Raw genomic sequence first — 67550 nt, 5'->3', positions numbered from 1 at the left:
GACCTGCAGCCCCCTGCCCCCCCATCCCTGGGCCCCCCCCCAGCTCTGCCGGTGCCCCCCACTCCCGACCTGCAGCCCCCTGCCCCCCCATCCCTGGGCCCCCCCCAGCTCTGCCGGTGCCCCCCACTCCCGACCTGCAGCCTCCGCCAGCCCAGCCCTGCCCCCCCCAGCCCTGCCGGTGCCCCCCACTCCCGACCTGCAGCCCCCGCCAGCCCAGCCCTGCCCCCCCCAGCTCTGCCGGTGCCCCTCACTCCCGACCCGCAGCCCCTGCCAGCCCAGCCCTGCCCCCCCCAGCTCTGCCGGTGCCCCTCACTCCCGACCCGCAGCCCCCGCCAGCCCGGCCCTGCCCCCCCAGCCCTGCCGGTGCCCCTCACTCCCGACCTGCAGCCCCCTGCCCCCCCATCCCTGGGCCCCCCCCAGCTCTGCCGGTGCCCCCCACTCCCGACCTGCAGCCTCCGCCAGCCCAGCCCTGCCCCCCCCAGCCCTGCCGGTGCCCCCCACTCCCGACCCGCAGCCCCCGCCAGCCCAGCCCTGCCCCCCAGCTCTGCCGGTGCCCCCCACTCCCGACCTGCAGCCCCCTGCCCCCCCATCCCTGGGCCCCCCCCAGCTCTGCCGGTGCCCCCCACTCCCGACCTGCAGCCTCCGCCAGCCCAGCCCTGCCCCCCCAGCTCTGCCGGTGCCCCTCACTCCCGACCCGCAGCCCCTGCCAGCCCAGCCCTGCTCCCCCAGCTCTGCCGGTGCCCCTCACTCCCGACCCGCAGCCCCCCATGAGGCCTCTGTGTTAGAGCAGGAGGGGTTGGGAGCCAGGACTCCTGGGTTCTCTCCCCAGCTCTGGGAGGGGAGTGGGGCTTCATCGTTAGAGCGGGGGTGGGGGCTGGGAGCCCGGATGTCTGGGTTCACCTGCCCTGGAAACAGAAAGCAGTGAGTTATGTCATTCCAATAAAAGGGGTTTTCACCTGAACCCGGCTCCCTTTGAGTCACCAGGCGCTGGGGGAAAGTCTCCCCCGCCCCAGCCCTGACCCAGTTTCTGAGGCCTCGGTCCTGGGGTGGGGGAAACTGGAGGAATCGAGCAACCGCGGGGGCAGAATCTCGCTCTGCTTCTGCTCCCTGCCCTGGTGCGAGACTCAGCCCGGCGCTGCCCCCTGCTGGGGGATCTGCACTGAGCGGGGAGCTAGGGGCTGTACTGCAGGGAGCGGGGCGGGGGGCAGCAGGGGGCTCTCCCCGGGCAGTCAGGGCTCCCCATGGCCCCAGGGCGGCGCTAGGGGCTGTACTGCAGGGGGCGGGGGGGGCAGCAGGGGGCTCTGCCCGGGCAGTCAGGGCTCCCCATGGCCCCAGGGCGGCGCTAGGGGCTGTACTGCAGGGGGCGGGGCGGGGGGCAGCAGGGGGCTCTCCCCGGGCAGTCAGGGCTCCCCATGGCCCCAGGGCAGCGCTAGGGGCTGTGCTGCAGGGGGTGGGGCGGGGGCAGCAGGGGGCTCTCCCCGGGCAGTCAGGTCTCCCTATGGCCCCAGGGCGGCGCTAGGGGCTGTGCTGCAGGGAGCGGGGTGGGGGGCAGCAGGGGGCTCTGCCCGGGCAGTCAGGGCTCCCCATGGCCCCAGGGCGGCGCTAGGGGCTGTGCTGCAGGGGGTGGGGCGGAGGCAGCAGGGGGCTCTCCCCGGGCAGTCAGGGCTCCCCATGGCCCCAGGGCGGCGCTAGGGGCTGTACTGCAGGGGGCGGGGCGGGAGGCAGCAGGGGGCTCTGCCCGGGCAGTCAGGGCTCCCCATGGCCCCAGGGCGGCGCTAGGGGCTGTGCTGCAGGGGGTGGGGCGGGGGGCAGCAGGGGGCTCGGGCAATCAGGGCTGGCCCAAATCTTTACCTTCCTAAAATACCAGATCCAAGATTCCCACTTTGCTTTCTGTCCCCAGCTGTTCATATTGTGCAGCAAACCAGCCCACGCGCCCCACCCCAGAGCCAGCCACATCTCAGTACTGATCAAGGGGGCCTTGTATAACCAGCCTTCGCGGCTCACCCCAGTCAGCCGCATCTCAGTGCCGGCCAAGGGGTCCCCGTATAACCCACCCCCGCAGCCCCCCCAGAGCCAGCCGTTCACCTATAACAGCGGCTCATTTGGGGGGAGGGCGACTGAGGCATTCGGAGAAGCTTTTAGGATTGTGAATTCCCCCTGCCCGCTTACCCAGAAGCCTGAGTGAATCCGGGAGCAAGAGGTGCGTAACCGCAGCGCTTCCCGCAGGCCCCCCCAAGTCACCCCACACCCCCTGGGCTGGGGGTGTGCAGAGGAGGTGAGATGGAGTTTGCTTCTAGGTACCATGTCCGGGGGAGGGAGGGGGGCTGGGAGGCAGCGGGGGATTTCGGGGCGCGTGCACGGCGCAGGAAGTGGCAGAGACAATTCAGTTCATCAATTTCAGAGTCGGCAGATTAGAGAGAGAGAAAAAACCGCCGGGGAGATAAACTGGCCACAAGCCAGCAGAGAGTTGCTGACACATGGGGCCTGGTCTCTGAGCCAGCCGGGGCCTGCCGTGGGGCCGGATCGGCGCCCCCTAGAGGGGACAGGCCCCAGCCCCATTCCCTGCCCCCCTGAGCCAGCCTGTCCCCACCCTGGGGCCGGATGGGAGCCGGCGTCCCTGGCAGGACAGGCCCATGTCCCATTCCCTGCCCCCCTGCCCTAGCCAGTCCCTGCCCTGGGGCCGGATCGGGGCCGGTATCCCCAAAAAACGTCTTCGGGCTGAGTCAGCCCAATTCTCCATGGGGCCCGGCCCCAGCCCCAGCGTGGGGGGTGCTAGCCACACGCCCCGGGAGAGCAGCCGCGGGTGGAAGCGACGGCTGCATTTCTGTTCCACCCGCCCAGCTGCTGCGCTCAGGGAGTTTTCCTACCGGGGTGTGTGTGAAATAGAACCCAGGAGTCCTGACACACGTATTACTCCCCCGGCTGTAACCACTAGGCCTTGTTCCCCTCCCAGAGCCGGGGAGAACCCAGGAGTCCTGGCTCGCAGCTCCCCTGCTCTAAGCACTAGACCCCACTGCCCTCCCAGAGCCGGGGAGAACCCAGGAGTCCTGGCTCCCAGCCTCCACTCCCCTCCCAGAGCTGGGGAGAGAACCCAGGAGTCTTGGCTCCCAGCCCCCCTGTAACCCACTAGCCCCCGCTCCCCTCGCAGAGCCAGGGAGAGAACCCAGGAGTCCTGGCCCCCAGCCCCCTCCCCCTTTCACCTGCTCCCTGTGTTGTGTTGTGGCGTGTTGCGTTACTGGGCGGTGTGGTTGTGTTTTGCCGTGTTGCGTTGTGTTTTCGGACAGCGGCGTGATCCCGCGCCAGAGACAGAAGGGTTGTGTGGCGGGGGATTGTGTTGGGGGGCTGTTCATTCTTGCTGTGAAGCATGGTTGTGTTGCACTGTGGTTTGTCCCTGTCTCGTGGTGACCGCACGTTGTGTCTTGTTGCGTTGGGCTGGGTTGCGAGGCAGCGTTGCCCTGTTGCGCTGTTTTGTCGTTGTGTTGCATTGTGTTGCTATACGGCGTGTGTGGCATTCCTGTGTGATGCGGTGTGTCGTGGGGGGTTGGGTTGGCTGGCTGCGGAGAGTTGTGTAAAGCCGGTTGTACGTGTGTCAGCCCCACGTTTCCGGCCCCATGGCGTGGAAGGAGCCATGATGCAGGCATGACACGGGCTGGGCTGGGGGTGAGGGTGAGGAGGCCAAAGTGACGAAGGCTGAACCCGGCCTGGGGGTCACGTCCGCTCGCTGGGCTTCCCAGCAGCAACCCACAAGCCCTGACCCACTTTCAGGGCCAAGTCAGAGCCGAGGGGGCTGGGAGCCAGGACTCCTGGGTTCTCCCTGGCTCTGGGAGGGGAACAAGGCCTAGTGGTTACAGGGGGGTGGGGTGCTTGTGTCAGGACTCCTGGGTTCTATTTCACACCCACCCCAGTAGGAAAACTCCCTGAGCGCAGCAGCCGGGCGGGTGGAACCGAAACGTGGCCGTCGCTTCCACCCGCGGCTGCTCTCCCGGGGCGTGTGGCTAGCACCCCCCACCCTGGGGTTGGGGGCACCCGGAGCCGGGACAGGGCGCCGCGCGGAATTGGCCTAACTCAGCCTGGAGTCATGAATCTACTTTTCTTTGGGGCACCGGACCCGATCCGGCCACAGGGTGGGGACTGGCTGGCTCAGGGGGGCACCGGCTCCCACCCAGCCCCAGGGCGGTGGGGCTGCGGGGGGGAAGCCCCACATTTCCGTTCCCACGGCGCGCAAGAAGCCATGACGCAGGCAGGGAGCTGGGTCCCTCCAGGAATCCAGCCCCCAACCCCGCCCAGAGCACCCCGGACACGGGCTGCGGCTGGGGGTGAGGGTGAGGAGGCCAAAGTGACGAAGGCTGAACCTGGCCTGGGGGTCACGTCCGCTCGCTGGGCTTCCCAGCAGCAACCCACAAGCCCTGACCCACTTTCAAGGCCAGGTTAGAGCAGGGGGGGCTGGGAGCCAGGACTCCTGGGTTCTCTCCCTGGCTCGGGGAGGAGAGTGGGGGTTCGTGGTTACAGCGGTGTGTGTGTGTGTGTGTGTGTGTGTGAGGACTCCTGGGTTCTCTGCTGGCTCTGGGAGGAGAGTGGGGGCTGGTGGTTAGAGCAGGGGGGGCTGGGAGCCAGGACTCCTGGGTTCTCTGTGCGGGGGGTCCCTGTGCCAGGTCTCTGGGGGCGGGAGCAGCGCCGCGGCGGAGTGAGAGGAAAGCGGAACTGACCCACTTTCGATGCTGCGAGCGCCATGAGGGTAGAAAGCTACCGCGCAGTTTCCACGAGCCGGGGGAAGCCCCGAGAGGAACCTCCATCGGCAGAAAGCCGGGAGCGGCCCCCGAGCCGGGGGGGCAGCGGGAGTGGGCCCGGGGCCTCTGCCGGTGCCCCTCACTCCTGACCCGCAGCCCCCGCCAGCCCAGCGCTGCCCCCACCCAGCTCTGCCGGTGCCCCTCACTCCCGACCCGCAGCCCCTGCCAGCCCGGCCCTGCCCCCCACAGCTCTGCCGGTGCCCCTCACTCCCGACCCGCAGCCCCTGCCAGCCCAGCCCTGCCCCCCCCAGCTCTGCTGGTGCCCCTCACTCCCGACCCGCAGCCCTCGCCAGCCTGGCCCTGCCCCCCCGAACTCTGCCGGTGCCCCTCACTCCCGACCCACAGCCCCTGCCAGCCCAGCCCTGGCCCCCCCCAGCTCTGCCGGTGCCCCTCACTCCCGACCCGCAGCCCCTGCCAGCCCGGCCCTGCGCCCCACAGCTCTGCCGGTGCCCCTCACTCCCGACCTGCAGCCCCTGCTGGCCCAGCCCTGGCCCCCCCCAGCTCTGCCGGTGCCCCTCACTCCCGACCCGCAGCCCCCTCCTCCCGCCCCAGCTTTGCCGGTGCCCCTCACTCCCGACCCGCAGCCCCTGCCAGCCCGGCCCTGCGCCCCACAGCTCTGCCGGTGCCCCTCACTCCCAACCCACAGCCCCTGCTAGCCCAGCCCTGACCCCCCAGCTCTGCCGGTGCCCCTCACTCCCGACCTGCAGCCCCTGCCAGCCCAGCCCTGACCCCCCAGCTCTGCCGGTGCCCCTCACTCCCGACCCGCAGCCCCTGCCAGCCCAGCCCTGCCCCCACCAGCTCTGCCGGTGCCCCTCACTCCCGACCCGCAGCCCCTGCCGGCCCGGCCCTGCCCCCCCAGCTCTGCCGGTGCCCCTCACTCCCGACCCGCAGCCCCCGCCAGCCCAGCCCTGCCCCCCCAGCTCTGCCGGTGCCCCTCACTCCCGACCCGCAGCCCCCGCCGGCCCAGCCCTGACCCCCCAGCTCTGCCGGTGCCCCTCACTCCCGACCCGCAGCCCCTGCCAGCCCGGCCCTGCCCCCACCAGCTCTGCCGGTGCCCCTCACTCCCGACCCGCAGCCCCTGCCACCCCAGCCCTGCCCCCCACCAGCCCTGCCGGTGCCCCTCACTCCCGACCCGCAGCCCCTGCCAGCCCAGCCCTGCCCCCCCAGCCCTGCCGGTGCCCCCCACTCCTGACCCGCAGCCCCTGCTAGCCCAGCCCTGGGCCCCCCCAGCTCTGCCGGTGTCCCTCACTCCCGACCCAGAGCCCCTGCTAGCCCAGCCCTGCCCCCCCCCCAGCTCTGCCGGTGCCCCTCACTCCTGACCCGCAGCCCCTGCCAGCCCAGCCCTGGGCCCCCCCAGCTCTGCCGGTGCCCCTCACTCCCGACCCACAGCCCCCTCCTCCCGCCCCAGCTTTGCCGGTGCCCCTCACTCCCGACCCGCAGCCCCTGCCAGCCCGGCCCTGCGCCCCACAGCTCTGCCGGTGCCCCTCACTCCCAACCCACAGCCCCTGCTAGCCCAGCCCTGACCCCCCAGCTCTGCCGGTGCCCCTCACTCCCGACCTGCAGCCCCTGCCAGCCCAGCCCTGACCCCCCAGCTCTGCCGGTGCCCCTCACTCCCGACCTGCAGCCCCTGCCAGCCCAGCCCTGACCCCCCAGCTCTGCCGGTGCCCCTCACTCCCGACCCGCAGCCCCTGCCAGCCCGGCCCTGCCCCCACCAGTTCTGCCGGTGCCCCTCACTCCCGACCCGAAGCCCCTGCCGGCCCGGCCCTGCCCCCCCAGCTCTGCCGGTGCCCCTCACTCCCGACCCGCAGCCCCTGCCGGCCCGGCCCTGACCCCCCAGCTCTGCCGGTGCCCCTCACTCCTGACCCGCAGCCCCTGCCGGCCTGGCCCTGCCCCCACCAGCTCTGCTGGTGCCCCTCACTCCCGACCCGCAGCCCCTGCCGGCCCGGCCCTGCCCCCCCAGCTCTGCCGGTGCCCCTCACTCCCGACCCGCAGCCCCTGCTAGCCCAGTCCTGCCCCCCACCAGCCCTGCCGGTGCCCCTCACTCCCGACCCGCAGCCCCTGCCAGCCCAGCCCTGCCCCCCCAGCCCTGCCGGTGCCCCTCACTCCCGACCCGCAGCCCCTGCTAGCCCAGCCCTGCCCCCCCCAGCTCTGCCGGTGCCCCTCACTCCCGACCCGCAGCCCCCGCCAGCCCAGCCCTGGGCCCCCGCCCCCACTCAGATCTCTGCCCTGAGGTTGTGCTACTCATTGTATTGCTCAGCTTGAAGATTTCCACAGATATGTGTGGAGAAGCCAAAGTTACCAAACCGCTGGTTTCAGTTTTGGTGCCGAGGTGGAAGCGTGGGTGTGGGGGAGCCCCAGGAGGGGCCAGCAGGGGCTGCGGGTCGGGAGTGAGGGGCACCGGCAGAGCTGGGGGGAGCTGGGCTGGGCTGGCAGGGGCTGCGGGTCGGGAGTGAGGGGCACCGGCAGAGCTGTGGGGGGGCAGGGCTGGGCGGGCAGGGGCTGCGGGTCGGGAGTGAGGGGCACCGGCAGAGCTGTGGGGGGGCAGGGCTGGGCGGGCAGGGGCTGCGGGTCGGGAGTGAGGGGCACCGGCAGAGCTGGGGGGCAGGGCTGGGCTGGCAGGGGCTGCGGGTCGGGAGTGAGGGGCACCGGCAGAGCTGGGGGGCAGGGCTGGGCTAGCAGGGGCTGCGGGTCAGGAGTGAGGGGCACCGGCAGAGCTGGGGGGGGGACAGGGCCGGGCTGGCAGGGGCTGCGGGTCGGGAGTGAGGGGCACCGGCAGAGCTGGGGGGGTCAGGGCTGGGCTGGCAGGGGCTGCGGGTCGGGAGTGAGGGGCACCGGCAGAGCTGGGGGGGGCAGGGCTGGGCTAGCAGGGGCTGCGGGTCGGGAGTGAGGGGCACCGGCAGAGCTGTGGGGGGGCAGGGCCGGGCTGGCAGGGGCTGCGGGTCGGGAGTGAGGGGCACCGGCAGAGCTGGGGGGGCAGGGCCGGGCTGGCAGGGGCTGCGGGTCGGGAGTGAGGGGCACCGGCAGAGCTGGGGGGGGGCAGGGCTGGGCTGGCAGGGGCTGCGGGTCGGGAGTGAGGGGCACCGGCAGAGCTGGGGGGGGGCAGGGCTGGGCTAGCAGGGGCTGCGGGTCGGGAGTGAGGGGCACCGGCACATCTGGGGGGTCAGGGCTGGGCTGGCAGGGGCTGCGGGTCAGGAGTGAGGGGCACCGGCAGAGCTGGGGGGGCAGGGCTGGGCTAGCAGGGGCTGCGGGTCGGGAGTGAGGGGCACCGGCAGAGCTGGGGGGGCAGGGCTGGGCTGGCAGGGGCTGCGGGTCGGGAGTGAGGGGCACCGGCAGAGCTGGGGGGGGCAGGGCTGGGCTGGCAGGGGCTGCGGGTCGGGAGTGAGGGGCACCGGCAGAGCTGGGGGGGCAGGGCTGGGCTGGCAGGGGCTGCGGGTCGGGAGTGAGGGGCACCGGCAGGGCTGGGACAGACAGACAGACACACACGTGGTTTGGTCCCGGGCAGACGCTGCGTGGGGGGAACTGGGGAATTCCCATCCTGGCCTGGCCCTGCTCAGAGCCTGGGTTTCTCCCCACTGTTGTTTTCATTGGGCGATTGTTATTGTAGGGTCTCTCTGGGGCCCCCTCAGACTGGGTTGTTGTGGTGTCTACTAAGGGGGCGGTTTGTTATTGGAGGGGTTTCCCCTGGCTCCAGAGACCTGGGGAGGGTGGGGGCCCCCGGCGGCTGACGGGGGGGACGTCCCAGGTCCTTGTGCCCTGCGGTGGGGGTGGGAATCGGAGCCGCAGCCCCCCAGCGATGTCGTGTCCCGGGAGAGACACAGACCGACTCAGAGTCCAACAGCCACCCCCTGCAGCAGGAGCAGATCGAGCCCCGCCCCGCCAGTGGCCCCCCAGCCTCGCACACCTGCCCCACCCCCACAGCTACGCCCCCAACTCCCACCACTGCTCCAGCCCCATGTAATCCCCACTGGTGCACCCCCCACCCAGGCCGGCTTTGGCTTTTTTGCCGCCCCAGGCAAAAAAGCCTCCTGCCGCCCCCGGCCCCCGGCGGGGAGCGCGGCGGGGAGGGCGCCGAGCCTGGCCGTGGCCCCGCTCTCCCCGACCGGCCGGAGTGTCGCCCCCCTCCAGGTGCCGCCCCAAGCACCTGCTTGGTCGGCTGGTGCCTGGAGCCGGCCCTGCCCCCACCTCCCTGCCTCTCCCCCGTTCTGTGGGGAGCCATCTATGAGTGACCCCCCACCCCTCCCCCTGCGCCTCCCCCCCCAACTCCCTCCCCCGCCCAGCTCAGCAGGGCCTGGCTGGAGATTCCCTACTTGCAGATGAGACAAATCTCTGGATGCTCGGGCCGGGGGGAGCCCAGACAGGCCTGTGGGGGCGGCCAGGATCGGGAGGGGGGGTTCCCCTGGGAGATGCCACATAGCAACTCTGGGATTCCCCAGCGCCTGGTGCCCCTCACTCCCGACCTGCAGCCCCTGCCAGCCCAGCCCTGCCCCCCAGCTCTGCCGGTGCCCCCCACTCCCGACCCGCAGCCCCTGCTAGCCCAGCCCTGCCCCGCCCAGCTCTGCCGGTGCCCCTCACTCCCGACCCGCAGCCCCTGCCCCCCCCAGCTCTGCCGGTGCCCCTCACTCCCGACCCGCAGCCCCTGCCAGCCCAGCCCTGCCCCCCCCAGCTCTGCCGGTGCCCCTCACTCCTGACCCCCAACCCCCTGCTAGCCCAGCCCTGCCCCCCCAGCTCTGCCAGTGCCCCTCACTCCCGACCCGCAGCCCCTGCTAGCCCCGCGCTCCCCCCCCAGCTCTGCCGCTGCCCCTCTTTCCCGACCCGTAGCCCCTGCCAGCCCAGCCGTGCATTCCCCAACTCCCCCTTCCCATACCCTGTATAGTTCTGGGGAACAGTAGGGGGTGGTTTTGGGGTGGGGATGGGGCGGATGTGAAGGGGGCAGGTGCATTTGGGGGACACAACTTCTCTTGACACATGTCAGCCACTAAAGCAAAAGCAGAAGGAAATATGTAGCCTCAAGACCCAAAAATAACCCAGGGCCTTCCGCTGGGTTGGTACAATAGAACCCAGGAGTCCTGGCTCCCAGCCCCCCTGCTTTAACCCACCAGCCCCATTCCCCTCCCAGAGCACGGGAGAGAACCCAGGAGTCCTGGTTCCCAGCCCCCAGTGCTCTACCCATCAGACCCCACTCCCCTCCCAGAGGCAGGAGAGAACCCAGGAGTCCTGGTTCCCAGTCCCCCGCCCCCACTCTAACCACTAGACCCCACTCCCTTCCCAGATCTGGGGACAGCACCCCTGAGTCCGAACTCCCATGCATTAACCACTCATCCCCACTCCTTCCCTAGCAAACCCAACCCATGGCCTGGGCCTTCTTAAAATACCAGCCTGGATTTCCCAGAGGATGTGACTCAGTGGGTTGGGTGAGGCAAGAAGAGGGTTATTTGCCAAGGACTAAATTTAGCGTCCTTAGAAAGCAAGGAGTGGGTCGGGAGCACCCGGAGACGTGAGCCAAGAGTCATCCGCCTACAGCTTTGATTGGGAGGAGATCAGACCTGCCTAGCACGGAACGGTCTGGGCTAGTTGTCTAGGGTTGTTGGGTGAGGGGAGATTAGAGGCTGGAAGGACCATGAATGGTGAAGACCGTTCCTCTACGATAGAATCAGAGAATTGTAGGCCTGGAAGGGACCTCGAGAGGTCGTCTGGTCCAGACCTCTGCACTCATGGCAGGACTAAATATTACCTAGACCTTCCCTGACAGATGTGTGTCTAACCTGCTCTTCAAAATCCCCAATGACGGAGATTCCACAACCTCCCTAGGCAATTTATTCCAGTGCTTAACCACCCTGACAGGAAGTTTTTCTTAATGTCCAACCTAAACCTAATTTAAGCCCATTGCTTCTTGGCCTGTCCTCAGAGGTTAACGAGAACAATTTACCTCCCTTCTCCTTGTAATGACCTTTATGTACTTGAAAACTGTTCTCATGTCCCCTCTCAGTCTTCTCTTCTCCAGACTAAACAAACCCCATTTTTTCAATCTTCCCTCATAGGTCGTGGTTTCTAGACCTTTCGTCATTTTTGTTGCTCTTCTCTGGATTTTCTCCAATTTGTCCACATCCTTCTTGAAATGTGGCGCCCAGAACTGGACACAATACTCCAGCTGAGGCCATATCAGCGCGGAGTAGAGCGGAAGAATGACTTCTCGTGTCTTGCTCACAACACTCCTGCTAATGCAGCCCAGAATGATGTTCGCTTTTTTTTGCAAGCGTTAGCATATTTAACTTGTGATCCACTCTGACCCCCAGATCCCTTTCCACAGTTCTCCTTCCTAGGCAGTCATTCCCCATTGTGTGTGTAACTGATTGTTCCTTCCTAAGTGGAGAACTTTGCATTTGCCCTTATTAAATGTCATCCTATTGACTTCAGACCATTTCTCCAGTTTGTCCAGATCATTTTGAATTTTAATCCTGTCCTCCAAAGCACTTGCAACCCCTCCCAGCTCGGTATCATCCACAAACGTTATAAGTGTCCTCACTATGCCATTATCTAAATCATTGATGAAGATATTAACAGAACCGGACCCAGAACCAACCCGTGTGGGACCCCACCCGTTATGCCCTTCCAGCATGACTGTGAACCATTGATAACTACTCTCTGGGAGCAGTTTTCCAACCAGTTTGGAAAAGAGACGACTAAGTGGGGATATGATAGAGGTCCATAAAATCATGACTGGTGTGGAGAAAGTGAATAAGGAAGTATTATTTACTTCTTCTCATAACACAAGAACTAGGGGTCACCCAATGAAATTAATAGGCAGCAGGTTTAAAACAAACATAAGGAAGTATTTTTTCACACAGCGCACAATCAGTCTGTGGAACTCATTGCCAGGGGATGTTGTGAAGGCCAAGACTATAACAGGGTTCAAAAAGAGCTAGATAGATTCACGGAGGACAGGTCCATCAATGGCTCTTAGCCAGGATGGGCAGGGATGGTGTCCCTAGCCTCTGTTTGCCAGAAGTTGGGAATGGGCAACGGGATGGATCACTTGATGATTCCCTGTTCTGTTCATTCCCTCTGGGGCACCTGGCATTGGCTACTGTCGGCAGACGGGATACTGGGCTAGATGGACCCTTGGTCTGACCCAGTCTGGCCGCGCTTATGTTCAGTTTTGCACCCACCTTATAGTAGCTCTGTCTAGGTTGCATTTCCCTAGTTTGTTCATGAGGAGCTCATGCGACACATTATCAAAAGCCTCACTAAAGTCGAGTTCTACCACATCTACCCCTTCCCCCCCTCTACAAGGCTTGTTACCCTGTCAAAGAAAGTTATTACGCTGGTTTGACATGATTTGTTCTTGACAAATCCATGCTGATTCTTACTTATCGCCTTATTATGTGAATAGTTCTCTGAAGATGTCCATGCAGTGTGCAGAGGCGGTCAAAAAAGCAAACAGGATGTTAGGAATCATTAAAAAGGGGATAGAGAATAAGACGGAGAATATATTATTGCCCTTATATAAATCATTGGTACACCCACATCTCGAATACTGCGCACAGATGTGGTCTCCTCATCTCAAAAAAGATATACTGGCACTAGAAAAGGTTCAGAGAAGGGCAACTAAAATGATTAGGGGTTTGGAACGGGTCCCATATGAGGAGAGGTTAAAGCCGCTAGGACTTTTCAGCTTGGAAAAGAGGTGACTAAGGTGGGATATGATAGAGGTCCATAAAATCATGACTGGTGTGGAGAAAGTGAATAAGGAAAAGTTATTTACTTGTTTCCCTAAGATGTAGGGGTCACCAAATGAAATTCATGGGCAGCAGGTTTAAAACAAATAAAAGGAAGTTCTTCTTCACGCAGTGCACATTCAACCTGTGGAACTCCTTGCCTGAGGAGGTTGTGAAGGCTAGGACTATAACAGGGTTTAAAAGAGAACTGGATAAATTCATGGAGGTTAAGTCCATTAATGGCTATTAGCCAGGACGGGTAAGGAATGGTGTCCCAGCTTCTGTTTGTCAGGGGGTGGAGATGGATGGCAGGAGAGAGATCACTTGATCATTGCCTGTTGGTCCACTCCCTCTTGTCTGCAAATAGATTGGTTGACTATTTGCTCCATTATCTTAGAATCATAGGACTGGAAGAGACCTCGAGAAGTCAATCTTGCCAGGTCCTGAAGTTGAGCTGAATGGTCAAGGAGGAGAGGGACATAGAGAGACCCTGCTCCGTGTTTCTTCTCCAGGGACGACATTAGAGCATAGCAGAGAGTAGGGGATATTGGGTAGAGGAAGCCATTTGTGTGGAAAAGGCCAGATACCACGCTAGATGAATCATAGAAGATCAGGGTTGGAAGGGTCCTCAGGAGGTCATCTAGTCCAACCCCCTGCTCAAAGCAGGGCCAATCCCCAGACAGATTTTTGACCCAGATCCCTAAATGGCCTCCTCAAGGATTGAACTCACAACCCTGGGTTTAGCAGGCCAATGCTCAAACCACTGAACTATCCCTCCCCCCGTTCATCTTGAAAGAGACACAAGTCCAGTTCAAATCTCCGTTTCCAAGGTTTATTGGTTGGCGTTTCAAACAAAAGACAAACAGCTTTTTTTTTCTCCCCCCTTCCCTCCCCGCACAGGGGGAATAAACACACAATAAATAACCACAATAAATAAAATAAACCACAATACACAAGATCAAACCAGGAGGGGCAAGAGATTCGACGAGTTAGACACGTGAGCCCCACCCCGAGCATGTGACATTTTAACATAAAACGTTTGAAATCCCCAAAGAGACGTGAGCTCAGGGGCTTGAGAGAAAACTGTATCGCAGATACAAATATCTCTTCCCCTCACAATGAGAACATCATTCCCTTGAGTAACCCAGGAGTCCTAGCTCCCACCCCCCTGCTCTAACCACTGGACCCCACTCCCCTCCCAAAGCCGGGAGAGAACCCAGGAGTCCTGGCAGTGTGTAATATACATCCATAGAGCCAGCTAGGGTCATGTATACACCGTATACATAAAGGCCAGTGCATAGTCTAGCCACCACAAAGCACTCGCAGCAACATGGCAGGTTGGTGTGAGGTTGTGTTGCTGCCTAGCTCGAAGAGTGACACAATGTCACACCCTCCGCCAGCTTGATTTGGAGGATGGCTGTCTTGTTGGAAAGAAGACTTTGTGACACTCTGTACACACAAACACACACACACACACACATTCTCCGAAAATCTGGGTGTTTTGTAAACATACAAACTCCCAGAATTGCTAAAAATCGGTGTGGGTTTGTGTCAAACATCCACAGGCAACATCTGTGTGTGTGTGTGTGTGTGTATACACAAAATTGTCTATTATCTGCGGCTTGTGATACAAACACACCAACATTGCCTACAGTTTTGTGGGTCTATGTGTAGACACACCCACTACCCCTTTCTGATGTGTATATAGAATCTTAGAATTTGTGGATGGACACACACACACACACACACAATGCCCTATACTTGTCGTAGGTGTGTACAACACACACAAAAATCTCTCCGTGCACCAGCACAGGTTTGTTAACCCCAATAAATATAAATACATAAATAAATAAATTATTAGCCACAATAATTAACAATAATAACCATAAAAATAATACAATATTAGTTAACACAACATTTTTGTAAGTCAGCATCTCTAACCCGGTACATTATTCTCTTGGCAGGTTCTTGTTTGGTCCTACCAAGATGAAACCCAAAGCCCCATCCTGACTGCCACAGACAGGCCAAGTCTAGAGAGATTGTCGTCCGCTCTGGTCCCTAGAGGTGGGCACGTCTGTGGCTACATGCGGCATATTGGCAGAGAGGCATAAAGGATGTCCATAGAGGTCTTCCGATCATCTCTGATAGTCAGTTTGATGTGGTGGGATGCGGGGTGGTAGTCTTGGCTTTGGAGGCCAGTTGGGTAGGAGGGTTGAAGGGTTGACCAAGGATGGAAGATGGTGGGTTGACCAAGGATGGAGGATGCGTTGGCCAAGGACGGAAGATGGTGGATCATTATTGGGGAGCGCCTAATTCCAATGCAATCACCCCAAAATACACCTGCCCATTGCTGTCCAGGTCTAAATATTGGGCCGAGTCGATTTCAGAGGAGATTTCATCACCTTTCATCAACTGGAAGACAGCTCCTTGGTAGATGGACTCGAACCACACCCCCTCCTCATTCTTGGCTGCCTTGGACCCCTCGCAGAACGACTTGATGGCCATCAGCAAGGGAACATTTTCTGGGTACTCAACGGAGTAGCGCAAGATGGTATGCCGGAGAGGAATGGACTCCTCCGGACATTTGTCTCCCTTGAAGACCACCTGGGAGTAGATGAAGTAGAGGCCGTCGGACGGGACCACCAACTTGTTGTTTACCAGCGCCATCCCGTTCTGCATCATGGTGTGTGCAACTTTGTCAGTCCAGATCAGCTCTTTGGAGTCACTGGATGCTGGGAGGGACAGAAGAAGGCAGACATGGTCAAACCCTACCTGGATTGTCCCCTATGATCAATCTACCCAGGCTTCGGCCTACATCATCCCCCAAAATGGGGCCACCAGCCCTTGATAACTCTTGGTCCTAACCCTAGTCTCTCCCCTGTAGTCAGTATACCCAGGCTTTGCCCTCCCAACACAATACAGTGATGGCGTGCCTAATCCTTGACAACACTAGGCCAAAACCTAGAGGAATTGTCCCCCTGCTCTCTGGCATCTCCTGGACTTCAGCCTACAACGTCCATGTAACCCAAATCTTTGGCCTCCATCACCCCGAAAGACGGGGCCCTTCCCCTCTCCGTTTACATCTATGAGCAGATGTGCACCGGTGTCTGTGGAAATGTGTGCTCATGTGTCTTTGTTTGTCTGTTGCCTGCCTCAGACATAGAAACCCCCAACCACAAGCATCTCCCCCGCCCCCATAGGGCCCAGTTCCTGAAACCCTCCCCGATCCCAGCTGTAAATTCCTCTTACCTACGACATGGGCTGCTGGCTTTTTCAGCGACTGGGCCTGCAACTTCATCGTCATAGGACCTGCTTCAGAAAGAACAAATGGACGGTCAGACCGATCTTCCCTTGTTCACCAGCCCTCCCCACCCCTCTCCTGGCCAATGACCCCATCGTCTCTAGATCAGCTTCAGAGAGCCCCGGCTCAGCGGGAAGGCAGGATTTGAACCCATAACCTTACACTCCCTAGGTTGGGGAATCTCTGATCTCCTCCCGCTAGGTCACTACAATGCAGGGAAGAGGAGAACCGGGATAGAATTGTGTTGGGAAGATGGACAGATTTTAGTGGGAATGGGTCAGGTCTGGTGGCTCCCGGGAGGGGAGTTAAGGCAATGTTGGGGAGGTATTATCTTTGCTCTGTATGTTCTAGTCTCCCAACATTTAGTTGCTCTCCATGTTTTGGAGGAGCGGAGCCACCTTCTCGAAGCTTTGGGGAGGTCAATAAGCTCTCAAGGACGATCACCGTCTGCGGAGGCTCAACATCTGGAGTGAGATCCCAGATGTGGCCAGAGTGAGCTGAGATTTGCAGGGCGATGTTTTCCCAAAGGGGCTAGCAGCATTGTCTGTTTCCATTCCCCTTCACCACGTCAGAAACACCTTCGATGGCCGTGATTTTTCAGGGAAATCCTGAGCCGGCAGCCTCGGAAAAAACCCGGAGGCATCTCGGGTCAGGCAACAGGACAAAACAATGGAGACCAGTTGCAATTTGCTAGCCCTTTTGGGAAGATGACTGAGGGCCAGTAAATAGATCTGTGGTAAATCTGGCAAGAGAAATTTCATCTGGGGAGGGGAGATTCGGCTTAGAGGCTGTAATTATCAGAGGGCTAATGTTGGAAAATAAACCTCGGGAAATACTTACTAAGTTGTGTGTGGCCCGAACTCCTGGGTTCTTTGGGATCCTGGCAAAGAGAGAGAGAGAGGAGAGTTGAGTACAGAGGTTACAAAGTCAAAGCAGGAGTGTGTGTCGGGTGCTGTGTGTACCACGCCCTGCAAGAAGTAGAGCTGTTCACATCATTACACACCGCACAGGCAGCGGACGAGACCGGCCAGACAAAACATAGCCCAGGGAGCCAGGCACATGCAAGTGAAACGAGAAATACAGACAGCACAAAACACACGCCCAGACGAAAACACTGTCCCCAGATATATACACGGCGTCTAGGCAAAACACACACCTGGAAATACAGACAGACAAAACCCACAACTGACGCGTTCGTAGGCAAACGGGCAGAGAAATACAAAGAGACACACAACTCCACGCAGCCCAGACTGCAATGGTGCGGTTAAAACCACGCAAACGCCCCCGGCCACGAAGACACACATGCACGCACACAAGCGTCCGAGCCACACACGTGCGGACAAACCACAGACACACACATCAAAGTGCACACTGAGCCACAGGTGGGGAGTTGAAACCCACCCACATACCAAGACACACGCCAGCAGACACACAATCAGAGTCGGATGGCCACAGATCGTGGCTCGGGGGGGTTACTCCCCCACCCCGGTGTTGCGGCTCACCTGGCTGATCAAGGGCCCCCCGTTTCTGAAATGCAGCAGAGCGAAGACGGCCGTGGCTCCCACCAGCAGCAGGAAGGAACAGATGCTGAGGCATTTCCAGCGGCCGTCGGCGGGCCGCGACTCCCGCACCACGATAACGCCCCCCTTCTCGATGTCGCAGACCAGACTTTCGGTGCTCATGGCTGCGGGTTTGGCTGGGCTCGGGGCAGGGATCTCCAGGGTTAGTTTCCCGCCGGGCGAAGTTAGCAGCTGGCGCTGGGCAAATTCCCGGGATTTCGGTGACGCCGGCAGGCAGATGGAGCCGATTTCCCCGGATCGAAGCGGTGAATTTAGCTGGTTTCCCTGGGCAAATTCAGCCGATTCCACGGGACGAATTCGGTTGTGAGACAGGCGACCGTGGGGAATTTCACCTGAGCTGCTGGTGACTTGAGCTGGTTTCAGAAGGCGAATCGAGTTGATTTCCCTGGAGCGGAGCGACGAATGGGTGCGGATTTCACCCTCTGAATTCAGTCAGTTTTCCCGGCGTGGAGCTTGGTTGTGCCTCGGTTTCCCCGCCTTTGCGCGCCCGGCTCTTCCCAGCAGTTCTTGTCCTGGGTTGATTGATGAGTGGAGAAGCGTGGCAGCCTCGAGGTGTTGGCTCCTATTTATACGCCTGCCGCCTGCGCTTTGGAGCCGCCCGGCCCGCCTCCCCCATGACACGGGAGGAAATTTTCAAGCCCTGAAGCCTCCGCCCACAGAGAAGGAAGGAAAAACGAGAGAGTCGTGATGGCGAAAGGCGGGAAGAGGAAAGAGCCCGAAATAGAAGGCGTCAAAAGCAGAAGTGGGACCAGCGACTGGAACTGTGGTTTTGGGGAGCGGGGAGGTGTGAATCCAGCTCTGGAGAGGGTGGGGGGAGCCCCCCGGGGATACCGGGGTCCCCACCTCCTACGCCGCCACGCGGGGACCTGCCGGTCTGGCCGTCTCTGTCTGGGGGGGGTCAGATGATGGACTTGGGGGGTCAGGCGTGGGGGGGCTGGTTGCCCCCCCCAGTGAGGCAACGGGGGTGGGAAAGGGGTGAGAGTGAGGGGCCTTGAGAAGGGTGTGTGGGGGGTGTGTGTCTGTGTCCGGTTGTGAGTGCCTGTCTGGTTGTGTGTGGGTCACTGTGTGTCTGTCTAGTTGTGTGCAGGGCCGTGTGTAGTTGTGTGTGTATGCAGTTGTGTGAGTCTCCGTGGGTGTCTTGTACGTGGGTCTGTGTGTGTGTGTGTGTAGTTGTGCACGGATCTTGTGTGTGGGGGTAGTTGTGTGGGTCACTGTGTGTCTAGTTGTGTGGGAGTCTCTGTGTGTGTAGTTGTGTTTGTGTGTGTCTAGTTGTGTGTGGATCTCTCTGTGTGTGGGTCTGTGTGTGTGTGTGTTGGTGTGTGTGTGGTTGGGCATGGGTCACTGTGTGTGCAGTTGTGTGTGTGCCATTGTGTGTGTTTGTGTAGTGGTGCCTGGATCTTGTGTATATGTGTAGTTATGTGTGTGTAGTTGTGCATGGGTCTCTGTGTGATTGTCTAGTTGTGTGTGGGTCTGTGTGTAGTTGTGTAGTTGTGCGTGGAACTCTGTGAGTGTCTAGTTGTATGTATGTGTGTAGTTGTGCGTGGATCTGTGTGTGTGTAGGTGTGTGTGTAGTTGTGTGTGGGTCTGTGTGTAGTTGTTTAGTTTTGCATGGAGCTCTGTGAGTATGTAGTTTTGTAGTTGCACATGTAGCTCTATGAGTGTGTAGTTTGTGTGTGTGTAGTTGTGCATTGGTCTGTGTGTGTGTGCAGTTATGTGTGTGTAGTTGTGTGTGGGTCTGTGTGTGTGTGTGTGGAGCTCTGAGTGTCTAGTTGTGTGTGTAGTTCTGCATGGGTCTATTTATGTGTAGGGGTGTGTGTGTCTGTAGTTGTGTGTGGGTCTGTGTGTGTGTAGGTGTGCATGGGTGTGTGTGTGTGTACCTGTAATAAATCTGGGGATGATCAGCTCGGGGGGAACCCACCAGACCCCCCCCAGCCCTAGAGATGAGACTGGGTGGATCTAACCCACATGCCGCTCCGGGAGCCGGGGTCTCCCCACAGGGTTATCTGGGGGGCTGGCTCTCAAGGCTGGCACATGTGGGGGGCTCTGTACTGGGGGACCCCTAAACTCCATGACATGGGTGGGAATTCGAAACGCCTTTGGCCAGACGTCTCACCGCCTCGCCCTCCCCTGGGAGATCTTAGGAAGCTCAGATCTTAGTGTCAGCAAATTTGGGGGCTGTCAGGTGTGTGTGGGGGACAATGCCAGACAACCCAAAAACCACTAGGGGCTGTGTCTACATTGCTCCGCTGACCCCCACCCCTGGCTGGGGGGTCATTATGTGGGGGCTTAAATTTTAGCACTAGCAAATTTTGAGGGTGTGGGGTGGGAGGAGAGATTGGGGTGATTGTGGGATGGCGAGCCCCCCAAATGTAACAGCTGGGTAGCGAGGGGGTCAGACTTGTGGGGGTGAGTGTAGGGTGGGAGGAGAGATTGGGGTATAGATGCCCTTACCCCGGTCCCCCAAGCGATCCAGCGACAGGCAGAGCTTGTGGGCGAACAACCTGAGACATAATCAGAAGCTGGGGGGCAGTAGTGGGATTCGGAGGGATGGGAGCAGGGATGGATCAGGGTTTGGGGGGGCCTATTTCCCAAGAACCCCCCCCCCGCCCCAGCCTTCCCCCCACGGGAAAATCCGAGAGCCTGAAAGTTCAGGCCTCGTGAAGCAAGAGTCCCACTTGGAGTTTTCAGCCACTTTCTTCTGCTTTCGCTTCCACCACCAGGAGACGAAGTCAAAACGGCCTTTTGCGATGCGCTTCGGTTTTGGTTCTGCCTTGTCCCCACATGTCCCGTTCCCTGCCCCCCTGAGCCAGCCAGTCCCTGCCCCCCTGAGCCAGCCAGTCCCCGCCCTGGGGCCAGGGGGGAGCCGGTGCCCCTTAGAGGGGAGAGACCCTGGGCCCCATTCCCCGCCCCCCTGAGCCAGCCAGTCCCTGCCCTGGGGCCGGGTGGAGCCGGCACCCCCGAGAGGGGAGAGACCCTGGGCCCCATTCCCTGCCCCCCTGAGCCAGCCAGTCCCTGCCCCGGGGCCGGGTGGAGCCGGCGCCCCCTAGAGGGGACAGGCCCCTGCCCCATTCCCCGCCCCCCTGAGCCAGCCAGTCCCTGCCCTGGGGCCGGGTGGGAGCCGGCGCCCCCTAGAGGGGACAGGCCCCTGCCCCATTCCCCGCCTTCCTGAGCCAGCCAGTCCCTGCCCTGGGGCCGGGTGGAGCCGGCGCCCCCTAGAGGGGAGACCCGGTTGCAATGGGGCCAAGGGCAGAGAGGAGCCGGCTCGGCCCATATCCTGGCTGGCTGGGTCGGTCGCTCTGCCATAGCTGAGCCGGAGCTGCCCCCTGCTGGCTGCGCTGGGGAACGGCAGGACTCGGCTCTGGTGATCCCTGGGTGGTTTGTCTTTGCCCCAGGGGATGCCGGCCCCACGGCGCCCCTGCCCCCCAGCCAGACAGCGCTAGACACCCCCACGCCCCTCTTCTAGCTATTGGGGTATCTCTACATCCCTCCATCCACTCGCCCCCCCACACTCCTCCATCCCTCCATCCCTCACTCACCCCGCTGTCCCCCCATCCCTCCCCCTCTGGGTCTGGCCTGGCTCTGAGGTGACCCCTTCGCCTCCATGGGGAACACGCTTGGCTGGCATGGGCCCTAGGCCCTGGCACATCCCCCCACCCGGGGGGCCCACGAAGCTGCGGGCGAGCAGAGGCCTGGGTGGTGTGGAGCCTGGGGGGGCGGGGGAGGGAAGCCTGGGGGTCAATACCCCCTGGCTCCCGGGGCTGGGTTTGCAGCCGCTTGGGACCAGCACCCCTCACTGGTGCTCTGGCTGTGGGGGACGGGCGGCAGGTTGGCCAAGGCCTAGACAGCCCCGTCTGCCGGGCCCCCCGCGATCCCCACCCCAGGGCCAGTCACCCCGAGCGGCTGCTCCCGGGGGGAGAACCAGGGGCCGGGCAGAGACAAAGCCAGGAAGCCGGCGCACGAGTTGGCCGCAGCGACACCGGCTGCCTGCTCGGGTGAGAGAGGTTCAGCGAGCGGGACGGATCCTTGGCCGAGCCGGTGCGCTCGACAGGGCCGACCGGGCAAAGGGCGGGCGTCTGGCACTGCTGGGGTTGCCAGCCCTGCCTGGGGATGGTCCGGGCGTCTCTGGCCGTTCCAGGAGAGCACGGTGGGGGATGAAACCTCTGGGAACGCGTCCAGCCAAAACTGGCCCCGCGCCAGCGCCGGAGCCCGGGCCAGGAACTGAAAGCGGAAAACGCCGTAAAAACCCCGGGGAGGTTTCCAAAGGGCCCCTGGCGAGATTCGCTCCCGAGACCGAGAGAGAGAGAGAGAGAGAAAGACGATGGGGCTGGTGGGAGGGGAGCTGCTGTCACACCCTGCAGATGGGGGGCACGAGGGGGTGCTCCGGAAGGGGAGAGGAAGCCCTGGGATCCCCCCCTGGATTACGGAGCCTGGCGGGAAGCCGAGGGGCATCAGTTGCTGCCCTGGGGGGCGAAAGATGCTTGGGGTGGTCAAACCCAAGGGGGGGCCCTCGCGCTGGGCCGGGACGGGAAGGGGGCCGGGCCCCAGCGGGTCTGGTGGGGCTTTGAGACCCCAGAAGGGGGTACGATACAGTGATCTGCCGGGAGTGGGGAGAGTCACAAAGAGGGACCCCCCCTGAGTCCCGGGGGCGGGGGGCAGTGCCGGGAAAGGGTACCTGAGAGCTCATGCCCAGACTCAGCCACAAGGGGGCACCGGGGCAGAGGAGAGTGTTATTTACTCCTCATGATGCAAGAACTAGGGGTCACCCAATGAGATTAACGGGCAGCAGATTTAACACCAATGAAAGGACGTATTTCTTTACACAACGCACCGTTAACCTGTGGAACTCCTTGCCACAGGATGTTGTGAAGGCCAAGACTAGACCAGGGTTCAAAAAAGAACTAGATAAGTTCATGGCGGATCGGTCCATCAATGGCTATTAGCCAGGCTGGGCAGGGATGGTGGCCCCGGCCTCTGTTTGCCAGACGCTGGGGCTGGACGACGAGAGATGGATCATTCGATAACTGCCCTGTTCGGTTCATTCCCGCTGGGGCACCTGGCATTGGCCGCTGTCAGAGACAGGACACTGGGCTAGACAGACCTTTGGTCTGACCCAGTCTGGCCGCTCTGATGTTCTTATGCCTGCACCTTGCTGAGGAGGTCGGTGTTGTTGCACCAGTGGGGAAACTGAGGCACGGTGGGGCGGCGAACCCAGGCGTCCGGGGCAGGGGTGTCCCAAACTAAAGCGCTGTCCATTAGGATGACCTTGATCTTGTCAGAGCTGGGGGCTGTCCCAGCCCAGGGGAGCCCTGCCCCCTTTTGGGGGGGCTGTCCCAGTCAGGGAGCCCCTCCCTCCCATTTAGGGTGTGTGTCCTAACCTTAGGAGCCCCGCCCAGGTGGGAGGTGTGTCCCAGCTGAGCCAGTAAGACCCACCCCCCTGTACAAGCCCCTCCCCGCAATCTCCCCCAACCCCCTCACCATTTGTGGGGTGCGAGTGGGGGAGGGGATTTGAACCTTTGGGGCACAGAGAAACGAGATGAAAACACCACGGAGCCCAGTCGCGAGTCCGGCTTTAATTCATTGACATCAATAAATACATTCGTGGGGGGCCGAGCTGCCCCCCCTCATAAATAAATAATTTACAACACAATAAATAGCACTGGCTCCCCCGCCCCCCGCCTCGTCCCCATTTCCCCGATCCGCAGCCCCCCCGCTGGGGGTGGGGGGCCTAGACTTGGGCACCCCCAGGAACAGAGAGATGTACCCCAGTAACTTTGGGGGGTCACGTGCCCCCTGAAAACTCTCAGGCAGGTCTCCTGCCAGTGGGGCTGCCCCAGCTCCAAGAGGGGGAGCTTTGGATGAAAACACGTTTTTTGGGGTGCTGGGGGGGGAGGCCGAAGAAGCTACACTCCAGAATTCTCTCTCTAACAATGTGTGGGGGTGTTGCATTCACCCACACACCCCAAATCCAGGAGGACATTATGATCACCTAGCAAGGGGCACCCCTATAATTTGGAGTCTATTCCCAGAACCCCCCCAAATATCTCTGTGTTTTCACCCAATTAGTGTCACTGTGGCCCCACTTTTGAAGGGGAACAGCTGCAAGAAACAATCCTGAGTCCCCCAAAATCTCACCTACACCCCAAATCTCAGCTCCACCGCTTAATTAAATCAAAAGGGACCCCAATAAAGTTGGGGTGTCTAATCCTGAACCCCTCCAAAAACTCAGCTGCGTCCCCCTTCTACTGGGGGTGGGGTTAATACAGTCACCCCCACATGGCAGAACAGCTTATAAACTAAAATTGAGGGACACCCCGATAATTTAGGTGTACAGTTGACCCCCAAATATTCTGAGGATTCCCCATTAATAGAACTGCTATTAAAATCCCCCCAAATCCTCGTGCACCCAGAGCATTAAATGATGTGTGTGTGTGCAGAAAGTTTGGGGGTACATTAACTGGAACCCCGACAATATTTTGAGGATCCTCTTAAAGCGCATGGCTGTTCTTACACCTCCAACCCCACATTGCAGAACACTGATCCCAGGGGTGCCCCATCAATGAGTGCACACTAATCATTTTGGGGTACAGCAAAGTGAAACCCTCCAAAGACGCCCCCAGCAGCTCTAGCCCACCCTCAGCGCATAAGGGGGACCCCACCCCCAAACCCAGCAGGCGCGTCACAGGGCAAACGCCCCGAACGACAAGGTGCCCTGGCCGGACAGCAGATGCACCTCCCCCTCCGTCTGCGTGGACAGCCGGTCCCCCTCCTGCAGGGCAAACGCTGCCCCCTGGTGGAGGGAGCGGTACCAGGGACCCCCCCCGGAGCAGGCCGTTTTGTGGGCGCTCAGGATGGGGATGTCTCGGGGGTAGGTGTTGGAGAAGAGCAGCACGCGGTGCGCCAGGACCAGGGGCTCGTCCGCCGCAGGGCAGGCGGCCCCCAGGAAGGATGCCTGGAAGTAGACGAAATACATGCCGGAGGCCGGCACCACCAGCGAGTCGTTGGCCAGGCGGAAGCCGCCCCGGGTGAAGGAGGCGTCGACGTCGCTTCGCCAGCGGAGCCGCTCGCCGGAGGGGCCAGGGTGCCCTGCGAGGAGAGGGGAGAGAAAGGTTGGTGAGGGAGGTGGGTTTCAAACCAGCGGCCGAAGGGCTCACCTGCCTGGCGGGTGGATCGGGACGCAAACGGCTGAGAAAAAACAGACATTGACGGGGGAAACGTTGTTTCTACCACTGTTCTAACCGGCACCCGCAGGGCGGCCCGATTCCAGCCTCCGCCAGCAGAGGGCAGCGGAGAGGGGCCCTCTCGGGGCGTAGAGCAGCGGAGGGAGCGTCCCCCAAGTCCAGCGACTCACCTACGAGATGTGCGGCGGGCGTGTGGGTCCGGTCGGCGCGGTGCCCCAGGGCGGTCCAGGGGGCGACTGTTGGGAAAGACAGAGATGAATCATTGCCATGGCCGAGGACAGGCCTGGGGGAGGGGGGCAGAGCCGGACGCCTGGGTTCCCTGGAATGCATTCCAGACAAGAGTCCAGTTTGGGGGTGGCCTGGGGGCGGGGGAGTTACTTACCGGCGTCTTCAGAGCCTCTGACTCCCCGTCCAGCCTCATCTTCCACCTGCAAATGAGGGGGGATACTAGGATGAAGCTCTGTCGGTGCCCTTCACTCCTGACCCCCAGCCCCCTGCCAGACCAGCCCTGCCCCCCCCCCAGCTCTGCTGGTGCCCCTCACTCCCGACCCGCAGCCCCCGCCAGCCCAGCCCCCCCAGCTCTGCCGGTGCCCCTCACTCCCGACCCGCAGCCCCGGCCGGCCCGGCCCCGGCCCCCCCCAGCTCTGCCGGTGCCCCTCACTCCCGACCCGCAGCCCCCTGCCAGACCAGCCCTGCCCCCCACCAGCTCTGCCGGTGCCCCTCACTCCCGACCCGCAGCCCCTGCTAGCCCAGCCCCCCCAGCTCTGCCAGTGCCCCTCACTCCCGACCCGCAGCCCCGGCCGGCCCGGCCCTGCCCCCTCACCTGTCTGTGGGAGTACCCGTAGAGCACCGTGCCCAGCAGCGCCCCCAGCAGGAGAAAGCAGGTGCCGCGAAGCAGATGCCAGCAGAGATCCCTGCGGCTCTGGGGCCCCAGCTGCAGCAGGAGGGGCCCGGCCTGCTCTGACTGGGGCTGCATTGGTGGGGGGCTGAGCTGGGAGCCGGGGGCCGTGGGGAGAGCGGAGCCGGCAGAGCTTGTGGCTGAAGCAAGGCGGCCGGAGGAGCCTGTGATGAGACAGCTGCCTGGCTCGACTCTTTATAGGGGAAGGAGGCCTCAGGCGAGCTGAGGTCACCGGGGGAACCCCGGTGTTCGGGGAACAGGCACGGATGTAACCTCGCAAGAGAGAGACAAACAGAGAGAGAGAGAGAGAGACTGATTCACGTCCTCCAGCCCCAGGCCTCTGACACACAGATGGGGCGGGGTGTGTGTGTGTGTGCCTGGGGAGAGAGAGAGAGAGAGATAGAGGGGGGGGGGGTGTCTGGGGATAGATAGATAGATAGATAGATAGATAGATAGATAGATAGATAGATAGATAAAGGGTGTGTGTGGGGATAGATAGATAGATAGATAGATAGATGGGGTGGTGGCTGGGGATTGATAGATAGAGGGGGTGGCTGGGGATAGATAGATATGTAGATGGAGGGGGGGGCTGGGGATAGATAGATAGATACAGGGGTGGATGTGGATAGATAGATAGATGGGATGGATAGTGGGGATGGATGGATGGAGGGTGTGTGAGGGGATGGATAGATAGAGTGGATGGATGGATGGATGGATGGATGGATGGATGGATGGAGGGGGTGTCGGGATGGATGGATGGATGGAGGCAGTGTCCGGATAGATAGATAGATAGATAGATAGATAGATAGATAGTGGGGCTGGATGGATGGATGGATGGAGGGTGTGTGGGGATGGATGGATGGATGGATGGATGGATGGAGGGGGTGTCGGGATGGATGGATAGATAGATAGATAGTGGGGCTGGATGGATGGATGGATGGAGGGTGTGTGGGGATGGATGGATGGATGGATGGATGGAGGGGGTGTTGGGTTGGATGGATAGATAGATAGTGGGGGTGGATGGATGGATGGATGGATGGATGGATGGATGGAGGGTGTGTGGGGATGGATGGATGGAGGGGGTGTTGGGTTGGATGGATAGATAGATAGATAGTGGGGGTGGATGGATGGATGGAGGGGTTGTGTGGGGATGGATGGAGGGTGTGTGGGGATGGATGGATGGAGGGGGTGTTGGGATGGATGGATAGATAGCTAGTGGGGCTGGCTGGCTGGATGGATGGAGGGTGTGTGGGGATGGATGGATGGATGGATGGAGGCAGTGTCCGGATAGATAGATAGATAGATAGATAGATAGATAGATAGATAGATAGTGGGGCTGGATGGATGGATGGATGGAGGGTGTGTGGGGATGGATGGATGGATGGAGGGGGTGTCGGGATGGATGGATAGATTGATAGATAGTGGGGGTGGCTGGCTGGCTGGCTGGAGGGTGTGTGGGGATGGATGGATGGAGGCGGTGTCCAGATAGATAGATAGATAGATAAATAGATAGATAGTGGGGCTGGATGGATGGATGGATGGATGGAGGGTGTGTGGGGATGGATGGATGGATGGATGGATGGATGGAGGGGGTGTTGGGTTGGATGGATAGATAGATAGTGGGGGTGGATGGATGGATGGATGGATGGATGGATGGATGGAGGGTGTGTGGGGATGGATGGATGGAGGGGGTGTTGGGTTGGATGGATAGATAGAGAGTGGGGGTGGATGGATGGATGGATGGAGGGTGTGTGGGAATGGATGGATGGAGGGGGTGTTGGGTTGGATGGATAGATAGTGTTGTACTTAAAGTACTGCACAGGATCTTTTCAGGGGGAATAAGGCAGAACGCCACATTTATTAGTAATACATGTATTCATTAACACTGTATTATATGCATATAATATATTACACTTACACTCACACACACACACAAACACACTCCGTCTTGTTGTTACCAATTAGTTGCTCCCCTTAACTTCACTGGCCAGGTGAGTTAGATGGGGGAGGGGGTGGAGCCGGGCTTCTGCCGATCCGGATCGATGCTCCCATGTTGACAAGACGAGACCCGGGGTCCTTTGCAAGACACCTCACTTTTATAGCAGCTTCCCTCTTATGCAAATCTATACCAGATTCAAACTCTGTGTCTGTGTCCATTGGTCCTTTGTGCTGCTTTCTTTTGAGTGTTGTCCCAATGCTGCAAAGAGGGTGTTTCCAAAAGAAGGTGCTTGCTTCTAACCCCCGAGGCCGTGGGTATGTCTGCTTGTCTTTAATGAGCCCACTTGACACGTTTTATTGTCCTTGGGTCTGGCTCCCAGCCCCTCTCCAACAGTTGAGGCTGTCTGGAGGTGCTGCCTTCCATGCCTTGCTCATTCACACCTCATTCATTCAACAGGGCAATTGATTAAGAGTGTGGGGGGGGGGGGGAGAGCTCTTGTTCTACTGCTAGCAAAAAGACATTTTTCTTCTATCTTATTCTATCCTTAGGGGCTATAATATTATACCAAGGGCAATGCAAAGTTTCTAAATGAGGCTTTGATACAAAGTTCCATGAAAACAGAGGTCACACGTAGGTAGACCCACCATAAGGTTATATGAAGAGGCACAATGTAAAGACATATGAAAATTATCAGAGATTGATCTACATTGTCCCCCTTTTGACCTCTCAAGAACAATTCTTGAGTGGTCACCATATAAATCTTTTGTATTTGTTGCAAACAAACCAAACAATTATAACCAGGTGAATATAACTAAAACCATTACAATTGACTAAACACCAGATATAACATAAACACAAATGCAAACAATTATAATTATAATAATTGGAAATACAACAAACCATTATTATTACAATAATTGGGTACATTGACAAACAAAATGAGGCCCAAGTTTGATGCTGCAACAGCCATCAAACAATAAAAGTCACTGAGATCAGGACCTTTTTAAGCACACACAACAAATAAGATTTTGTAGGAGTACCACAGTTGTTATGCAAGGTTAAGCTGATTTGGACTTTAACTAACATTCAGTTGCTAAAATGTTGTAGAATTTCCTATTTTTAACAGTTGTTCTCAGAGGTTTCTGGGGACCTGAAAGATGGGGCCATACAATTATGGGTTAAGGTCTTACAGGTTATGGGGGCCCAAGAACTACCCTTCAGGGCTTGGGGAAATAGAACCAGAGTGCATAGAGGAAAGTGTGGAATTAATAATAATACAAGCAAATGTAACTAACAATACAAATGTATTAATAACAAAAATTAACAACAAAATGACTATTAGAGAACCTAACAAAAAATAACCCTGATGCACTGGGGACCAAAGTCTTTTGGACACAAGGGGTGATTGATAAGTTGGATGGAGATGGGGGAAGTAGAGAGAGGAAAAGACATTTGCCCTGTCTAGTGTAGTATCCCCTCTCTCTGGACCCAATGCTAACACAGGACACCACTAGAGACAGACACAGAACATGCAACACACAACACTGAACACAGACTTTGTCATGACACTAGAACCATGGTATTTTATAACTCTTCAGCTGGTACCAGCTCTCCTGATGTTCTGGTTCAGAGCCTGAAAGATAGAAGCTTAGAAACAAATTAGCACAGTGCTCCCACCATGGCAGAACCTGCTTGGTCTATGAATACATGTATTACTAATAAATGTGGCGTTTTGTCTTATTCCCCCTGAAAAGATCCTGTGCAGTACTTTAAGTACAACAATAGATAGTGGGGGTGGATGGATGGATGGATGGATGGATGGATGGATGGAGGGTGTGTGGGGATGGATGGATGGAGGGGGTGTTGGGTTGGATGGATAGATAGCTAGTGGGGGTGGATGGATGGATGGATGGAGGGTGTGTGGGGATGGATGGATGGAGGGGGTGTCGGGATGGATGGATAGATAGATAGATAGTGGGGGTGGATGGATGGATGGATGGATGGAAGGTGTGTGAGGATGGATGGATGGAGGGTGTGTGTGGGGATGGATGGATGGATGGATGGATGGATGGAGGGGGTGTCGGGATGGATGGATAGATAGATAGATAGTGGGGGTGGATGGATGGATGGAGGGGTTGTGTGGGGATGGATGGAGGGTGTGTGTGGGGATGGATAGATAGAGTGAATGGATGGATGGAGGGTGTGTGGGGATGGATGGATGGAGGGGGTGTTGGGATGGATGGATAGATAGATAGATAGTGGGGATGGATGGATGGATGGATGGTGGGTGTGTGGGGATGAATGGATGGATGGATGGATGGAGGGGGTGTCAGGATAGATAGATAGATAGATAGATAGATAGATAGATAGATAGATAGATAGTGGGGGTGGATGGATGGAGGGTGTGTGTGGGGATGGATAGATGGATGGAGGGGGTGTTGGGATTGATGGATAGATAGATAGCTAGTGGGGTGGATGGATGGATGGATGGAGGGGTTGTGTGGGGATGGATGGATGGATGGAGGCGGTGTCTGGATGGATGGATGGATAGATAGATAGATAGTGGGGGTGGATGGATGGATGGAGGGTGTGTGTGGGGATGGATGGATGGATGGATGGATGGATGGATGGAGGGTGTGTGGGATGGATGGAGGGTGTGTGTGGGGATGGATAGATAGAGTGAATGGATGGATGGATGGATGGATGGATGGACGGAGGGTGTGTGGGATGGATGGAGGGTGTGTGTGGGGATGGATAGATAGAGTGAATGGATGGATGGATGGATGGATGGAGAGTGTGTGGGGATGGATGGATGGATGGATGGAGGGGGTGTTGGGATGGATGGATAGATAGATGGAGGGGGTGTGGGGATGGATGGATGGATGGAGGGTGTGTTGGGATGGATGGATAGATAGATAGTGGGGGTGGATGGATGGATGGATGGATGGAGGGGTTGTGTGGGGATGGATGGATGGATGGAGGGGTTGTGTGGGGATGGACGGATAGGTCGATGTGTGTGGGGATAAATCGATTTCTATTCCACGCACTATTACAAGCTCTGGGAGGAGGGTGGGGTGTAGGGGTGAGAGCAGGGGGCTGGGAGCCAGGACTCCTGGGTTCTCTTTCAGCTCTGGGAGGGAAGGGGAGGGGTGACAGGTCAGCTAGGGAGCTGCCTGCCCTCCTGCCCGGGAGAAGCCCTGTTTCCCCTCTCGTTTGGTCCCCCAACCCGCGAGTGTCCAGAAATCGGCAGGCGGCCAGGACAGCCACTGGCCAGGGCCGGGCACCCTGGGCCTGAGACGCGGGTCGCACGGCCCGGCTGGGGAGACACAGCAGCTCCAACTGTGCATTCTTTGGGGCTCAGAACCCCTGTGCTCCCCTTGGGGCATCGGGACCCCCAGTGTCACAAGGGGGCCTAGGCATCATTAAACCCCAGCCGGGGCTGGGTCTCAGGGCTCCCTGTATAACTCGCCCCCGTGGCCCACCCTAGAGCCAGCTGCATCTCAGCACAGGGTGAGGGGTCCCCGGGTCACCAGCCCCCCCATGCCCCGCCCCAGAGCTAGCTGCATCTCAGCACTGGGTGAGGGGTCCCTGGCTAACCAGCCCCCCGCCCCAGAGCCGGCCGGGAGGGGAAGAGGAGGCCGGGGGTCCCTGGATAACCGCCCCCCCGCCCCAGAGCCGGCTGGGAGGGGAAGCGGAGGCCGGGGGTTCCCGGGTAAGCAGCCCCCCACCCCGCCCCAGAGCTGGCCGTGAGGGGAAACGGAGGCCGGGGGTCCCCGGGAACCGGCCCCCCGTCCCGCCCCAGAGCTGGCCGTGAGGGGAAGTGGGGGCTGGGGGTCCCCGGGTAACTGGCCCCCTGCCCCACCCCAGAGCTGGCCGTGAGGGGAAGCGGGGGCCGGGGGTCCCTGGGTACCCAGACCAGATTCTGAATCAAGGTCCCGACCACTCGGCCTTGGCTGGGACCCAGGGTGCGTGTCTGGAGCTGTGTGTGTGTGTAGGGGGGGGTGGACAGCCTGGGGGGGCGGCCGGGGGACAGTCTGGGGCTGTGTGTGTGTGTGTGGGCGGACAGCTGGGGGGGGCAGTCTGGGGCTGTGTGTGTGTGGGGGGCGGGGCGGACAACCGGGGGGGGGCAGTCTGGAGCTGTGTGTGTGTGGGGGGGCAGACAGCCCTGGGGGGGGCAGGCTGGGGGGGGAAACCCAGCCTCCCAGCCCCCTCCCACCCAGTGAGCCCCCGCCCCACTCTACAGGGACCCTCAGGTGAGACCCACAACAGCCCCACCACATACACATCAACTCACACACAATCACGCACCCCCCAGGCACACACACGCAGATGCACAACACATACAGAGAACACACTGGGCCACAGCACAGCACACACCAACACAACACACAACACACACACAAACTCATACACCCACAGAGCACACGCCACACCCTACACACAGACACAACACACACACAGAGAACACACCATGCCCCCACACACCACACCACACGCATACAAACTCCCACACACCCAGCACACACATACACACACAAACCCATGCACACAGAGAGAATACACCACATAACACACAGAGCACACACACAGAGCCAGAACACACACACCCAGAACATACTGCACCACAACACACCACACACAGAGCACACACACTCACACAAACTCATACACACACAGAGCACACACCACCCCACACACAGACAAGACTCACAGAGAGAACACACTGCACCACACCACACACAGAGCACACACCACACCACACAACATGCATACAAACTCATACACACCCAGCACACACACACAGAACAAACCACACAACACACATATACCCATCGGGAACATACACACACACCCCACAGAGAACACCCCCCCACACCCGTTCCCCACACATACCACAGAGAACACACACACACACACCCCTCTAGAGAACACACACAGACCACCCCCCCATGTCCCCAGTGACTCTCAATTTGGGGGGAGGTCCCTGTGGGTGCAGGTGAGGCGGCCGCTCCAGCCCCCCGACCCGCAGCCCCCCCCGACCTCTCTCTCTCTTTCTCCATCTGGGCTCGTTTCCTTCCCTCCTTCCTCTCTTCCCGTAACTCAGCCGGGCCGGGGCCAGGCCGGGACAGATTCTGTGTAACTCCCCCCCCCCGCCGCCCCCGCACCCCCTGAATTCCCCTGGTGCCACCTTTCTTTGAAAGGGAAAGCGGTTGAGGTGAAGAAGGGAAGGAAACAGTCACAGCGAAAGGGGAGTGCGGGCGGTTAATCGGCGGGGGGGGGGGGAGGCGGTTGGATGGGTGCCCATGGCACGAGGAGTCCAGAGGCCACAGCGGGCGGGCAGGATCCCCAACTCTCTGCGGGCAAAGCATGGGGGTGAACCCGGGCAGACCCGTGTGTGCAAGGGGGGGGTTACTGGTGTGCAAACGGGTGGGGGTGAGCTTTAACCGGGTAGGGTTCTGTCGCACTCGTGCAAACCCGGAAAAGCGTGCAAGGTTTGTTCCTGTGCCATGGTGGCTCACACGTGCGAGCACAGGGCAAAGACGTGTGTGCAAAGGGTAAAGCGTGCAAGAGGCTTTCACGTGCCGGGGGGATCACACACATGTGAGCACAGGGCAAAGATGTGTGTGCAAAGGGTAAAGCGTGAGAGTCTTTCACCTGCAATGGTGGCTTGCACATGTGCAAGTGTAATGCAAAAGCACATGTGTGCACAGTTCTGGATAATGCCACAGTGGATTTCTCAAGCCTCGTGCAAGGGTTGAGCCGTGCAAGCTTTACACTGTGACCAGTCCCTCTGCCGGCAACATCGAGCTTCACTTGTGCGTGTGCAGGCCACCCACGTGCAAACACATGGGGCAAAGCGTGCCCAGGCAGGCGGGCCTGCTACAGCCCGTGTGCCTGGCAGTTTCATGAACACGGCTGGGCATTCAGCACCCGCAGCCAGGGTTCTGGGCGTGTGTGAGGGCTGGGAAGGTGCCCGCATGTGGGTGCTTTACAGGAACACGAGGGGCTCTTTGCTGGTGAACACTGGTGAATTTTGGGTGTGCAAAGACAGGTGTGCAGGGCTTGCAAAGGGGACGGGGACTATGTGCTGAAGGGGTCTCTGTCTGGGCCAAAGCATGCGTGCAAAAGGTGAGGTTCACCATGCAAATGGTGCTTCGCCGGCCGTGCGACGTGGGGTCACGTGAAGGGCGTTTCCATCAGTGCAAATGGTGCATTGACACTGGTGCAAAATCAGGTTCCCCCCAGTGTGTATCACATCCCACTCAGCTGGCATGTGTTCAGCACGCACTAAGAACGCAGATTGTCACGGGGCGGAGGGCGGGGGACAGCCCCCCCCCAACTCACCTCCTGCAATCACAGCCACCATCGGCTTCCCCCTTTTCCCGTCCCTTCCCCCTCTGAGGTTCGCCCACCGCGCCAGAGAACCAGTCCCCGTCAGACTACTCCAAGCACAGCTCCCTCAGCTCCCCCGAGCATCTTATGCAAGACCGTCTCCCACCCACCAAACCCGCATCCTGTCCCTCTCCGAAAATCAGCAGCCTGCCGCACGGCACCCAACCAGCCCCCTCCAACTGATGCCCTCAGCCGGTGGCTTTTCTCGGGAACCCGCTCGGGCAGTGCTGACCCTGTTGTTGTTCCCCTCAACCCCCCTGCCGTCTCGGCCCCCCACAAGATGGGAATCGCTGTAGGTTACGTGACTTACGGGAACCCACCACAAGCTGCACTTGGCCTGCGCAGAGCTGACCCCAGATGGGCACCGGAGATAGGGCAGTTTGCAGAGCTCGGTCCAAGGAGCGGATGGGGGTCCAACCACATCCGCCGGACGAGCCGAAGGCGACCTAGAGGAGAGGAAGTGATTGCAAACCACACCTGACCTGGATAGCGCCAACCTCAACTGGTCCCCGACCATCTGTCAACAGGAGAACAGGGCTTGCGAAATCGCCCCAGGCGCCCTCATTTGAAGGACGGGGAGAGCAAGTCAGAGACGTTCGGCCGCTGCCCCGTGACCGCAATTCAGGCTGGGAAACCGGAGACGGCTCCGAGGAGAGCCGGGAGAACGATCACAGGCTTGGAAAACAGAAGCTCCGTCCAGCTGAACAAAGCGACCGATAAGGGGGTGACGTGATCCCAGCGTAGAAGTGCCCACGCGGGGAGCAGCTACGTGATCACGGTCGAGCAGCCAAAGCGCCAGCCATTGGCTGGAAGTCGCCACTAGACAAGTTCAGCTGTCGGTTTCTAACGGAGAGGGGGAATGAACAATTCCCCGAGGGCCGCGGTGCAGTCTCCATCCTAACTCAAGCCGGGCTGGTTTCCTCAAAGTTCTGCTCTCGCTTGAGTAGGCCTGAATTCAGGGACGTCCTAGGGCCTGCGTTATTCAGGAGGTCAGACCCGACGGTCCTGTCCGGGCCTAGAGTCTATGAATTCTTATTTGCAGGAGCGCCAGGAGCGCCGATCCCAGACTAGGCTGCAGCGTAGCCGTCAAAACAAAGGCCCGTTTGTTAGCGGTAGAAAAGAAAGTCTCTGCTGTTCCCGCACGTGGAAGAAATAGGAGACGTTTAATCCCAGGTTTGGTTGGGATCTAGTGTTCGGAAGTTGTTTCAGATCAAAGCAGGACTGGCAATGCCCCATCCCATGGTCTCCGGGGCGGGGGGTGATGGGATAAGTCTATGTAGCTTATGGAAAGCCACCAGACACCTAAGTAAGGTCCAGCGAGCTCCACTCCAGAGATCACATCTGTGTAACTCACCTTGAAAGCAACCTGGGCCCGGACCGCCCTGCTTTGGAAATGTTCACCCCAGACAGGAGATGTGGGGAGCTCAGATGTTTGTACCCTTGGGGGACCCACCACAAACCCAACCTAGCCCTAGGCGGCTCTGCTCCAGAGGGGACCCCAGAGACCAGTCAGACAAGGTGGTTTGGTCCACGTAGCTTCAGGGAACCCGCCACAAAAGTGAGCTAGATCCAACCAAGGGGCAAGTCACGGAGCAGGGTTAGGCGTGACCTCTGGGGAGAGGGGAAGGGTCATGATCTCCTGGCAGATCTGGACCAACTACTGTTTCACCTGCTGTTCTAATCGGCAGCCGCAGCCGGTAGGAATCAGGCCGGAAGAGGCCTCTCCTAGGGGACCCCTGGCTGCGAGCTGCTGTGGGAAGAGGACTCAGCAGGGTGGAGGATGGGAGGGTTGGTGACGTCTGCTGGCACGGAGAGATCTTGGCTCATCAGGGAGTCTATTGGGTGAGGTAACCGGTTGCATAACCTGCGGCATCTCTTCCAAAACCAGCGGGGATATTTTTGGCTCTGGGATGCAGTGGGGTCACTTCTGCTTCCGGCTCCGGGGGCTGAGAGGTGCAAGAGAAAAATCTCCGACCGATGAGAGGGGTGGAAACAAATGTATCATGGAATTTACATCCTGACACGCAGCCCCCAGCTCTGCTGGTGCCCCTCACTCCCGACCCACAGCCCCTGCCAGCCCAGCCCTGGGCCCCCCCAGCTCTGCCGGTGTCCCTCACTCCCGACCCACAGCCCCTGCTAGCCCAGCCCTGCCCCCCCAGCTCTGCCGGTGTCCCTCACTCCCGACCCACAGCCCCTGCTAGCCCAGCTCTGCCCCCCCAGCTCTGCCGGTGCCCCTCACTCCCGACCCACAGCCCCTGCTAGCCCAGCCCTGGGCCCCCCCAGCTCTGCCGGTGCCCCTCACTCCCGACCCACAGCCCCTGCCAGCCCAGCCCTGGGCCCCCCCCAGCCCTGCCGGTGCCCCTCACTCCCGACCCGCAGCCCCCGCCACCCCAGCCCTGCCCCCCCAGCTCTGCCGGTGCCCCTCACTCCCGACCCGCAGCCCCTGCCAGCCCAGCCCTGCCCCCCAGCTCTGCCGGTGCCCCTCACTCCCGACCCACAGCCCCTGCTAGCCCGGGGCTCCCCACCCCCAGGCCAGTGCAGGAACGGTTGCAGCCGTTGGCAGGGGTGACTCACAGGCCGGGCTGGAGGGAAGGCGGGAAAGCCCTCGCTGAGGATGCGGTTTGGGGTGAAAGGAACCAGGCCCCAAGTGGGGACAGAAATAGAGGCAGACGTTTCACTTCGTGTCTATGCAAAGCAGGCCACCCTCAGGGGACAGCTCAGAGGAGAATCTCCTGCTTTCAGATCCCCCATCTCTGACCTCCCCCTGGTCAGACCCTGGGCCCATCTCCCCTGGTCTCCCGCCTGCTCCCTCCCACCCCGGGTCAGACCCTGGGCCCATCTACCCTGGTCTCCAGCCTCCTCCCTCCCACCCCGGGTCAGACCCTGGGCCCATCTCCCCTGGTATCCCGCCTCCTCCCTCCCACCCCGGGTCAGACCCTGGGCCCATCTCCCCTGGTCTCCCGCCTCCTCCCTCCCACCCCGGGTCAGACCCTGGGCCCATCTCCCCTGGTCTCCCGCCTCCTCCCTCCCACCCCGGGTCAGACCCTGGGCCCATCTCCCCTGGTCTCCCGCCTCCTCCCTCCCACCCCGGGTCAGACCCTGGGCCCATCTACCCTGGTATCCCGCCTGCTCCCTCCCACCCCGGGTCAGACCCTGGGCCCATCTACCCTGGTATCCAGCCTCCTCCCTCCCACCCCAGGTCAGACCCTGGGCCCATCTACCCTGGTCTCCCGCCTGCTCCCTCCTACCCCGGGTGAGACCCTGGGCCCATCTACCCTGGTATCCCGCCTCCTCCCTCCCACCCCGGGTCAGACCCTGTGCCCATCTACCCTGGTCTCCAGCCTCCTCCCTCCCACCCCGGGTCAGACCCTGCGCCCATCTACCCTGGTATCCAGCCTCCACCCTCCCACCCCGGGTCAGACCCTGGGCCCTCCCTCCCACCCCGGGTCAGACCCTGGGCCCATCTACCCTGGTATCCAGCCTCCTCCCTCCCACCCCGGGTCAGACCCTGGGCCCATCTCCCCTGGTCTCCTGCCTCCTCCCTCCCACCCCGGGTCAGACCCTGGGCCCATCTCCCCTGGTATCCCGCCTGCTCCCTCCCACCCCGGGTCAGACCCTGGGCCCATCTACCCTGGTATCCCGCCTCCTCCCTCCCACCCAGGGTCAGACCCTGGGCCCATCTACCCTGGTCTCCCGCCTCCTCCCTCCCACCCCGGGTCAGACCGTGGGCCCATCTACCCTGGTCTCCCGCCTTCTCCCTCCCACCCCGGGTCAGACCCTGGGCCCATCTACCCTGGTATCCAGCCTCCTCCCTCCCACCCCGGGTCAGACCCTGGGCCCATCTCCCCTGGTCTCCCGCCTCCTCCCTCCCACCCCGGGTCAGACCCTGGGCCCATCTCCCCTGGTATCCCGCCTGCCCCCTCACACCCCAGGTCAGACCCTGGGCCCATCTACCCTGGTATCCTGCCTCCTCCCTCCCACCCCGGGTCAGACCCTGGGCCCATCTACCCTGGTATCCCGCCTCCTCCCTCCCACCCCGGGTCAGACCCTGGGCCCATCTACCCTGGTCTCCCGCCTCCTCCCTCCCACCCCGGGTCAGACCCTGGGCCCATCTACCCTGGTATCCTGCCTGCTCCCTCCTACACCAGGTGAGACCCTGGGCCCATCTACCCTGGTATCCCGCCTCCTCCCTCCCACCCCGGGTCAGACCCTGGGCCCATCTACCCTGGTATCCAGCCTCCACCCTCCCACCCCGGGTCAGACCCTGGGCCCATCTACCCTGGTCTCCCGCCTCCTCCCTCCCAGCCCGGGTCAGACCCTGGGCCCATCTACCCTGGTATCCCGCCTCCTCCCTCCCACCCCGGGTCAGACCCTGGGCCCATCTACCCTGGTCTCCCGCCTCCTCCCTCCCACCCCGGGTCAGACCCTGAGCCCATCTACCCTGGTATCCCGCCTGCTCCCTCCTACTCCGGGACAGACCCTGCGCCCACCTCCCCTGGTCTCCCGCCTCCTCCCTCCCACCCCGGGTCAGACCCTGCGCCCATCTCCCCTGGTCTCCTGCCTCCTCCCTCCCACCCCGGGTCAGACCCTGGACCCATCTACCCTGGTCTCCAGCCTCCTCCCTCCCACCCCGGGTCAGACCCTGGGCCCATCTACCCTGGTCTCCCGCCTCCTCCCTCCCACCCCGGGTCAGACCCTGCGCCCATCTACCCTGGTATCCCGCCTGCTCCCTCCTACTCCGGGTCAGACCCTGCGCCCATCTCCCCCGGTCTCCCGCCTCCTCCCTCCCACCCCGGGTCAGACCCTGGGCCCATCTCCCCTAGCATCCCGCCTCCTCCCTCCCACCCCGGGTCAGACCCTGGGCCCATCTCCCCTGGTATCCCGCCTCCTCCCTCCCACCCCGGGTCAGACCCTGCGCCCATCTACCCTGGTATCCCGCCTCCTCCCTCCCACCCCGGGTCAGACCCTGGGCCCATCTCCCCTGGTCTCCTGCCTCCTCCCTCCCACCCCGGGTCAGACCCTGGGCCCATCTACCCTGGTCTCCTGCCTCCTCCCTCCCACCCCGGGTCAGACCCTGGGCCCATCTACCCTGGTCTCCCGCCTCCTCCCTCCCACCCCGGGTCAGACCCTGGGCCCATCTACCCTGGTATCCCGCCTGCTCCCTCCTACTCCGGGTCAGACCCTGCGCCCATCTCCCCTGGTCTCCCGCCTCCTCCCTCCCACCCCGGGTCAGACCCTGGGCCCATCTACCCTGGTATCCCGCCTCTTCCCTCCCACCCCGGGTCAGACCCTGGGCCCATCTCCCCTGGTATCCCGCCTCCTCCCTCCCACCGCGGGTCAGACCCTGGGCCCATCTCCCCTGGTATCCCGCCTCCTCCCTCCCACCCCGGGTCAGACCCTGGGCCCATCTACCCTGGTATCCTGCCTCCTCCCTCCCACCCCGGGTCAGACCCTTGGCCCATCTACCCTGGTATCCTGCCTCCTCCCTCCCACCCCGGGTCAGACCCTGGGCCCATCTACCCTGGTATCCTGCCTCCTCCCTCCCACCCCGGGTCAGACCCTTGGCCCATCTACCCTGGTATCCTGCCTCCTCCCTCCCACCCCGGGTCAGACCCTGGGCCCATCTACCCTGGTCTCCCGCCTCCTCCCTCCCAGCCCGGGTCAGACCCTGGGCCCATCTACCCTGGTCTCCCGCCTCCTCCCTCCCACCCCGGGTCAGACCCTGCGCCCATCTCCCCTGGTCTCCCGCCTCCTCCCTCCCACCCCGGCTCAGACCCTGGGCCCATCTCCCCTGGTCTCCCGCCTCCTCCCTCCCACCCCGGGTCAGACCCTGCGCCCATCTCCCCTGGTCTCCCGCCTGCTCCCTCCCACCCCGGGTCAGACCCTGCGCCCATCTCCCCTGGTCTCCCGCCTCCTCCCTCCCACCCTGGGTCAGACCCTGGGCCCATCTCCCCTGGTCTCCCGCCTCCTCTCTCCCACCCCGGGTCAGACCCTGGGCCCATCTACCCTGGCATCCAGCCTCCTCCCTCCCACCCCGGGTCAGACCCTGGGCCCATCTCCCCTGGTCTCCCGCCTCCTCCCTCCCACCCCGGGTCAGACCCTGCGCCCATCTCCCCTGGCATCCCGCCTCCTCCCTCCCACCCCGGGTCAGACCCTGGGCCCATCTACCCTGGTATCCAGCCTCCACCCTCCCACCCCGGGTCAGACCCTGGGCCCATCTCCCCTGGTCTCCCGCCTCCTCCCTCCCACCCCGGGTCAGACCCTGGGCCCATCTCCCCTGGTCTCCCGCCTCCTCTCTCCCACCCCGGGTCAGACCCTGGGCCCATCTACCCTGGTCTCCCGCCTCCTCCCTCCCACCCCGGGTCAGACCCTGGGGCCATCTACCCTGGTCTCCCGCCTCCTCCCTGCCACCCAGAGTCAGACCCTGGGCCCATCTACCCTGGTATCCAGCCTCCTCCCTCCCACCCCGGGTCAGACCCTGCGCCCATCTCCCCTGGTATCCAGCCTCTACCCTCCCACCCCGGGTCAGACCCTGGGCTCATCTCCCCTGGTCTCCCGCCTCCTCCCTCCCACCCCGGGTCAGACCCTGCGCCCATCTCCCCTGGTCTCCCGCCTCCTCCTCCCACCCCGGGTCAGACCTTGCGCCCATCTCCCCTGGTCTCCCGCCTCCTCCCTCCCACCCCGGGTCAGACCCTGGGCCCATCTCCCCTGGTCTCCCGCCTCCTCTCTCCCACCCCGGGTCAGACCCTGGGCCCATCTACCCTGGCATCCAGCCTCCTCCCTCCCACCCCGGGTCAGACCCTGGGCCCATCTACCCTGGTCTCCCGCCTCCTCCCTCCCACCCCGGGTCAGACCCTGGGCCCATCTCCCCTGGTATCCCGCCTCCTCCCTCCCACCCCGGGTCAGACCCTGGGCCCATCTACCCTGGTCTCCCGCCTCCCCCCTCCCACCCCGGGTCAGACCCTGGGCCCATCTACCCTGGTCTCCCGCCTCCTCCCTCCCACCCCGGGTCAGACCCTGGGCCCATCTACCCTGGTATCCCGCCTCCTCCCTCCCACCCCGGGTCAGACCCTGCGCCCATCTCCCCTGGTCTCCTGCCTCCTCCCTCCCACCCCGGGTCAGACCCTGGGCCCATCTACCCTGGTATCCCGCCTCCTCCCTCCCACCGCGGGTCAGACCCTGGGCCCATCTCCCCTGGTATCCAGCCTCCTCCCTCCCACCCCGGGTCAGACCCTGGGCCCATCTACCCTGGTCTCCTGCCTCCTCCCTCCCACCCCGGGTCAGACCCTGGGCCCATCTACCCTGGTCTCCCGCCTCCTCCCTCCCACCCCGGGTCAGACCCTGCGCCCATCTCCCCTGGTCTCCCGCCTCCTCCCTCCCACCCCGGGTCAGACCCTGCGCCCATCTCCCCTGGCATCCCGCCTCCCGCAGTGAAAAGCGGAGGTTGATCAATGTTAATTGGTGGCTGGAAATGTTGGTCTCTGCCGCCGCCCCGTGGCCATTGCGCAGAACTGCAACTTACACCCGCCGCATGCGCGTTCGGAGCCCGGGCAGGAACGTGTCTCCCCCACCCCCCCCAGCCCCATTGCCCCAGGGCGGCGCTAGGGGTCGCTGTGTGCGTGGAGCCGGGGGGAGGGGCGCTGGGCTGTGGAGGGTGGGGCAGGGGGCGGTGGGGGTCAACGGGGGGAGCCCAGCAGCGGGCGCTGAACTGTGGGGGGAAGGGCGCAGCAGGGGGGAGCGGGGAGCACTGGGCTGTGGGGGGCAGGGGCAGCGGGGGGAGCCCAGCAGGGGGCGCTGGACTGTGGGGAGCGGGGGGGGGCAGCAGAGGGGAGCAGGGGGCACTGGGCTGTGGGGGGCAGGGGGTGGCGGGGGGCAGCGGGGGGCAGCGGGGGGAGCCCAGCAGGGGCGCTTGGCTGTGGGGGGGCAACAGGGGGGAGCGGGGGGCACTGGGCTATGGGGGGCAGAGTCCAGGGCAGGGGGCAGCTGGGGGATAGAGGGGGGAGCCCAGCAGGGGGCGCTGGGCTGTGGGGGCAGGGGCCAGGGCAGGGGGCAGCGGGGGGAGCTCAGCAGGGGCGCTGGGCTGTGGGGGGGCAGCAGGGGGGAACGGGGGGCACTGGGCTGTGGGGGGCAGGGGGCAGCTGGGGGAGCCCAGCAGGGGGCGCTGTGCCCAGGCCAGCCGGTTGCCTCGCTGGGCGCTGTGACAAGGACAGTAACACGAGTGGGGCACAAAGATTTTTATTACAATATCACGCAATAAATAAACCAAACGCTGACGATAAATACGGGGTGAGGGAGCTGGATGTGTCCTAGGCCAGTGACTGTGCACAGGGGCCGGATTAATTGTGCTTCACACGCACACACACAGACACGCACACGCACACGCACACACAGACTCCTCCTTCCCCCGGGGGAACGACTCGGCCCAGCGCACCAGCAGCCGGCCAATAAATACATAAATAGATAAATAGACAATTCATTGCTTAGAGAGACCCGCGAACGCCGCCGTCCTGTGTGCAGCTCGGGTCGTTATTAACGGTCATCAATTATCATCAGCCAGAGAAGCAAGACAACCCAGTGGCCGGGAAATTAGTCTCCCATCCGCCTGCACAAATCAGCCAGACCCCGCTGAGCATTGGGGTCTGGCTCAAACAGCCCAGAGCCTGCTCAACTCAACCCCCACGTCTCCCTCCCCTCCAAGCCCCCAAACAGCCCAGTCCCTGCTGAGCATGGGGGTCTCAGGTCTCCCATCTGTTCTCAGAACCGCCCCCCCCCTGCTTAGCTTTAAAAGCCCAACTGTGTATTGTTCTAAGCCACAAGGGTAACTTCCACTACATTCACCTCTGGCAGCTGGAAGATTTCCGAGCCGCTAACGCGCAAGGAAAGTCTTTGGCGGGAGAGCTGGAGGGTGGTAGGGGGCAGCATTGGGGGTCAGAGCTTTAGGGGGGCTGAGGGAGGAATAGGAAGAGTCAGGAGGCTATGGGGGCAGAGGAACCCCCCACCCCCAAAGCTCACACCTCCATCCCGGACGTGTCCACCACCACCTTGACATAGAGGGTGTCATCTTTGAGGTAGTTTTGGAGCTGTCCATGGGGGGCAAAGAGGGGGCTCCCGCTAGCCACGTTGAGCTGGCCCCGGGGCTGCTGGAAGGACGTGCTGCAGGGGTCAGGGGCGAACGTCTCCCTCAGGGCCGGCCTCTGCCGCCAGGGATCCAGGAGGTAGAAGGTGACCTTGCAGAGGAAAGGCCAAGGCAGGAGATCATCGTAGGGCCCCTTGGCCAAGGCCATGAACAGCGAGAGGTGGGTCCCCTGGCCGGCCCCATCCCCGTACGGGTAGAGCCGGAGGCAGAGCCGGTAGCCGAAGGGGTGGGTGGTGAAGACCGAGGAATACATGGACGCTCTCCTCCCGGCCTTGGCGTCCCCTAGCAGCTTGGAGAACCCTTGGAGCTTCCAAACCAGGGTCCCGTCGGTGCTGGCCAGCTCCGGGGACGTCGCCACAGCCCCCCGAGCCCCATGGGAGCAGCCGGACGGCTCCGCGGAGATCCCCGGGGACGGCTGGTCCTGGAGGCACCGACGTCGCAGAGCTTCCATGGCGCCAGCCTGGCTCTGCAGCTCCCGGCGCAAGGACGTCACCATAACCTCCAACTGCTGTATCCGCCGCTGGAGCTCCGGGGACGGGGCGTCCTGGGGGAGGAAGGGAGAGGGGTCAGCTCCCATCTGGCTCCCGCCCTGCACATCTGGCTGGGCTCCCCTGCCCCCTGCACATCTGGCTGCAAACTGCTTCCCCCCAGCCTGCCCATCTGGCTACCCCCAAAACATCTGGCCACAAGCTTCCACCTCCCCTTCCCCATCTGCCCCCCCCCACGTAAACATCAGCCTACATGATCCTCCCCTCTCCACATCTGGCTACCAGGCCTCCTCCTTCCCCCTGCACATCTGGTGGCTGCCTTGTGACTCACCATCGCGTGGGGCTCCGGGTCCTTTGGAGCTGACTTCTCCTCCGGGCCGGGAATCGCCGCTGGGGGGCAGAGGTGTTCCTGCAGCAGGGGAGAGGAGGGGTTAGAGGATGGGGGGTGCCGGGAGGGGGCAGCAGGGCAGGATGAGGCTGGCCCGGGGGAGGGGGGTAGAAGGGGCAAATTGGGGGGGTTAAGGGGACTCCAGCGAGGGCCGTGAGGGTCAGAGGGGATGGAGTCTGGAGGGGGCAGCAGTGGGGGGTGCCATGGGAAGGGGGAGAGTCTAGGGGGTTTAGAGGGGTTAGTGATGGGAGATGGGGCGGAGTGAGGCTAAAAAGGGGAACTGGCCCTTTAAGAGCTCCAGCCTGCCATTCCCAGGGACGGCCACCAGGGGGCGGCCCTGCACCATCAATCCAGCCCCAGAGCAGACATGGGACTGGCTGGCTCAGGGGGTGGGGAATGGGGCAGAGGCCTGTCCCCTCTAGGGGGCGCCGGCTCCCACCCGGCCCCAGGGCAGGGACTGGCTGGCTCAGGGGGTCGGGGAATGGGGCAGGGGCCTGTCCCCTCTAGGGGGCGCCGGCTCCCACCCGGCCCCAGGGCAGGGACTGGCTGGCTCAGGGGGGCGGGGAATGGGGCAGGGGCCTGTCCCCTCTAGGGGGCGCCGGCTCCCACCCGGCCCCAGGGCAGGGACTGGCTGGCTCGGGGGGCGGGGAATGGGGCAGGGCCTGTCCCCTCTAGGGGGCGCCGGCTCCCATCTGCCCCAGGGCAGGGACTGGCTGCCTCTGGGGGCGGGGAATGGGGCAGGGGCCTGTCCCCTCTGGGGTGCGCAGGCCCCGATCTGGTCCGGGGAGTGTCTGTGTCCCGGGTTCTTACCAGGTAGGACGCCAGGGTCCCCGTCCAGCTGCAGCTGGCTCTGGGGCAGGTCACGGCCGTGCTGAGAGCGTCTTTCTCGGCGGCTCGGTCCTTGTAAAACTGAGGATGGAGAGAACGGAGAAATAAATGAGTGAATCCACGGCGCTGCCGGTGCCCCTCACACCTGACCCGCAGCCCCCGCCAGCTCAGCCCTGCCCCCGCCCAGCTCTGCCGGTGCCCCTCACTCTCAACCCGCAGCCCCCAGCATTTTCCGGGTGACACTCACCTGGTTGGGGCTCAGTCTCTTGTTACAAATGCAGCAGGTCACCTTGTCTGTGTCCCTGTAAAGAGACAAATCCCGTCATCAGAGTTCAGCGCAGCCCCACCCCACACGCCCACCCCACACGCTGCCACACGGGGCACGGCTGCTTACATACATGTCAGAGACAGACCCTCTCCTGGTGCCCCTCACTCCCGACCCGCAGCCCCTGCCAGCCCAGCCCTGCCCCCCCAGCTCTGCCGGTGCCCCTCACTCCCAACCCGCAGCCCCTGCCAGCCCGGCCCTGCCCCCCCAGCTCTGCCGGTGCCCCTCACTCCCGACCCGCAGCCCCTGCCAGCCCGGCCCTGCCCCCCAGCTCTGCCGGTGCCCCTCACTCCCGACCCGCAGCCCCCGCCAGCCCAGCCCTGCCCCCCCAGCTCTGCCGGTGCCCCTCACTCCCGACCCGCAGCCCCTGCCAGCCCAGCCCTGCCCCCCCAGCTCTGCCGGTGCCCCTCACTCCCGACCCGCAGCCCCTGCCAGCCCAGCCCTGCCCCCCCAGCTCTGCCGGTACCCCTCACTCCCGACCCGCAGCCCCCGCCAGCCCGGCCCTGCCCCCCCAGCTCTGCCGGTGCCCCTCACTCCCGACCCGCAGCCCCCGCCAGCCCAGCCCTGCCCCCCCCAGCTCTGCCGGTGCCCCTCACTCCCGACCCGCAGCCCCCGCCAGCCCAGCCCTGCCCCCCCAGCTCTGCCGGTACCCCTCACTCCCGACCCGCAGCCCCCGCCAGCCCGGCCCTGCCCCCCCAGCTCTGCCGGTGCCCCTCACTCCCGACCCACAGCCCCTGGCACTCACCCCAGCAGTCGCTGCACGCAGGCGGCACAGTACCGATGGCCACACTCTGTCTGCTGGGGCCGGATGAGCAGGAAGCCACAGGCCGAGCAGAGCAAGCCGGAGCCCCGGGCCGGATCCACTGGCTTGAGGCCTGCCCCGAACTTCACCATGGTGCCCCCTGGGCCGTGCGGCTGGGCGCTGGGGCTGGGAGACATCTGCTCGGGGCGGGACGGGTTCTGGGTTTATATGGCACCGGCCTCGGGGCTGGGGCGGGAATTCCTGCCCGTGAGTCACCCTGTCCCAGCCCAGCTGTGATGCGAGAACGACGCCAGAGCCTTCCTCTTGGGTCATCCTGACGGGGAATGAGGGGTGTGACGGGGGTGTGTGCCGGAGAGCCGGGGTGGGGGGAGAGAAAGAAAACAACAACATCAGAGGAAAGAACGAATAAAAGGAATGGGAAAAGGAAAGAAAATGGACAGAAGAAAGAAAGCAAAAGGGAAATTCAAGGATAGAAAGAAAACCATGATACAAATGGAGGAAAGAAAGAAAAAATGGATAGAAAAAAGGAAAGAAAAAATGGATAAAAATAGAAATAACGTGGGTGCAAAAGCAAAGGGGATAGCAAAAAGGATAGCAAGAAAGACACGAGTTAAGGAACAAGGGGAGGAAAGAGCAAATGAATGAGGGAATGACAGGATGGGAGAAGAAAGGAAAGTCACAAAGAGTGAATGAAGGAATAACCGAACGAGCGGGGGCACAGATGAGGGAACGAAGGGCTGAATGAAAAAAGAAAGAGGGAGGGAAAAAGGCGGGAAAGAAAAAAGGAGCCGGAGGATGAAGGCGGGAAAGGAAAGGAAGGAAGGAGTCAGTGAAAAAAGAAAAGAACGCGCGAATGCGTGAAGGAAAGCAATCGGATGAAGAAAACCGAACGAGGAACTGACGAAGGATGAACAGACGAGGAAGGAGACAGAACGAGGCAATGGAGGAGAGACCGACGGGAACGTGGACGCCAGACGGCACAGGGATGGACGACCGAGGAAGGGTGGCGGGAAGAGAGAACTGCAGAAAGGACACGGGCAGGGTCGTCCGGTGCCAGCCGGGCAGGGCTGGGAGCTGGGTCGAGCCCGGGAACAACCCGCCACGTCAGGCCACTCCCCAGAGACACTCGCACAGGGACAGTGTCCGTGTGGGGTCCTGAGGGGATGGGGGCTTGGTGCCCCTCACTCCCGACCTGCAGCCCCTGCGAGCCCAGCTCTGGGCTCCCCCCAGCTCATTGGGGGACATTTTCCCAGAGACACTCTGTCACGGAGTATTGGGGGACTCAGGGCCCTGCACCCCCGGCTCCCTGCGATTCACCATGACTCTCAGCCAGCCAGTAAAGCAGAAGGTTTATTTGGATGACAGGAATACAGTCCAAGACAGGTCTTGCAGGCACAGACAACAGGGCCCCCCTCAGTTAGATCCAGCTTGGGGTCCCAGGGCATGCCAGCCCACCCCCCTTTGGGGGGGTCAGAGCCATCTCTGCCTCCCAGCCATCTCTCCAGCCTGCTTCCAGCACTCTGCTCTCAGCGACCCCTCCCACAGCCTTTGTTCAGTTTCCCGGGCTAAGGAGTCACCTGACCTCCAACCCCCTCCTGGGTTCTCATGTTACAAGCTCAGGTATGCGCCCTCGGGGAGACTCCCATCCTCCGATGCAGACCATCCTAGTCACACTCCCCTGTCAGCATTCACACACCCCAGCAAGACCAGTCCCAGTTCGTCACACGCTCATGGCCTCCCCTCCCCCTGGCCTCAGGCCTGTGCCTGTTCCTGGACGCGGGGAGCCTGCGTCAGTGCCCAGGCGCCTGCATCATCCCCAGCCGGGCGGCGATTCGGGGCCATTACACAAGACATTCACTTCCCCCCACAGCTTCCGAGGTCACACGAGGGAGGAAACCGCAGGACCCGGCCTGCCCCCTCCCCCAGCTCTGCCGGTGCCCCTCACTCCCGACCCGCAGCCCCTGCCAGCCCAGCCCTGCCCCCCCCCCCCAGCTCTGCCGGTGCCCCTCACTCCCGACCCGCAGCCCCTGCTAGCCCAGCCCTGCCCCCCCCATCTCTGCCGGTGCCCCTCACTCCCGACCCGCAGCCCCTGCCAGCCCAGCCCTGACCCCCCCCCAGCTCTGCCGGTGCCCCTCACTCCCAACCCACAGCCCCTGCCAGCCCAGCCCTGCCCCCCCCCAGCTCTGCCGGTGCCCCTCACTCCCGACCCGCAGCCCCTGCCAGCCCAGCCCTGCCCCCCCCCAGCTCTGCCGGTGCCCCTCACTCCCAACCCGCAGCCCCTGCCAGCCCAGCCCTGCCCCCCCAGCTCTGCCGGTGCCCCTCACTCCCAACCCGCAGCCCCTGCCAGCCCGGCCCTGCCCCCCCCCCAGCTCTGCCGGTGCCCCTCACTCCCGACCCGCAGCCCCTGCTAACCCAGCCCTGGGCTTTCCCAGCTTTGTGGGTTTGCTGAGGGCTGCTCCCTTCGTCACACGCTGGGAACCGGAGGCCGGGCTCTGCCCGCAGGCCCAGCGCCAGCTCCTAGTTACCGCACCCGGACAACAACATATTGAGCAAGAGCTGCAGAGTGGGAGGCAGGTGGGGGGGAGGGGAAGGGCATGTTCTGTTCTTGGGGAAAGGAATTGTGGCTGGGAGCCGGGGAGAGAACCCAGGAGTCCTGGCTCCCAGCCCCCTGCTCTAACCCACCAGCCCCCACTCCCCTCCCAGCGCCGGGAGAGAACCCAGGAGTCCTGGCTCCCAGCCCCCCCTGCTCTGACCCACCAGCCCCCACTCCCCTCCCAGAGCCGGGAGAGAACCCAGGAGTCCTGGCTCCCAGCCCCCCCGCTCTAACCCACCAGCCCCCACTCCCCTCCCAGCGCCGGGAGAGAACCCAGGAGTCCTGGCTCAATACAATAACCGAAGCTTTATTGACACAGCTGCGTTGCGTTATTTGACTGCCTCCGCCAGTCTGTTGAGTTCCTGGGACAGCGCCGTGACCGTGGCCAGGACCCGGCCCCGATCCGGCTCCGCCAGGCGGCCCCCGCAGCGCTGGGCGAATTTGTCCGGGTGCCACAGGGCCTGCTGCCGGCGCAGCTGGTGGCGGTAGGCGCCCGCGTCCGAGGGATCCGTGCCCAGCATGGCCACTGCAGCCATTTCGGCCACGGTGCCCGTGGGGCTGGGCCACGGGATGTCCCCGTAGCGCAGGGGGCGGGTGGCGTCGGGGGTGAAGACGCGAGCGCAGCCCTCCTGGTAGCGCTGCCGCTTGGCTTCCCGCAGCTCCTCCTTCTTGGTGCGGGTGCGTTCCTGGTACAGACGAGACTCTTCCTCCAGGGGGCGCTGGGAGGTGTGGCGGGAGGGCTGCGCGGCTCCGTGGGTGGGGACCTGAGGGACAGGCCCCGCCCTCTGGTGGCCAGGCCCCGCCCCCTGGCGGTCTTTCCGTCTGTATTCCCGTGCCATGCGCTCGGCCCACTCCTCGTAGGGTTCTGGGTCCGGGTGGGCCGTACAGAAATCCTCTGGGGAGGGGGGGGAGAGATGAGGAGGATGGTGTCAGGTGAGAATTTCCCCTGTAGGGGGCACCAGGGCTAATCTGACACTGCCTGGCTCAGGGGGGTGGGGAATGAGACATGGGGCCTGCCCCATCTAAGGGGCTCCGGCTCCCATCCGGCCCCAGGGCAGGGACTGGCTGGCTCAGGGGGGTGGGGAATGGGGCAGGGGCCTGTCCCCTCTAGGGGGTGCTGGCTCCCATCCGGCTCCAGGGCAGGGACTGGCTGGCTCATGGGGGATGGGGAATGGGGCGGGGCCTGTCCCCTCTAGGGGGCGCGGGCTCCCACCCGTACCCAGTGTGGGGACTGGCTGGCTCAGGGGAGTGGGGGATGGGGCAGGGGCCTGTCCCATCTAGGGGGTGGTGGCTCCCATCCGGCCCCAGGGCAGGGACCGGCTGGCTCAGGGAGGTGGGGAATGGGGCAGGGCCTGTCCCCTCTAGGGGGCGCGGGCTCCCACCCGTACCCAGTGTGGGGACTGGCTGGCTCAGGGAAGTGGGGGATGGGGCAGGGGCCTGTCCCATCTAGGAGGTGGTGGCTCCCATCCGGCTCCAGGGCAGGGACTGGCTGGCTCAGGGGGGTGGGGGATGGGGTATAGGGCCTGTCCCCTCTCGGGGGCGCCAGCGGCCATGCAGGGTCCCTACCTTCGTAGCGCCAGATCTCCTGGTATTCATCTTGGCATTCCCCGAAGAGCTTCTGGCGCCATTCCCAGTCCCTGTCCCGCTCCCCGTCGCTCTCTTCGGATCCCTCCGGGGGCTGCGGAGAGTCATTGGGCATCAGAGAACCCCTGAGGGGCAGGGGGGGCTGGAAGGGACATCGTCGTCACACCTGGCCCCCGCCTACACCAGCCCTGACAGGGGTTTGGCCAACCTGGTCTTAAACCTCCCGTGACGGGGATACCACAACCCGCCCATGGACGCCGACTCCGGAGCTCAATTCCTGATAGCTAAAGGAAAGTGCCTTTGCTGCGGATTAAGCCTGTTACGTCTTGTCCTGCCTTCAGTGGCGTGGGGAACACCTGAGACCCGGTCCCTTTACTCTAGCCCTGACGGCATCTGCAGACTGTTCTCAGGTTCCCCCCTCACTCATCTTTTCTCCCCACTAAACGTGCCCCGTTTCCTAACCTTTCCCCCCAGGTCAGGCGTTCTAACCCTTCGCTCGCTTTTGTTGCTCTTCTCTGGCCTCTCGCCAATTTGGAGGGTGGCCCCCAGAACTGGACCCAGGACCCGAGTTGGGGCCTCACCCGTGCCAAGCAGAGCAGGACATTACACACGACACTCCGGTTAACACAGCCCTGCATAAGAACACGAGAACAGCCAGACTGGGTCAGACCAAAGGTCCATCCAGCCCAGTGTCCTGTCTGCCGACCGCGGCCAATGCCAGGTGCCCCAGAGGGAATGAACCTAACAGGGAATCATCCGGTGACCCACCCCGTCGCCCCGTTCCCAGCTACTGGTAAACAGAACGATGTCAGCGTTTTGATTTCCTTTGTAACCCATTCTGACGTCTACGCCTTTTCTCTTGTACTCGCTTCAAAGCTATCGTTCTGCAGCTAATTAACTTGTGTTACTGTTTTCTCTAAACCGGCGTGGATTTTGATCGCCGTTTTGGGGGATCTCCACTTCGGATCACAAGGCTGGTGCGTGATCAGTGGAATGATGGACTGATTATGGGCTTACCCTGTCCAGGAGGGCACTGACCAGAGCAAGACGCGCGTTTCTGGGGAGCAAGGTTGGGACTGAGGGATATGCAGGTGTCGCCGGGTATGTAATTCAGGGCGTAGCACTCACGTACTCAGCTGGGAGCGAATTTACGTGCTAGGGGCAGTGCGTAAGCAGACCCCGGAGGGCCGGCTCTTCCCCAGCAAAGCCGTGTAAAAGGCATCGCGAGCGGGACAGCTAAAGGGACACAAATCAAGATGCATCACTCCCCTCTAACCAGCAATGATGGAAATTAGGTTGGCTGGGCATGATTTGTCCTTGAGAAATCCACACTGGCTGCTCCTAATAATCTATTATCCTCTCGGTGCTTAGTTACAAACTGATAGTTTACTAATCTGTTCTGGTATCTTTCCAAGGATTGAAATTAGGTGACTGACGAGTAATTCCCTGGTTTGTCTGTGCTCCTCTTTTTAAAAAAAGGTACATTTGTCCTTCTCCGGCCTCTGGAACCTCCATTGTCCTCCGGGAATTCGTGAAGATCATTTCTTATGGTTCCGAGATTGCATCAACTAGTTCCTTAAGCACCCTACGATGAATTTCATCAAGTCCGGCCGACTTCAATACATCAAACGTAGCTAAATAGCCTTTCACCTGTTCTTTCCCTATTTCGGCTTGCGCTCCTTGTTAACATTAAGAACATAAGCACGGCTAGACTGGGTCAGACTAAGGGTCCATCTAGTCCCGTGTCCTGTCTGCCGACAGTGGCCAATGCCAGGTGCCCCAGAGGGAATGGACAGAACAGGGAATCATCAAGTGATCCCTTCCCTGTCGCCCATTCCCAGCTTCTAGCAAACAGAGACTAGGGACACCATCCCTGCCCAGCCTGGCTAATAGCCCTTGATGGACGTATCCGCCGTGACTTTACCTAGTTCTTTTTTGAACCCTGTGATAGCCTTGACCTTCACAACATCCTCTGGCAAGGAGTTCCGCGAGTTGACTGTGCGTTGTGCGAAGAAATACTTTTGTTTGTTTTAAACCTGCTGCCTATTAATTTCCCAGGGTGACCCCTAGTTCTTGTGTTATGACAAGGAGTAAATAACACTTCCTTATCTACTTTCTCCACACCAGTCATGATTTTATAGACCTCTGTCATATCCCCCCGTAGTCGTCTCTTTTCCAAGCTGAAAAGTCCCAGTCTTATTAATCTCTCCTCTGTTACCTGTCAGCTCTGTGTTCTTGGGGAACCAGGGTGCAGGATCCAACCTGTGTGACTCACAAATGACACCCTGCCGACCCACCCACAGCCTCTGCTTGAACCAAAGCCGATCAGAAAAAGACTTACAAAAAGCAATGAGAAGGCCGTGGGAGACACACCTAAATCCCTCTGGACAAGGGTGACAGGATTAAGGAAATTCCCTGAGCCTCATTTGCATTGGAGATAGGACAGGGAGGCATCCCCATTAGCATACAGATTGGAGAACAGAGATCCCAAGGCAAGAACCGCACTGAACTCTGGGACCAGAGAAACAGGGAAGCAATGCATCATGGGGGATCTCTGCTCCAGCTGTTAATGAACCCACATCTGCACACACCCAGTCTGCAGTTATCAGACCAATTCTAGTAATAGAGGGTCCTGTGGCACCTTTAAGACTAACAGAAGTAATGGGAGCATAAGCTTTCGTGGGTAAGAACCTCACTTCTTCAGATGCAAGTCCCTGATCGATTCCAGCTTCACGGAGCGGTGAGAACCCAGCTCTCGCTCTCTGGGTGTAGCCTTCTGACCCGGACTTGTGGGATCAGTTCTAGTTTTCTAAACCTGACTTTTGTAATCAAACGGAAGTTGGATTTAATATTATCACGGTTTTGTTTGTTCGGTTTCTCTGTGGTTATTACCTGGCAATAAATAACGTTCATGGTTAAGCGGTTGCTTCTCTCTCTCTCTAGCCCCCCCTCGTGGGTGTTTTTTGGCTTCCTCATTCGCTCTGCAGCAACGCTCCTCGTACCTCAGCTAAAAGATCCCTGCAGCGCCCCAGAATCCTGTGGGGTTTGCTCATCCAGTGGGTTACGGCCACAGCAATGTGACAGTGGGGATAGGTACGTGCTGAACCTGGGGCATAGGAGGGTGGCAGCTTGGAGGTGCTGTTTGACCCAGTCTGCTGAGTCCAGGGACATATAAGGGGTCATCTTGGGAGTGCTGATTAATCCGCTCCTCTCAGACGCGCTCTGTTAGTGTGTGTGTGTTCGTCTGATTCCGGGGCTGGAAGAACCCAGCCCGGGGGAACCGAGGTCCCGCAGGACAGCTCCACTGGGAGGGGACTTGCAGAAGTCGAGTGCCGTATGAGAACACGTGACACAAACAGTCCGTTGATAGAATTACAGAATCCCCCCCGCCCCCAGAAGAGTAACCCTAATAAATGAGCAGACCCCAAAGTAACGGGCAAATCTAGTAACAACCCCCCACTGAGTCTCCCCACCCCGCTCCCTGCAGCACAGACCCCCCAGCACTGCCCTAGGGCACTGGGGCCAGCCCTGACTGACAGGGGAGAGCGCCTCCTACCAAGCCCCAAGCCGGCTCCTTACAGCACAGCACCCCAGATCGGTACCTGCTCCTCCGTCATGGGCCCCAGCAGGTTCCCAGGCGTCTCCCCGGCCCGGTTCCGGATCCCCATGGCCCGAGGGCAGTGGCTCTGCAGGGTGGCAAAGAGGACTTTGTACACTGGGGAGGGAGAACGGGAGAGGTTAATGGTGCCCCCTGGAGGGGGAAAATGCCATCCTGGACGCCTGGGTCCCCAGCCCCCACCGTGGTCTACAGCCCCCAGACTCCCACTCCTGGATTTTCCATTCCACGTCCAGGTCTCTCCCCCTTTCTTGGGGCTGGGAACTCAGTGGCACAACCTAGTGGCCAGAGACCCACACTACAGGTTACATCTGAAAGAAGAGTGGGGTTTAGTGGATTAGAGCAGGGGGGCTAGGGGCCAGGACTCCTGGGTTCTATCCCTGGCTGTGGGAGCTGGGGGGTTAGAGCAGGGGGGCTAGGGGCCAGGTCTCCTGGGTTCTATGCCTGGCTGTGGGAGCTGGGGGGTTAGAGCAGGGGGCGCTGAGAGCCAGGACTCCTGGGTTCTATCCCTGGCTCTGGGAGGGGAGTGGGAGCTGGAGGGTTAGAGCAGGGGGTGCTGAGAGCCAGGACTCCTGGGTTCTATCCCTGGCTCCGGGAGGGGAGTGGGGGCTAGTGGATTAGAGCAGGGGGGTTGGGAGCCAGGACTCCTGGGTTCTATCCCTGGTGCCCATTGCCTCCCCCCAGTGGTATCCTCGAAGCCCTGCAGCCCAGGGGTGAGGCCTAGGTTCAAATCCCTTTCCTCTGGCTGGGATTTAAAGGACCAGTGCTCACCGCTCTTGCCCTTGCGGGCAGCCTGCCGGGCGGCATGGTGCAGGGCCGTGTCTCCTTGCCGGTCCTGGAGGGCAGGGTTGGCTCCGTGGCCCAGGAGGATCTGGGCGGCAATGGAGTCTCGGTGGGCACAAGCATAGTGCAGGGGTGGACGGCCCTTGTGCCCCGCTGGCTGGTCCAGGTCCAGTGCCTCCCGGTGGCGGGCGAGGAGCGAGCGCAGCCGGCGGTGCCGTCCAGACTCCACGTAGCGCCAGAGGCGGCGCTGGTGCCGCGAGGCCATAGGGATGGGCCTGTGGGCTGGAGTAGAGATGGGGTTAGAGACACCTGGACTGGTATCGGAGACGCTGATCACCCCACGTCCCCCTTGCTGCCCCAAGACTCCCCCGTCATCCTTGCTGCCCACCGCCTGCCCCCAGATCCCCCTGCTGACCCCGTGTCCCCACTGCTCATTCCTGCCCCCCAGAGCCACCATGTTCCCCTTGCCCACCCCTGCCCCCAGATCCCCTGCTGACCCCTAGATCCCCCATGTCCCCGTAGCCCATCCCTGCCCCCCAGATCCCCGTAGCCCGTCCCTGCCCCCCAGATCCCCCATGTCCCCATAGCCCATCCCTGCCCCCCAGATCCCCCATGTCCCCATAGCCCGTCCCTGCCCCCAGATCCCCCACGTCCCCATAGCCCGTCCCTGCCCCCCAGATCCCCCACGTCCCCATAGCCCGTCCCTGCCCCCCAGATCTCCCATGTCCCCATAGCCCATCCCTGCCCCCCAGATCCCCCATGTCCCCATAGCCCGTCCCTGCCCCCCAGATCCCCCACGTCCCCATAGCCCATCCCTGCCCCCCAGATCCCCCACGTCCCCATAGCCCATCCCTGCCCCCCAGATCCCCCACGTCCCCATAGCCCATCCCTGCCCCCCAGATCCCCCATGTCCCCATAGCCCGTCCCTGCCCCGCAGATCCCCCATGTCCCCATAGCCCGTCCCTGCCCCGCAGATCCCCCATGTCCCCGTAGCCCATCCCTGCCCCCCAGATCCCCCATGTCCCCATAGCCCGTCCCTGCCCCCTAGATCCCCCACGTCCCCATAGCCCATCCCTGCCCCCCAGATCCCCCATGTCCCCATAGCCCATCCCTGCCCCCCAGATCCCCCACGTCCCCATAGCCCGTCCCTGCCCCGCAGATCCCCCATGTCCCCGTAGCCCGTCCCTGCCCCCCAGATCCCCCCAGCCGACCCCCAGAGCCCCCGGGCCCCCCTCCTCTTCCCTCCCGCCCCCACCCCCACCCCCACCCCCACCCTCCCCCCGGGGCCGCGCTACCCACCGGGGCCGCTGGCCGGGGCTGTTAATCGACGGCTGAGCGCGACACCCGCGGGGGAAGGGAAAAGGCGCGGACCGGAAGTGGGGCAAACGGAAGGGCAGAAGCGGGACGGAAGTGACCTCATTCCGCCCGATGTGGCGAGGGAGGGGGCCGATGAGTCGTTCACCGGGCAACAAAGGGGGAGGGCGGGAATGGGAAACCCGGGGGGCGGGGGGAGGCAAACGCGGCCGGAAGTGAAGCGGAAGTGGCGTCACGCCGCCTGCCACAATGGGGCGTTTACCCAGAGACTTGGTGCAATGGCCTATAGGGTCCCGTTGGGAAACAGGAGCCGCACGGGAAGGTTCCGGGATGTGTTTGGTTCTTCAGGGGTTAAATCGCTCCAAGGAGAGCAGGTGGGAGGGGACGGAAGCCAGTACAGGAAGTGGGCCCAAGGCAGGGCGGAAGTGGACCAGATATGGCGTCAGGACTATAGCCATAGACGACTTGCCCGCACTTGGGTGCAACGCTCTCGAAGGCCGGCATGGGAAACACGAGGGGGAGGGTTCCGGGGTGTGGTGGGTCCCGCAGGGTTTAAAAGGGGGCGGGTGAAACTGGGATTAACGCATCAAAGGGGGGGGGAAACAGCGGAGGTTGATCTCAGTGAGGGCGGAAGCAAACCGGAAGTGGCATCATCCCCACTAATATAAAGAAGGACTTGCCCATAGTTCTTAATGGGGTCCGGGTGGGAAACAGGAGCCGCGTTGGAAGGTTCCGGGGTGTGTTTGGGGCTGGTATCGGAAAGGGAGTGAGTCCCATTCCCCAGGTCAGGTACGATGGAGAGGTGATAGGTGGGGAGGGGAGAAAAGTGTGGGGGGAGGGAGAGGGAGTGACAAAATTCCCACAAAAATGATAAATACCCAAAGGGAAAAAATCAGAGACCAATTTCCCACCTGTGTTTCACTTACATCTCTACATTGTTGGTCAATTTTCCCCAGTGATTTTTATTTAGTTCCTTCTTTTTCTCTCTTTTCCCCTTCTTCCTGCACTCAGCATTTAAAAAACAACATGTTCATGGTGGACAAAATTTCAATTTTCAGGGGAAAAAACATTTTCAGAAAATATTTTTTTGTCATGAAATTTGTGTGTGTGGGGGCGGGGAGAGAGAAGTGTCCCAATTTTCAGGGATAAAATGACATATTTTCACTGGGGAAAAAAATGATGTTCTAAAACAAAATATCAATTCTTTAGGAAAATAACAATTTTTTCATGGGGAAAAAGGATGATTTTCTAAAAAGCAAATTTTAAAAAATCATTGTAAGATTTTGGAACATCACTAGGGGACTGAAGAGAAGAGGGAAGTGATGGAGAAAAGGAAAAGTTTTTACCCAACACATTTTTTCAAAAAAGTCTGAAAATAGACAATTTTTCACACAAAGAAATTATTTAATTTTTAAACAAACAAACACCTTTCTTTGAGCAACTCCTGCCTGCTGGAGCTGTCACGTTGGTCACATAGACCAATTCCACCGCCCACACGATGCTGAGGTGGGCTAGTGTTTCTCTTGGAGCTCAGTTAGGAAGAGGGACCAGACGCTGCGTTAATTACCCCCACCTGGTGATGCTCCATGGGGAGGCGTTGCAATCACTCCAGAGAGGACAGGGAAATAACGCACTGGGACGTGATATAGTTATACTTCAGGAGGCCCCGGAGAAGGCATTTCTTGAGGGTAAGACCATACCCTAGTAGATTAATCCCTGCCGTAGAGAGGGCTAGTTGGGTTTTGTTGGGGTTCACATAGACCTTCACGCTGATACTTTTCTTCTGCTCTCCCTCAAACCATGTGAGGGTCTCGTAGTGTAGGGAATTTCCTCGTGGCTGCATGGCGCTGAGTGTGAGGGACTCAGGTAGTGCTAGGTGCGGAGGGACTCAGCGCCGCTGGGCGTGGTTGGAGGTGTGTTCCCTGCGTCCTGGGATCTGGACTGTAATCTCTGCGTAGTGCAGGCTCTCGCTCTCCACGGCCTCCCGGCTGCCCTGGCCCTGTGTTGGACAGACACACAGTGAGGACGCCGTCACCCCAGATCTGGTCTCCTAATTCTGGCCAATTAAGGCAGCTCCCAGAGAGCAAATCCCACAGTGTTACCCCAGATTGGAGGCGTTGGGAACCAGGATTCCTGGGTTCTATCCCCAGCTCTGGGAAGGGAGTGGGGTCTAGTGAGGGCTGGGAGCCAGGATTCCTGGGTTCTCTTTCCTCACTGTATTGTACCAGTCTTTATTGGCACCCGGAGACCAGACCCAAGCACTGTCTGGAACAAGGCCCAGCCTGCATTGTCTCACCTTCAGCTGCCGCCGGCGAGGCTGCGAGTTGGGCGGCGCTGCAGAAAAAGGGAGAAGGAAGGAATATTAAAACAGAGGAGTGTGAGAGAGAGTCTGGGGTGAAGAGGGAAGCTGCAGAGATCTAGGGACGGGGGAAGAAGGATGTGGGGGGAGATGGATATATGGACAGACAGCCCAGCATGGACCACAGCGGACAGACGGCCGCTCGGGTGTGTTCAGTAGCAGAGGCCCTGGCCCATGGCCCAGGAGGTTAGCGGGGGGAAGGCTCCGGTTCGGTACCTTGGCGTCTCTTCAGGAGGAGGGTGGCCCCCAGACCAAGGATGAGAAGGAGCCCCAGGGCGATGGCGACCTGGTACAGGAGCTCCCGGGAGCAGCTCCCTGCGGGAGCAGGTTCTTCACCTGGGCGATGAAGAGGAGTGTTAGGGGATTATAAGCTCCTTGAGCCAGACAGTTCCCTGACCTGAGGCCAGAGAGGGGGAAGGCCCCGTGCCCCCATTCCCCACCTCACCTGTGTCACTCTGGTTTCTCCCCGTCACCTGCAGCTCGGTGCCTGCTCCCGTCCCGCTCTCTCCCCGGTGGATGCTGATCTGACACTGGTAGAGACCAGAGTCCCGCTGCTCCAGCTCCGACAGGGTCAGCGTGGCCTCCCCTTTCCGGAGCAGATCCAGGTGGGACACATTGAGCCGCCCACTGTAGAAGGGATGGGCAGAATCCAGTTCGACTCCGTCTCCAGGCCCTCTGGTCCAGGTCGCTCTGGCCATGCTGCCCTGTCTGTTCTCGAAGGAGCAGCTGAGTGTCGCGGTCTCGCCAGGGGACGCTCGGAGGACAGCGGGGCTCTGAAGGACTGTGAGACCTTCGTGAACCAGGGCAATAAACGTTATAGCAGCGAAGGAAAACTACGACGAGTGGTATCGAGACACGCCCCAGTCGCCCGAAACCTTAAGCTAAGGGGAAAGAATTGTGTGTTCCTGTCCACCTTGCTACTGCTCACAACACTGTCGATAACACACTGCACAGGACTTTCACTTCCCCTTCCAACAGATACCCCACATCAGCACTGCTATGTGCACGGCAGATGCTCACAGAGACGTTAGACGTAAAATCACTCAGGACAGTTACGTCCAAGGCAGATTGTGCAGAGTTGCAAAGAGATCTCACTAGACTGGACGACGAAATGGCAAATGTAGCTCAAAGGTGATCAATGCAAAGTCAGGCCCATTGGGAAACATAATCCCAACTACACATATAAAATGATGGGGTCTAACTTAGCTGTTACATCTCAAAGAGATCATGGATATTTCTTTGAAAACATCCGCTCAATGTGCAGCAGCAGTCAAAAATCGAACAGGATGGTAGGAAAGGAACAGATAATAAGATGGAAAATATGATAATGCCACTAAATAAATCCAGGGTACGCCCACACCTTGAATAGTACGTGCCATTCTGGTCACCCCATCTCAAAAAAAGGTACATTAGAATTGGAAAAGGTACGAAAAAAGGCAACAAAAATGATTAGGGGCATGGAACAGCTTCCATATGAGGAGAGACTAAAACACTGGGACTGATCAGCTTCAAAAAGAGATGAATAAAGGGGGGAATATGATAGAGCTCTATAAAGAATGGTGTGGAGAAAATGACTATGGAAGTATTAATGACCACTTCACATAACACAAGAACCAGAGGTCACCCGACGAAATTAACAGGCAGCAGGTTTAAAACAAGCAAAAAGAAGTACTTCTTCACACAACACACAGTCAACCTGTGAAACTCACTGCCAGGGGATGTTGTGAAGGCCAAAAGTATAACTGAGCTCAAAAAGGAATTAGATAAGTTCCTGGAGGATAGATCCATCAATGACCAAGATGGTCGGGGATGGAACCCCATGCTCTGGATGTCTCTAAACCTCTGACTGGCAGAAGCAGGGACTGGACGACAGGGATGGATCACTTGATGATTGCCCTGTTCTGTTCATTCTCTCTGAAGCATCTGGCACAGGCCACTGTCAGAGATGGGATACTGGGCTAGATGAACTAGGCTAGATGGACCAGTATGGCCATTTTTATGTTCTTGCAGGAGGATTGCTAGTCACACAACTTCATTTCCTAGAATTCAGAATCCTAAGACACAAAACCCCCAAAACTGAGAGAGAGAAAAGAGGCTGCTTCCTAAGGCAGAGAGGAACAACTCACCCCACATTAGTTTAGGCTGGGTCTCTGCAGACTGACTCTGATCATATGGAGACCCCACGGCTGCAGGCAGTTTTAAGTAAACCATAAACACATGCCTCGACTTTATACAATTTGTGCTCCAAGCTACAGTGGGTGGAAATGTTTCCTGATGGAACGTTTGTCCCTTGGAAAATGCTGTTTCATTGAGATGACGACAACTTGTTTAGCAATGGGGTGGGTGGCACGAAAAAGCATTTTGATAGGGTCAAAAGGGAATTGTTTGATTTTTCAATTTCCAAATTTATTTGCTGTTATATTATTAAAAAAGTGTCAAAATTGAAATGAAAAAATAGAATACGTCTGGTTGACCTGAAATGACATATCCGTATCTTTCCATCCATACATGCACTGATCCTCCACCCCTGCATCCACTGCTATCTATCCATCCCTAGTTCTCTATCTATAGATAGACAGGATCTTGGCTGGACGATAGCTAGCTAGATACAGATGCCCAGGGATGGAATATGGATGGATAGATATTAATTTAGGGGTGGTGTGGATGGGTACATAGATAGAAATATAGATAAGAAGGATCTGGGGGGGGGGATGAATGGCTGGATGGACAGATAGAGATGGATATAGGAATGGAATAGATAGACGGAAGAACAGATGGGGGTGGATCTAGAGGTGGAGGATGGATGGACAGATAGAGAAGCATCTAGGGATGGGGTAGATTGTTGCCTGATTTTAGAGGATGATATATTATTGTAGACTCGCCAATTGATCTGACCAGAAGATAACGAGGTTCTTGTCCCAGAATGAGGCCACCCAGAATTAAATGCCGTGAGTTCAATATCTTGTAAGGACCTTCGAGGCAGATGACAAGGACACACAGGCTGAGGAGAAAATGCAGCCATAGAGACTTATTAAAATAAGTGAAAAAGCTACCAAAGCTCCACAAGGGAATAACACAGCTCTGGGGGGACCTGTCTCATCAGCCTTTACCAAAGCTTCCTAGATTAGCACCCTCACAGGGGCACCTGGTGGTAAGAGACAATGGACCAGCCTTGTCCCTGGTCTGCCAAATGGGTCCGACGGTGCTCGAGACTGAGGGTGAACAATAGAACTGAAGGGCCAGATGCTGAGTAGCGAAGTTGAGAATAGACAGTGGAGAAACTCAAAAGCTGAAGAAGACGAAGCTGCCTGCACATGGCGGGTTGCCCTCCTATAGGATCTCAGCAATATCTTGAATATTCATGCTAGTACCCAACCTTCTGTGCCCAAATCTAACTTCCTCACCCACATCATACTGGGGTGAACTTATTCTATAGGCTAGTGTAGTCACACATGTTAATGCCAATTGCCTCATTCTCAAACCTGTTATTTCTTACCCAATCTGGTTTCCGGTCGTTACTTCCACATTCCTGCCGTGTCCTGTGTGGAGTCCCAAGTTTCTTAGATAAACATGTCTAGTTCCCCAAACTCTAAAAGGGTATCGGTTAGGCCATATATCTGAGCCTAAGTTCACCAGCCCCCTTAACCATACAGGTGCTCACTTGCTAAAGCTAAACATACAGGATACAGGCCTGTATGACCAGTTACAGCCAAACATAATAACATAATCCAATGCAAACGTACAAGGCAAATATACCAAAGCAAACCAATAAATAAATGCAGAAAATAATAAAGCAAGCCAGCAGGTTAGCCCTCTGGCCTACAAGGTAGACAGACAGAGATGAATCTAAGGGTGGGGCAGGTGGACAGAAGGACAGACAGAGATGAATCTAGGGATGGGGTAGGTGGACAGAAGGACAGACAGAGATGGATCTAGGGATGGGGCAGATGGACAGAAGGACAGACAGAGATGGATCTAGGCGTGGGGCAGATGGACAGAAGGACAGAGATGGATCTAGAGATGGGGTAGGTGGCTGGATGAACACGTTAAATTAGTACCTGCTGCCCAGGTGGGGATGAAGAGGAGGATGCAGAGGACGGGGCTCAGGGCTGGCAGCTGCCCACTCTCTGGGCAGCTCCATGGGTCCAGCTCAGCTCAGCTCAGCATCCCCCAGAAGCATCAGCCCCAGGGGGCGGTGGAAAGTTTTGTGGTCAGCGCCTCTGAGATGGCTGCAGCGAGAGGCGGGGAACAAGGGCCGGATGTGTGTGTGTGTGTGTTTGAGCATGTGCTGTTCAATGTGTGAGGGACAGGCTGGTGTGTGTGTGTGTATGTGTGTGTGTGTGCATGCATCCCACTGCCCCCTAGAATCAGCCGCATTCCTCTGTGTCTCCTAGCCCCTGTACTGCGTGTGACTGAGGAGGATTCCCCTTACTTAGACTGGGGCAGTTGGGGTGTTTAGAGCTGGGGTATCTGGTCTGATGCCCCGCCCGGCTGCCCTGGTGCAGGGGGCAGCACAGCAGCAGCTGGCGTCTCCTGGAGCATCCTGGCTTGGTGGTGGTCCCCAGGAGCAGCTCCCCGGCCAGGGCTGCGTCCTACACACTGGGCCACAAATCCCTGCTCTGCTCTCAAACCAGGGGGGCCGACGGGCGTGAATTCCCACCCTGGGTCGGCGATCCGGCCCTGTCAACTTTCCATGTCTTTTTCATCGGCTCTGTCACGAGACATTTCTAACCAGACATTGTCCTTAGCGCCACAACCTTGAATGGTTGGTCAATAGCTACACCATGTTGCAGGTAGTTGTGATGGGGATTTGGGGTAATTTGGAGTCATTATCTGTCCAAAACGACCCCGCCAAATTGTACCTGCGGCTGCGGGTGGGTAAAATCTTCCCCGTCAGCAGCTGCATTTCAGTCACACACCCCCGGAGCCGCCCCCCATCTCCCTTTACCTCCGGGAAGTCATATTTTCTTGGATGACTTATCTCCGCTGGCTGAGACATGCCAACGTGCCATCGCTCCCACCCACCGCCGCGCCAATCTCCCCCAGCTTGGGTGGCCAATTTTGGTTGGATGTATTCGTGGAGGTTCCATCCCATGACATAACCCTTAATTAAAGATTAACCCTGAATTGCTGGAGATTCCAGGACAATGGTGGAAGATTGGCAACCCTAGGCCTCAGATGACAACCTGGTTGTGGACAGGGTGGGCGCAGAAGGGATGGCGCCTAGCGACTCAGAGTGAAGGTGTCCGGTGGTAGGTGGGCTCCCAGGAAGGGGTCTGAGGGTGGAGGGGCAGACGGGGCGGTTGTGTTGAGGGGCTTTTGTGGGGTGTTGTTTTGTCCACTGACCCTGGTCTTTCACGATCTGCTTTGGGTGTTAAATTTGACAAGGGGTGCTTGTGAATCTATCTGCAGCTGTGGGGAGAGAGTGAGGAGAGGTGGAGCTGGGGGGAGGGCTGGGTGTCAGGACTCCTGGGTTCTATCGTAGGTCTGGTTAAATGTGGTCTAGCAGAAAAAGACTCCAAGCCCCCCTGACTCTAACCCACTAGTCCCCACTCCCCTCCCAGAGCTGGGAGAGAACCCAAGAGTCCAGACCCTTTGCCATCCTTCAGTTCAGGTCTGTGCACAGCCTGGCACGACAGGGGCCCATGGGGGTGATCCATTTGTTATGGTAATTTCTGCAGTTTCTGTGGTGGGCTGAAACGTCACCTTCACCCCTGCGCGTCGTGGTGAGAAACAGGAAATTCCCCATCTTGCACGGCCGCAGCTTTTGCAAAGGTGGCAGTAGTTGGGGCTGGGGAGGGGGTGAGTTACAATCAGCTACAGAAGTATCGGAGTCGGGGGCACATACGATACATAAATAACTGACCACGGTTTCCGTCCTGTGAGCCGGAGTCGATCTCCAGGCGCTCCGCTTGCACTGCCAAAAATGCTTCTAGCTCTCACAGGATTCGAGCCTGCAGGGGAAGCTAACATAAATTGTGGTGAATCAAAATTCTAGTGAAACCCTCCAGGGCCACTGGGTTATGGCCCCATCCCGGAGCCATTCACCTTTCTTATTCCTCAGGCAGACGAGCAATCCCAGGACCATGAAGACCAACCCCAGCACAGAGCCCCCAACCCCAGCCACCATCTTGCCCTGGGAGAGTCAGTCTGTGCTTCTGTGAAAACAAGAGCACGCGTGGTTCGGGCTCAGCCCAGCTTCTCCTTCCCTTTGTCACGTCCCCGCTCTCTGCCCCCGGAACTGTTAACTTTCTATAGCACTTTATGCTCTAAAAGAAGTTGGTGCCTAACTTCCCTTAGGCTACCACTTTTTCACAGAGGCTTACAAACATGCTTTATTTGGTTATGTTGACTGAACTGTAAAACCCAGCTCAGCCCTTTGGCCCCCACACCAGTCAGCTGACTCCTGGGACAAGGGGCCTGGCTGGATCAGAGGGGCTGGAACAATTTTTATAGTGGGGTGCTGAGAGTCAGTGACCCAATCTGTAAACATAGGATGGAAACCACTTCAAGCCAGGGGGTGCGCACTTCAGCACCATGGGCTGGAATGGTGGTGGTGGAGGGTCTGGCTGGAGTCGGGACAAAGAGACTTGGCTGGGGCGGCGCATGACTACCATGATGGGGTGAGAGGCTGAAGATCCTCACTGGAGTGAGAGAAGATAGGAGCCCAAATGATTGAACAACAGTATACGATTCACATCAACTAGAACAAAAAATAGAAAAAAGAATACATTTATAAAAAGTGCAAAATAAATTTAAAATAGTAATAATGAATAAAATACAAAAATATTAACAGACTTAAAAAAAGTAAAATAATAAAAACTGAAAAATAAAAGAATTGTAAAATACATAAAAACCATAAAAGGAGAAATAAAATTATTAAAAGAAACGTAATATATATATATATATATGAAAACAACACTAAAATAAAAAAGGAAATACAAGTAAAATATATTAAAAAGGTAAAAATAGAACTATTAAGAAAAAACACACACACAACAAGAAAGAAAAAAGAAGTACAATTGTAAAATCGAGGGCGAGAGTCCATGGGGCTTGTGCTCCTATATCATAGGTGAGGAGCTCTGATGTGTCCCCCTCTCTGTCCCCCATGTGGACAGGGCTAGACAGCAGTCTCACTCCAGCCATGCGGCCACCCCAGCCTGCGAGTGAGGGGCAGCGCCCTCCCGGGCTTCCGGACCCACAGACAAAGCCCGGGGGAACCACTCCCATGTATACTTGCTGGACACAAGGCTCTTGCTCGTGTTGTACAGGAGGCTAAGCGACCCCCCTGTTATACACTGAGCAATGAGGGCTCCCTCCGTGTGGGGCAGAGGCGAGACCCTGCGCTCCAGGGACGAGGTAGCTGGTGGACAGACCCCGCCGGAGCGGGGAATGTCGGCAGGCGCCACTCTGCCTTGGACGGAGTCATCTCCACTTGAGCAAGCGAGACTCCCCGCAACCTCCAGGCACCTCTTCCGTCAGTGGACGGTGACCCTGACTCCGAGAGAGACCCCCGGGAGAGCGAGAGATAGACGGGGTGTCCCTCGGCTGGGCCCCCGGGGCGAGATTCAGCCCAGCCGCAGCGGGGTACACAAGGTAGTAGGTGGAGAGGGGAAGGAGAGAGAGAGCCAGGCTGGAGGCCTCCGGGCTCTGCTCCCCTCTCTGCACCAGCCTGAGTCCCCCCCACTCAGGGCTTTTCCCGGCGTGTACCCAGCTCACCCAACCTTGTGTCATGGGTCCGGGCCAAGCCTTCGGAATGAGGGGAGAGAAAAGGGCAACGCTGCCTCTGCCCGGGCTGTGCAGGGAATCACCCCGCCCTTCTGGAACTACCTCTGGGGACCCAGCTGGGATTGTAGCTCATTGAGACTTCCAGAGCCTGGCCCCATTGCGGTCACTCCATGGGGTAGAACAGAAACACCTGCCTTTAAAATTCAACTGTATCTAGGGTGACCCCACCTGTATTTCAAGTTCCGTAATAGAGGACACTGCTGCGGGGGGAGGGGGGGGCTCGAGGGGGTATTTTGGGGTGCTGGAGGGGTGTGTGGGTACTGGGAGATGGTATTTGGGAGGTGCTGGACAGAGGATTTGGGGTGTGTAAGAGCAGGGGTGCCTCTCGGGACCGGGGGACCTCCCGCAGGCCTGCTGCCGAAGGCAGCCTGACTGCCGCCCTCAGGGCGACCGGTGACAGCACCCCAGGCAGGCGCTTGGTGCGCTGGGGCCTGGAGCCGCCCCTGGTTGTCCCCCATAACGTCCATTCTTCTCCCCCCCACACACCACAGAGCACTCCCCTTTTCTCCCCCCCAAGGAGCACCCTGCTCTCTCTCTCCTCCCCTCCGGCAGGGCTGGGTTGGGTGAGGGGTTGGGGGGAGGGGGAGGCTGGCTGGCTGCCTGCTGAGGAATGAAAGTGAAAGTAACTCACTTCCTCGGCAGCCAGCCAGGATTGGAATGGTCAGAGCCTTGTGTCCAGCAAGTATAAATGGGAGTGGTTCCCCCCGGGCTTTGTCTGTGGGTCCGGAAGCGTGGTGCCCTAGGTGGTTGCCTGTTCTGCCTATGGCTAAGGACGGCCCTGTATGCGGTGGACCCTTCAATACAATAAGATCTCTTTTCTTTATATCTAGGTACTTCCAAGAGGCTGGGTCATTACTGCACAACTCTTTTTCATCATTCCCATCTACAGCAGCAGGACTAGTTGACTGTACCAGTTTGTCAGTTATAGCAGTGTTACCACTGGTTTCAGAGTAGCAGCCGTGTTAGTCTGTACCCGCAAAAAGAAGAACAGGAGTACTTGTGGCACCTTAGAGACTAACACATTTATTAGAGCATAAGCTTTCGTGGGCTACAGCCCACTTCTTCGGATGCATACAGAGTGGAACATATATTGAGGAGATAGATATACACACATACAGAGAGCATAAACAGGTGGGAGTTGTCTTTTTAGTGTTACCACTGTGTTCTCCAGTGTTTAGCCAAAGAGGCTGGATTTCCTTCTTTTCCTCCGCAACAACCATAACATTGTTTTCTGAATCTGGTAATATTTGGATTCCTCACACACCGCCTTTTCTTTTCTTGGATTGTGCCTGAAGACATTTGTGAAAAGTTATTTTTCCCTTTTCTTCTTGTGTCTGTCAAGCTTTCTTCTGCTTTCTCTTCTCAACTCCTGAAAGATATGTACGTTTCATTTCTCTAACCCCTGTGATCATTGACTATGTGATGACACCTGCAAACAAATTAATTCCCTTGGTATCTTTCATTTTGTTAGGTAGCGTGATCCGCTTGTGTGGATTAATCTAGGCTGAGGTTGATGGTGGGATGGAAATTATTGAAATCATGGTGGAATTCCTCAAGGGCTTCTTTTCCATGGGTCCAGATGATGAAGATGTCATCAATGTAGCGCAAGTAGAGTAGGGGCGTTAGGGGACGAGAGCTAAGGAAGCGTTGTTCTAAGTCAGCCATAAAAATGTTGGCATATTGTGGGGCCATGCGGGTACCCATAGCAGTGCCGCTGACTTGAAGGTATATATTGTCCCCAAATGTGAAATAGTTGTGGGTGAGGACAAAATCACAAAGTTCAGCCACCAGGTT

The 67550-nt window shown here is 60.0% G+C and overlaps 5 protein-coding genes across 6 annotated transcripts; all 5 read right to left on the bottom strand.

Moving 5' to 3' along the window:
• Positions 1 to 13360: 13360 nt before the first annotated feature.
• Positions 13361 to 17825, bottom strand: TNF (tumor necrosis factor). 2 transcript variants are annotated; one of them, XM_054047516.1, is made up of 4 exons: positions 17306 to 17825; positions 16644 to 16683; positions 15752 to 15814; positions 13361 to 15234 (listed from the first exon to the last, which is right to left on the bottom strand). In XM_054047516.1, exons 1-4 carry the CDS (start codon positions 17483 to 17485, stop codon positions 14798 to 14800), a joined length of 720 nt encoding a protein of 239 aa, XP_053903491.1. In that variant the 5' UTR covers positions 17486 to 17825; the 3' UTR covers positions 13361 to 14797. The 2 variants fall into 2 exon arrangements, with proteins under 2 accessions (XP_053903491.1, XP_053903492.1); XM_054047517.1 differs by having other exon boundaries at positions 15752 to 15811.
• Positions 17826 to 24059: 6234 nt separating this feature from the next.
• Positions 24060 to 25537, bottom strand: LTA (lymphotoxin alpha). The gene is made up of 4 exons (XM_054046802.1): positions 25385 to 25537; positions 24944 to 24989; positions 24732 to 24797; positions 24060 to 24466 (listed from the first exon to the last, which is right to left on the bottom strand). The coding sequence occupies exons 1-4, from the start codon at positions 25535 to 25537 to the stop codon at positions 24060 to 24062; spliced, it is 672 nt and encodes a 223-aa protein (XP_053902777.1).
• A 16479-nt stretch (positions 25538 to 42016) lies between these two features.
• On the bottom strand, positions 42017 to 46963 carry LOC128847803 (TNF receptor-associated factor 2-like). Its single transcript, XM_054047513.1, has 5 exons — positions 45702 to 46963; positions 44879 to 44933; positions 44614 to 44712; positions 43747 to 43824; positions 42017 to 43471 (listed from the first exon to the last, which is right to left on the bottom strand). The coding sequence occupies exons 1-5, from the start codon at positions 45893 to 45895 to the stop codon at positions 42800 to 42802; spliced, it is 1098 nt and encodes a 365-aa protein (XP_053903488.1). The 5' UTR covers positions 45896 to 46963; the 3' UTR covers positions 42017 to 42799.
• Positions 46964 to 48599: 1636 nt separating this feature from the next.
• Positions 48600 to 55754, bottom strand: NFKBIL1 (NFKB inhibitor like 1). Its single transcript, XM_054047171.1, has 5 exons — positions 55595 to 55754; positions 54284 to 54577; positions 53499 to 53611; positions 49879 to 49990; positions 48600 to 49207 (listed from the first exon to the last, which is right to left on the bottom strand). Exons 1-5 carry the CDS (start codon positions 55713 to 55715, stop codon positions 48642 to 48644), a joined length of 1206 nt encoding a protein of 401 aa, XP_053903146.1. The 5' UTR covers positions 55716 to 55754; the 3' UTR covers positions 48600 to 48641.
• Positions 55755 to 57497: 1743 nt separating this feature from the next.
• LOC128847413 (natural cytotoxicity triggering receptor 3-like) lies at positions 57498 to 62967 on the bottom strand. Its single transcript, XM_054046800.1, has 6 exons — positions 62831 to 62967; positions 62027 to 62103; positions 58414 to 58758; positions 58185 to 58304; positions 57906 to 57943; positions 57498 to 57608 (listed from the first exon to the last, which is right to left on the bottom strand). The coding sequence occupies exons 1-6, from the start codon at positions 62965 to 62967 to the stop codon at positions 57498 to 57500; spliced, it is 828 nt and encodes a 275-aa protein (XP_053902775.1).
• Positions 62968 to 67550: the final 4583 nt, after the last annotated feature.

The sequence above is a fragment of the Malaclemys terrapin genome, chromosome 13, assembly GCF_027887155.1.
Source record: "Malaclemys terrapin pileata isolate rMalTer1 chromosome 13, rMalTer1.hap1, whole genome shotgun sequence".
NCBI classification, from domain to species: domain Eukaryota; kingdom Metazoa; phylum Chordata; order Testudines; family Emydidae; genus Malaclemys; species Malaclemys terrapin.
The sequence above is the reverse complement of the archived record's forward strand: the minus strand, read 5'-3'. Positions and strand labels throughout refer to the sequence as shown.

Bases quoted from the DNA above. Each gene is read 5' to 3' on its own strand.
- NFKBIL1 (XM_054047171.1), bottom strand. From the start codon at position 55,715: ATGAGGTCACTTCCGTCCCGCTTCTGCCCTTCCGTTTGCCCCACTTCC. The intron at 54,578-55,594 runs GTGGGTAGCGCG...TCTCTACTCCAG, and splicing joins AGCCCCGGCCAGCGGCCCCG to CCCACAGGCCCATCCCTATG. The intron at 49,991-53,498 runs GTACCGATCTGG...GACTCTCCGCAG, and splicing joins GGCCCATGACGGAGGAGCAG to CCCCCGGAGGGATCCGAAGA.
- TNF (XM_054047516.1), bottom strand. From the start codon at position 17,485: ATGAGCACCGAAAGTCTGGTCTGCGACATCGAGAAGGGGGGCGTTATC. The intron at 16,684-17,305 runs GTGAGCCGCAAC...TCTCTTTGCCAG, and splicing joins GGGGGCCCTTGATCAGCCAG to GATCCCAAAGAACCCAGGAG. The intron at 15,815-16,643 runs GTAAGTATTTCC...TTCTTTCTGAAG, and splicing joins TTCGGGCCACACACAACTTA to CAGGTCCTATGACGATGAAG.
- LOC128847803 (XM_054047513.1), bottom strand. From the start codon at position 45,895: ATGTCTCCCAGCCCCAGCGCCCAGCCGCACGGCCCAGGGGGCACCATG. The intron at 44,934-45,701 runs GTGAGTGCCAGG...GTCTCTTTACAG, and splicing joins TGCGTGCAGCGACTGCTGGG to GGACACAGACAAGGTGACCT. The intron at 44,713-44,878 runs GTGAGTGTCACC...CTCCATCCTCAG, and splicing joins AGAGACTGAGCCCCAACCAG to TTTTACAAGGACCGAGCCGC.
- LTA (XM_054046802.1), bottom strand. From the start codon at position 25,537: ATGCAGCCCCAGTCAGAGCAGGCCGGGCCCCTCCTGCTGCAGCTGGGG. The intron at 24,990-25,384 runs GTGAGGGGGCAG...CCTCATTTGCAG, and splicing joins ACGGGTACTCCCACAGACAG to GTGGAAGATGAGGCTGGACG. The intron at 24,798-24,943 runs GTAAGTAACTCC...CTTTCCCAACAG, and splicing joins CAGAGGCTCTGAAGACGCCG to TCGCCCCCTGGACCGCCCTG.
- LOC128847413 (XM_054046800.1), bottom strand. From the start codon at position 62,967: ATGTCTCAGCCAGCGGAGATAAGTCATCCAAGAAAATATGACTTCCCG. The intron at 62,104-62,830 runs GTACAATTTGGC...GGACCCATGGAG, and splicing joins TTACCCACCCGCAGCCGCAG to CTGCCCAGAGAGTGGGCAGC. The intron at 57,944-58,184 runs GTACCGAACCGG...CTTTTTCTGCAG, and splicing joins CCTCCTGAAGAGACGCCAAG to CGCCGCCCAACTCGCAGCCT.